General features: G+C 55.6%; 1 protein-coding gene and 1 long non-coding RNA gene across 2 annotated transcripts; both read right to left on the bottom strand.

The window, feature by feature from the left end:
- Positions 1-586: 586 nt before the first annotated feature.
- On the bottom strand, positions 587-15,504 carry LOC125639724 (uncharacterized). The gene is made up of 4 exons (XR_012669162.1): positions 15,382-15,504; positions 3,409-3,539; positions 895-1,029; positions 587-732 (listed from the first exon to the last, which is right to left on the bottom strand). It is a non-coding gene; the product is annotated as an uncharacterized LOC125639724 (long non-coding RNA).
- A 527-nt stretch (positions 15,505-16,031) lies between these two features.
- On the bottom strand, positions 16,032-19,595 carry NKX2-3 (NK2 homeobox 3). Its single transcript, XM_048857315.2, has 2 exons — positions 19,064-19,595; positions 16,032-17,231 (listed from the first exon to the last, which is right to left on the bottom strand). The coding sequence occupies exons 1-2, from the start codon at positions 19,404-19,406 to the stop codon at positions 16,603-16,605; spliced, it is 972 nt and encodes a 323-aa protein (XP_048713272.2). The 5' UTR covers positions 19,407-19,595; the 3' UTR covers positions 16,032-16,602.
- Positions 19,596-60,948: the final 41,353 nt, after the last annotated feature.

Raw genomic sequence — 60,948 nt, 5'->3', positions numbered from 1 at the left:
CTGTTGGTGAGGGAGACAAAGCTTTCGAGCTACATGGAGCTCTTCCTCAGGAAGCTTGTCTCTCTCACAACAGAAGTTGAGCCAATAACAAATATTCCCTCACACACCTTGTCTGTCTACAACAACTTGGGACATTCTTGATAGCCTTTGTGACGTTCCCCTGGGGTTATCCGGACCAGTGATCTGCTAGGTCGCTCCAACCCTCAACTCTGGGAGCCAGCCTTATCCTGCTCTGTAGTGAGAACCCTCACTCCTGAGCTGGTCACACACAGCCTCTGGCATGTCAGCTGCTCCTTGGATTGTGCAACCGAATGACACTAGCCAATATCTCTGGTCCCAGACACAACCCCAGGAACCTCCATCTTGCAGTGTCCAGTTATGTCCGCTGGATGCTGCAAGCTTATATGAGTTCGTCAATTTAACAAAGAAATTGGTATGTACCAGGCTTGTTATCCCAAGGGGAGTCTCTGACATGCTTCAAACCAAACACACTGCTTCAGATAGGATAAACAAACAGATTTATTAACTACAAAGATACATTTTAAGTGATTATAAGTCAAAGCACAACAAGTCAGATTTGGTCAAATGAAATAAAAGCAAAACGCATTCTAAGCTGATCTTAACACTTTCAATGCCCTTACAAACTTAGATGCTTCTCACCACAGGCTGGCTGGTTGCTCTTCAGCCAGGCTCTCCCCTTTGATCAGCGCTTTAGTCGCTTGGCGGTGGTGCCTGTAGATGTAGGTGGAAGAGAGAGGAAGAGCATGGCAAACATCTCTCCCTTTTATCATGTCCTTTCTTCCCTCCTGGCTTCCCCCCCACCCCGCCTTCAGAGTCAGGTGAGCATTACCTCATCGTAGTCCCCACCTGACCAAGGGAAGGGGGGTAACTCACTTGAGAGTCCAACAGATCCTTTGTTGCTGCCTAGGCCAGAGTCCTTTGTTCCTGTGAGGCTGGGCTGGGTTTGTCCCATACATGTCCTGACGAGGTGTGAACGGCCCCTCTGCTCCTGGAGAGTTTTGCCTGGGCCTGTTTTAAGCCATGAGGACACATTTTCAGCCTCATAACTATTATACATGAAATTACAACCTATAATATTACTATAACAACAATGCTCAGTGCATCATGAGCCTTCTGAAGACACACTACATGATAAACTTTGCATTGGACACCATGTAATTATAAGGATGAAGATGGGGGTGCAGGGTGTTCCCCCGAGGTACAGAGTGTCACAGCCTTATACATGTTCAATGCTTTTCTGAAACTTGCTAAATTCTTGGCCTCAGTGAGTTCCTGTGGCAGTGAGTTCCAGAGGTGACATACACTGCGTGAAAAAATCTGTTTAAAATGTGCCACCTTGTTAATGCAATTAAATGTCCCTTTGTTCTTGTGTTAGGAGACAGGGAGAACAGCAGCTCCTGATCTACTTCCTGTATCCCAGTCATTACTACAGTGGCACACCAGTAACGCGATAGTTAAGTTTGCATAAAGATGGCTGTTTATAGGTCAGTCTTTCTAAGTCCTCTAAAATCTATATGATTAGTCAGAGTTCTCCGAAATTTGGGGTGCCTCAGGTGGGTGCAGGGTAGGGTTTGTGCCCAGACTTGGAGTCATTGAGCTGGGATTCTGGAGATGTAAGCCCTGAAAAAGTTGCCATTTTGAAAAACGTCTTTAGGTGGGGGGGTATTTTGTACTGAGATAGAGCGCAGACTATTGGTGAGCGCTGGGTCAACACGGGGCTGTTGAGTTTTACCCACGGCAGTGCCTGGCGCTCACTAAGGCTTTGGGGGCCCCACACTGAGAACAATAAAAAATGTACATGTTGACGCTGCTGGATGCAGTGTTACTGTAGCCATATCGGGCTCAGGGTATTAGAGACAAAAGGGAGGGAGGGAATGTCTTTTATTGGACCAACTTCTGTTGGTGAGGGAGACAAACTTCAGAGGTCCACGGAGCTCTTCCTCGGGAAGCGCGCGTGTGTCTCTCACTAACAGAAGTTGGTCCATTAGAAGGTTTTCCCCACCCACCCCCGTCTCTCATTTTCACACTGCACACGCACCACCTCAGAAAAACGGCTGGAGGGGTTTCATTCCTGCCATTTTATATGCTTTAAAGCTTGACTCCTATAAGTGCTCTAATATCTGAATGATTAATCAGATTGCTTTGAAATTCGGTGGGCCTCATGCGGGTGAAGGGTAACCATGGTGATCCAAATTTGGGGTCACTTGACCAAGGGGTTTCTGAGCTATTTTCCCCCCAGAATGGTTTTCTTCTGCTGCCTTATACGGTTAAACTGAGAGGTACTGACTTTGAGTGGATGAATCACAGACCCTGTTAAGTTTAATGACTGTGAATTCACCCTTCAATTAACATAATTAAGGGTAAATTAATCACAAGCTCTCACCTGAAACAGAAGGAGTTGTGGACTAGTGACAGGAGGTGCTACGATTTGTGAATCCTGGGTGGCAATTTTATTTTGGGGAGAATGTAATCAAAGTATTTGGGGGGAAATGGTCATGTGAATACTTCTTGGAATGAGGGGGCATTACGGGGTGGAGGAGTGGGGGAACATGGAGAAGAGAGGTTGGGGCTGCAACAAGGGGAGGGGGTTATAGGAAGGGGTAAAAGGGGATGGATGGTAGGGGAGGCAAGAGAGGTTGGGGGCTCAGGTGTGGGGGGCATGGCAACCTTCCAGCTCTGCCAATGCACCCCAACTACCTGCAGTCCAACCCCCCTTCACCCCCAGCTCAGCCAGTGCACCCGCCTCCACCGTTCAGTACAGCTGCACCTGACACGGACGACATCCATTTTACCTGGAGTACATGCAGATAATAAATGCATAGGCTGCTCTCATACCCCTGCTTCTGCCAACTATCATAAAACCTCGCGCCCTCCTCATGTATAGGATAAACTCCTCGGCAATGAAATGATGCACAGTGGCTCCTCCAGACACACATGCAGCTCTTCACAGAGAGGGGACAAAGCGTATCATGTGACACACCTCAAAGGAATCCACGCATGTCCTCCGAGCGCAAACACACCTTTACCAAGCAGGGCCACCCACTGCCTCCACCGTTTACTGTCGGGCACCTCACACACTGATGGCACCGGGAGTGTATACACAGCAGTACCCGGGGCTCTTGCCAGCTCCAGGAAAAAAAGAGGATAAGTAGGGTGACCAGACAGCAAGTGGGAAAAATCAGGACAGAGAGTGAGGGGGTACTAGGGGCCTATGTAAGACTGAGGTGTCCAGGTGAATCGCTACCACCTGCTCCCGCGCGAGGGAGCCTTGCCTGTGCCCAGCAGGGGAGGTTCTCCCAAAAACACTGGCTGCAGGCACCAGAGGAGCTCTGCCCCAAGCTACCACAACATCTGCTCTGCCCCGCTCTGCGCGAGCAGCCAGCACACCTCGCCTGGTTGCTCTGGAACACCCAGCCCCGCAATGGGCACCGATCCGCTGCCTCCCCGGAAGCAGCGCTCCAGCTCACTCGCTTCACCTCCGCTCAGCGCTCTCCTTCGCACACAGCACTCGGACCTGTCTGGGGTAAAGCCAAAGGGAAGTTTAGTTACCAAAGCTTCAGTTAAAGAGTCAAATAAAAGCAAGTCAGGTAAGGAATGATATGAAAGGAAGCCTAGAGCCTGTATTTAGTAACAAGTGACTTTCCTGTTTAAAGCGGTATTGCTCACCAACGGTTAGTCCATACAGTGCTGTCCAGCTCAGTGTTCTGCGAGGGGACAACGTACCATCAGGCCACCTTAACTCTGCATTCATGTCATATTTTACCATTGCATTTTACATACATTTATCATGTCCTCGCTTAGCTGTCACCTTTGTAAAGTGACAAAAACCCGGCTCCTCAATCACTCTTCAGAGGAGGTTTTTCCAGGCCGTGAATCATTCTCGTCACCTTTTTGGCACTGCCTTTAATTTGGCCATCTCCTCTGTGCGGGGTGAGCCATGCTGCACGCAGGATCCAGATGCCGTGACAAGTAGGAAAGGGGCAGGTCAGCCTCTCACACAGGCAGTGCCGGCTGGGGTTGGTCCCTCCCTCAGTCTCCAGCTGCTGTTCTGTGTTTAAAGAGCATTTTTACCATGTTCCTGGGGACAGATGTAAGCCTGACTGGTCTGTCACACCTGGGTCCCAACTACAAGCTTTTTAGATATCAGTACAACATTTGCTACCCGTCGATACTCTGGTACAGTGGCTGCTTTTTATGAGCTTGCATGTTTTTGCTGGGAGCTCAGTCACTTACCCTGAGGCCGCTTCACAATCCTTGGTGCAACCTGATGGGCCTGGGGATTTATTGCTTCTGAAATTATCCATTTGCTCCAGGCCTGCTGCTTCTAACATGTCAGTCCCTGACAGTATCCCATTTCTCTAACCAGGAGAGACCAGGTCTGGGGTAGGTGTCTCCCCAGCACCCTCTAGGGTGAGCTTTAAAAAGCTTCCCCTGGTCAGAAGTCAACAATGCACCTCCTCAGCAATGCTGGTCACTGGGAGCCTGTCATTGGGCATTGCACTGGCTCTCCAATGGCTACGGGGTTCAGTTCATGGTAGCATTCCCCAGCTTTAGGGCCAGCCACGGAAATGGCCCAAACTACCTAAGGGAGCCCCTCTTTCCACAGTGCTGGGGGTGGGATGGACAGAGTGCCAGATCCTGAGGGTACACTGGGACAGGGGACAGAGTTTGCTTGGATCTGGCTAGAATGCAGGAGGTGAGAATGGATCCCAGTGCTTCCAGTGCAAAGGGGAGCCCTCCCTCTCCCCTTCAGCCTGGCTTCCTCTACAACAACAGCAAAGAAAAAGGTCAAAGACCTCGAGCTAGCCCACAGGCAGGAAGTGTGAGGGCATCATGGTGATCAGTGCGGGTCAGCCGCCACCCACTGACCTGGCCTGAAACGTGTCTGCCCTTGCTACGTCCTCACATCAGGCTCATTCACATGCTCTAACCCGGGGCCTTTTGCAGCGCAGGGCAGACAGGGCCACAGACAGACAGAAGGTTCAAACGGGAGGTTCTGCAGAAGCCCTGCGCTTTACTCCCCTTCTCCACTGGTACAGGGAGATCAGACTGGGGAGCCCTCCCCCCCCCCCGGCACACAGACACACACCTGTATGCAGAGGGAACACTCCCGCCCATGGACAGACGCCCACTCCCTAACTCTCCTGCTTGTAGGGCTGGAGGAAGAGGTGATGAGAGCTGACTTTGCACTAGGAAGTGCCCCCTCTCCCCCACACATGAAGCAGCTCTGGGATTTCTCAGGGCTCTGTCAGACCCCAATAAAGTTATACAAGTTCTCATGACCCCAGCAGTGTCTGCATCTGTGCTAAATGCTTGAGTTTGGAGCTCTCTGGACACAGAACAGACGTTTCCCTTTGCGGGGCTCAGAGAAGCCACTTTATTATTCCATGAGGCTGACAAGGTTCAGAAAGCCAAGTGATACAAAAGCTACTGGCTTTCTTGGTACCAGCCACTCTAGTTCCCCAGCGCTGTGTGCCTGTCACATGCCAGTCACGTCAAGAGAAGAGGAAGACCGTGAAACAGAGCTGCAGCACTGGAGAAGGAACCTGAAGCAGCTCAGAGAAATTAGCTTTATTTGTACTGCAGGAGCCCCCAGAGGCTGGGTACTGTTCTCATTGTATTTGAGTTTAGTTAGCCCCAGGTTAGAGTTCAGCTTCTTTTTTTCCAGCTGTTTTCATAGAATCATAGAAGATTAGGGTTGGAAGAGACCTCAGGAGGTCATCTGCTCCTATCCCCCGCTCAAAGCAGGACCAACCCCAACTAAATCATCCCAGCAAGGGCTTTGTCAAGCCAGACCTTAAAAACCTCTAAGGATGGAGATTTCACCACCTCCCTAGGCAATGAATTCCAGTGCTTCACCACACTCCTTGTGAAATTGTGTTTCCTAACATCCAACCTAGACTCCCCCACTGCAACTTGAGACCATTACTCCTCATTCTGTCATCTGCTACCACTGAGAACAGCCGAGCTCCATCCTCTTTGGAACCCCTCTTCAGGTAGTTGAAGTCTGCTATCAAATCCCCCCTCATTCTTCTCTTCTGCAGATTAAATAAGCCCAGTTCCCTCAGCCTCTCCTCATAAATCATGTGCCTCAATCCTCTGATCATTTTCGTTGCCCTCTGCTGGACTCTCTCCAATTTGAAGGAGTACTTGTGGCACCTTAGAGACTAACCAATTTATTTGAGCATGAGCTTTCGTGAGCTACAGCTCACTTCATCAGATGTTTACCGTGGAAACTGCAGCAGACTTTATATACACACAGAGAATATGAAACAATACCTCCTCCCACCCCACTGTCCTGCTGGTAATAGCTTATCTAAAGTGATCACCTGTTGATCACTTTAGATAAGCTATTACCAGCAGGACAGTGGGGTGGGAGGAGGTATTGTTTCATATTCTCTGTGTGTATATAAAGTCTGCTGCAGTTTCCACGGTAAACATCTGATGAAGTGAGCTGTAGCTCACGAAAGCTCATGCTCAAATAAATTGGTTAGTCTCTAAGGTGCCACAAGTACTCCTTTTCTTTTTGCGAATACAGACTAACACGGCTGTTCCTCTGAAATCTCTCCAATTTGTCCACATCCCTTCTGTAGTGGGGGGCCCAAAACTGGACGTAATACTCCAGATGTGGCCTCACCAGTGCTGAATGGAGGGGAATAATCACTTCCCTCGATCTGCTGGCAATGCTCCTACTAATGCAGCCCAATATGCCATAGCCTTCTTGGCAACAAGGGCACACTGCTGACTCATATCCAGCTTCTCATCCACTGTAATCCCCAGGCCCTTTTCTGCAGAACTGCTGCTTAGCCAGTCGGTCCCCAGCCTGTAGCAGGGCATGGGATTCTTCCGCCCTAAGTGCAGGACTCTGCACTTGTCCTTGTTGAACCTCATCAGATTTCTTTTGGCCCAATCCTCCAATTTGTCTAGGTCACTCTGGACCCTATCCCTACCTTCCAGTGTATCTACCTCTCCCCCCATCTTAGAGATATCCACGAACTTGCTGAGGGTGCAATCCATCCCATCATCCAGATCATTAGTGAAGATGCTGAACAAAACCAGCCCCAGGACTGACCCCTGGGGCAGTCCGCTTGATACTGGCTGCCAACTAGACATTGAGTCGTTGATCACTATCCATTGAGCCCGACAATCTAGCCAGCTTTCTATCCACCTTATAGTCCATTCATCCAATCCATACTTTCTTAACTTGTTGGCAAGAATACTGTGGGAGACCGTATCAAAAGGTTTGCTAAAGTCCAGATATATCACGTCCACCGCTTTCCCCATATCCACAGAGCCAGTTATCTCATCACAGAAAGCAATCAGGTTGGTCAGGCATGACTTGCCCTTGGTGAATCCATGTTGACTCTTCCTGATCACCTTCCTCTCCTCCAAGTGCTTCAAAATGGTTTCCTTGAGGGCCTGCTCCATGTTTTTTCCAGGGATGGAGGTGTGGCTGACCGGTCTGTAGTTTCCCGGGTTCTCCTTCTTTCCTTTTTTAAAGATGGGCACTATATTTGCCTTTTTCCAATTGTCTGGGACCTCCCTCGATCACCACAAGTTTTCAAAGATAATGGCCAATGGCTCTGCAATCACATCAGCCAATTCCCTCAGCACCCTCGGATGCATTAGATCTGGACCCATGGACTTGTCCAGCTTTTCTAAATAGTCCTGAACCTGTTCTTTCACCACGGAGGGCTGCTCACCTCCTCCCCATGCTGTGCTGCCCAGTGCAGCAGTCTGTGGCCTGCCCTTGTCTGTGAAGACCGAGGCAAAAAAAAGCATTGAGTACTTCAGCTTTTTCCACATCATCTGTCACTAGGTTGCCTCCCCCATTCAGTAAGAGGCCCACACTTTCCCTGACCACCTTCTTGATGCTAACATACCTGTAGAAACCCTTCTTGTTACCCTTCACATCCCTTGCCAGTTGCAACTCCAGTTGTGTTTTGGCCGTCCTGATTTCACCCCTGCATGCTCGAGCAATATTTTTATACTCCCCCCAGTCATCTGTCCAAGTTTCCACTTCTTGTAAGCTTCTTTCTGAATTTAAGCTCACCGAAGATTTCACTGTTAAGCCAAGCTGGTCGCCTGCCATATTTGCTATTCTTTCTGCACATTGGGATGGTTTGTTCCTGCTCCCTCAATAAGGCTTCTTTAAAATACAGCCAGCTTTCCTGGACTCCCTTCATTTAATATACAGTTGTGTGGAGAGCCCAGGACTGGAATAGCATGGGGGTGTTGCAGAATGGGACTAAGGGGCATCAGCAGAGCTGTGAGGGGAGCTCAGGGCTGGGCTGCAGGTCAGGACTCAGGAGCATCAGCAGAACTGGTGGGCCGGAGAGGCAGCCAGGACTGGCCTAAAGGCACAGGGGCTTGGGAGTTAGGAGCATTGATAAGTTGTCCCTGAATTTAACCACACGCTCAGTCTCTCTCTGTCGTGAGTGCTGAATGGAGCCATTTTAAAGGGGCCCTAGGAGCCAAGACGGATTTGTGTTTACCATGAAACTGAAGACCGGGTTGAGGCTGAGTCAGATTTTTGTTTTAAATGAGGCTGATCCATGGATTTTTCCTTGGCAGAGACCAAACCAGTGTCCCCCCTGGGCGAGTGCTGAAGCTGATTAGCTCAGCACAGCTGGTCTGTTCTGGTTCTGACGCCTCGCACATTGCCATGGGCTCCAGCTTTCACCCAGGGTGGGAGCCTGAAGAAATGCTGCAGTCAGCTCATCTAGGAGAACATGGCCCCAAAATGCTGATATGGGAGATGTTCTGCCCCCTAAGTACACCTGTCAGCTAGCATCATGGAAGGGTCCGTGTTGCTGAGAACTCAGGTGCTAGGAGGAAGCAAACTCCTGTTGTCCCTCGCCTGGTGCCCTTTGGAGTCATTGACACCTGTGTGAAGTCACTGGTCACCGGTCTGATTCGCTAGCTTTCGCATGCACTTTGCATGAGTGCAAATGGCCACATAAGGCCCCAGGTAGTGGAGAGTTGGGCCCACTGTCTTCGCCCATAATGAAACAGCTCCCCCTGGTGACAGTGGTGCAGTACTTAAGCAGGTGCTTGGTTTTGCAACCCAATTAACGCCCTGGGGCCACAGCCTAGCACTAATTATTGCACTGAGCGGAGGCTGCTAAGATCATAAGCACTTTGAGGCAGGCGCTGTCTGGGTTTGCGGATTGTTCAGGGCCGAGCATGTCCTCAGTACTGAGTGGTTAATAAAAGCATTATTCATCATGACACCCGACCATGTTTCCGCCCCAGAGCTGAGTAAGGGGCTTGTCACGTCAATTACAGAGGGTATTAAACAAAGCCTAGAGCCCAGCAAGGGAGCGGCGCTCAGGGTGAGAACAGAGAGGCAGGGTCAAGGGTGGGAACCATGAAGGTGCTTAGCCACCGGAACTCCAGACTTGGTGCTAAGTCTTGGGTTTAGACACCAAAGTGCCACTGAACTTGGATTTATTACTCACTTTCCTTCCCGCCCCTCTGTGGCGGGTTTCCTCACCATCCCGCCAGGAGCACTGGCTGCCTTTGAGAGTCTGGTCTGCGGAGGGACTAGGTCATCGCAATTACAAAAGGGACTTAAACTGACCTGCTCCGTTTGAAGGCAGCTGCAGGGGCCTCCTGCAGGGAGGGTACAGGGACTTTCCAAGGGGGTGCTTAGGGTTTGTCAAGAGGCAGCCCCAGTACAAGTCAGCCTCCCACAGTGACCTATGGCCCGAGGCTGCGAGGAAGGGGTACCGTTCCCAGCAAGCACTTCACTGTACAATGCCCTAGGGCTGGGGAGTGGGAGGTCTGTGCCCCATTAGGGGTCAGCCCCCTTCCTGCTTCTTGGTGTGTGTGCCCCATTCCGTGCTCCTCCCCCCATTGGCCAGCCTGAACCAACCTCTGGACCCTGGGCCCGGCTGGGGGGCTGCTGGCAGGAGCTCACTCCATTCCCCAGGGAGCAGCGCCTGGGCTCATGGAGGGCAAAGCAGGAGAGCCCCAGCCCTGATGCATCAGAACAGCCCGGCAGCTGGGCAGCATGGAGTGGCTCCTGGGTGGGGTCAGGAGCCCCTGCAATGTGTGCTGTTGGCACCAGGCGGTGCTGTGCGGGTCTCCCTGGCCGCCGGCTGGTGTCCCCAGCTCCCTGGGTGTGGCCAGACCGCTGCACTTGGTTTCAGTCTGACCTGGGTCCCTTCCAGCTCCGTCCCAAGCAGGCGCTGCCCGGCTTGCTCTGCCCAGTGGTTCCAGTGAGTCAGGGGCCAGGGCTTGGCTGTCCGGGGCGCAGTGGTGCAGACACTGTATAAGTAGGGGCACTGCCAGCAGATCGAGGGACGTGATCGTCCCCCTCTATTCGACATTGGTGAGGCCTCATCTGGAGTACTGTGCCCAGTTTTGGGCCCCACACTACAAGAAGGATGTGGAAAAATTGGAAAGTGTCCAGCGGAGGGCAACAAAAATAATTAGAAAAAAGAAAATGAGTACTTGTGGCACCTTCCTTTTCTTTTTGCAGACACAGACTAACACGGCTGCAACTCTGAAAAATGATTAGGGGCCTGGAACACATAACTTATCAGGAGAGGCTGAGGGAACTGGGATTGTTTAGTCTGCGGAAGAGAAGAATGAGGGGGGATTTGATAGCTGCTTTCAACTATCTGAAAGGGGGTTCCAAAGAGGATGGATCTAGACTGTTCTCAATGGTGGCAGATGACAGAATGAGGAGTCATGGTCTCAAGTTGCAGTGGGTGAGGTTTAGGTTGGATATTAGGAAAAACTTTTTCACTAGGAAGGTGGTGAAACACTGGAATGCGTTACCTAGGGAGGGGGTGGAATCTACTTCCTTTAAGGTTTTTAAGGTCTGGCTTGAGAAAGCCCTGGCTGGGATGATTCAGTTGGGGATTGGTCCTGCTTTGAGCAGGGGGCTGGACTAGATGACCTCCTGGGGTCCCTTCCAACCCTGATATTCTGTGATTCTATGACTTCACTGGAGAGGAGCAACCCCAGCCGGCATCAGGGCCCAGGGCAGCAGGAGTAGGGTGGGGGGAAGCTTTGCTTCGCACCAAGGGCACAAAGCAGGAGTGGAGCGCTCACCCCGCTATGGCAGCCCTTCCAGGACCAGGTCCAGCCATGTGCTGTATGACCCCAATGCTGCAGTGTGTCCCCGAGTCTGCAGACAGCCTGGAACAATGGCTCTGAAAGGACAGAACTCCCAGGGCCCTGTTGATCTTACTGGGTGCTCCTGCTCAAGGGCAAGGGGGATACCGGTTAGTATTAACTATTTCCCTGCTGGTAATTGTAGCAGACTGTGGGAATTGCCACGGGAAGGAAGGAGGGGAGGTGCAGCAGCAAGGAAGGAGAGGAAGAGAGGAAGAAGGATGGGGAAGAAAAGCAAACCAGGGCAGAATTAGCAGTGGCCCAAGACAGCAGACTGCCCCTCTGGGTGATGCTGAAGGTGACAATAAGGCCCTGGGGGACAAAACAGCTAAGGGCTGGATTCTCCTCTTGGGTTTTGTGTAAACTCCTGTTGGCACTGCTGGGAGCTCTGCTGTGGATGGAGGAAAGTCCTGAGCCACAGTCTGTTCCCTGGTCTGTAGGCCATCATTAAACATGGAATTGTCTCAGGACACAGCCCGAATTTGAGCCCCTGCCCCAGGCCTGGCGTCTCCTCTCCCTCTTGTTTGCTTCAGGTCATTGTATTGTTTTTAGACCAGTGTGTTTAAGTTTAAGCCCTGTCCAAAATCCGTCAGCACCTTCCCTTTCTGGCTCCCAAATTAGAGCCTGTGGCTCTTTCAGGAACAAACAGAAATCATGACCTTTGCCCTTCAAGTCCCTCTTTCTGCACCCCCCTCCCCCGCCTCTTCAGTCTAATCCCTTTCTGGGCTATCCTGAATTATAGGTCTCGCTGGGATCATGCAGCGCCACAAATTAATTACATGTTGACTTTTAAAAGTGTTGTCTTGTGTAGAACTGTAATAACGTGCTGCCTTTCCGAAGTGCCCCCATGATTGAGGGGCAAGGTGAGTAGGAGACGGGCTGGTTTTCTCTTCTTTAGGCCATGCATTCATTTCCTTTGGCCATGGCTCTTCTCCCCAGATAGCAAGTCCTCCCCTCAATCTGCACATGGCCTTTCTCCATCTCTAGCTGCTACTGTTGGTTCCTCCTCTAGATTTTTTTCCTTTCTGAGCTGAGGTCACCAGCTGAGGACTAATATCATAAGAGCGGCCAGACTGGGTCAGACCCATGGTCCTTCCAGCCCAGTGTCCTGTCTCTGACAGTGGCCAGGGCCAGGTGCCCAGAGGGAATGAACAGAACAAGGCAATGTCATGTGATCCATCCCCTGTACCAGTCCCAGCTCCTGGCAGTCAGAGGTTTAGGGCACCGAGAGCATCTGTGTGTGCAGGAGCACAGCAGCGATTTCCACATTATTTTCTGTCCCCTTGTCAGCCCAGTCTGCACCTAAGCATTCTGACCACTGCTATGCATTGAGCAGTCACCTTCATACACCCACTCCTGACCACACGTAGCCCATTCTCTGTGCGGGTTACCGCTCATTCTGAACCCATCAGTGCAACATGGGAGTTTAACCAGTCCCAACAGGCCTTGCCTGGCACTTGTTTTCCGTGAATTTAATCTGTCCAGGTACCTAATTTGGGGCTAGAGTCGGCCCTCACGCTGCCCACTCCCCCAGACCCTAGTGGGCCTGCACAGGTGTGCACGAGGTTGGAGTTTGCCACCTGGCTGAATCTCTCCAAATCTCACAATCCTCCCTGGTCTTCATTAACAAAGTGTGCCTCCTCTCTATAGACCTGCCTTGCCAGGTGACCAGGGACTATGGTGAGCACCCCCGGGGTTAGGGGTGGTAATGGGAGATGCTGTCTCCCAGGGGATGGTGCATGGGACTGGGCATCTGGAGCTATTCCCAGCTCTGCTACTGAGCTGCCGTGTGACGACTGGCAAGTCACTTCCCCTCTCTGGGCCTGTTTTCCCTCCTACTCTTGGTCTGTTTAAACTGAAAGCTCTTTAGGGCAGATCCTGTCACTTCCTATGTGGCACCAGGGCCCCCAGTCTTGGCTGACACCTCTGGTGCTACTGGGGAGAGTAATGATTGATTTCTCTCCACACACCTGGAGGCTCGGGGATAGTGCACTGAGCTGGGTGCCAGAAGACCGTGAATGTACCCCTCACCACTACCATCTGCTGTGTCTAGTACTGTGCAGCAAATCCTGGTAGTTGGCTGGCCGGTCTGTAACCCATCTCTGCTCTAACCCCTACATGACTAGTCACAGAAGCCCGACTATGTTCTAAACCCCAGGAACAGAATCCAGGGTTTCTCTTCTCCAATAGTTTTCTGCTGTCTGGCAAATAGTTGTGTAACTCAGTAGCCGGGTGTGTGTTACCACCCCTGTAACCAGCCCAATTAAAAGAAAAATTACTTCTTTAGATCAAGTGGTCCAGAGTAGGAGCTGTGGATCTAAGGGTTCAGGGTTCAAATCTAGATACAGGATGGACTCTGTTACTGGTTTTCTTTAAAAACAAAAACCAAATCAAACCTGATTTAATTCACACAGGGAGCAAAAGTGCCTTCAAATGGGTTTATAGCTAAAATCGGCAGGTGTCAGTTAGGTATGGCACACAGCCAAATCCAGGCAGTCCCCATTTGAGTCACTTGTCAAAGGGTTTGATGTCTTGTTCCATAGCACCCAAGGCTTTAGTTACCATCGGCTCATGCCTCTGACCAGCACCAGGGGAACGGGAATCTCACCCAGGAGTTCCTGTCTGGACTCGTTATGGGCTCCGCGGGGCCAGGGGAGCTGGCATCACCCAGGCTCAAGTGAACCTGTTAGCAGAAGCTGGAGCAGGAAGGAGGGACCGACCCCACAGGCAGGGCTGAACTGTACCCCGCCTGTTGCTGAGGCTGCAATACCACGGTGAGGGGCACGTTACAGACCCGTGCTCTCCGTCCCCCCCGCTGGCTCTGGCCTGACCCGGAGCTGGATTCTGACTGCGAGCCATGCCTGCACCAGTGCAGGCATCCTCCGCCTCTGGGGCCCGGGACCCCTTCTCCTGCCCCCCAGCGCCAGATGGGCGGTGGTGGGAGCCGGGAGGAGGCCCCAGGTGTCCTGGCCCCAGCACCTTTGCCCTCAACTGGCCTCGGGATGGGGGGGGGGGCAACAGTTCCATCGAGACGGGCCCTTCCCAGAGCTGCCGGTCCCCCCCCCGCCTTCTCAGTGGGTGGCCCCTGGCCGGGGTTGCTTCCAGCCAGCGGCTGCTCCCGGCCCGGCCGGAGCCCGCGAGGACGCCCCAGGCCGGTACCCCTGGCCCGGGCCCAGCCTGCGCTCCGACAGCCGCAGGAAGCCGCGGGGACCCTCCAGCTCGGGCTCCGCCTCAGAGGGCGTGCAACTAGAAATCCACCTGAACCCCTTATGATCTGCGGTGACCCTCCCCCCGCCCAGTCCCACCCCCCTGTCCGCCAGCGCCCCGACCCTCTACCCCTGCCCCGACCCTCTACCTCACATGGACCCATCCCCCAACGCCACCCTCAGACCCACCGCACCCCATGCCCCATAGCCCCCCGACACCACATTCCCCCACAGCCAGCCCCCCACACCATCCCCCGCTCCCCCGACATTCAGCCCCCCGCTCCTACCCACCCTGCCGACCCCCCCAACCTCCTCCGCCAGCCCATTTCCGCAGCCCGCCCAGTCCCGACCACCTGCCCCCACCCCAGACACTTTCTCCGCTGCTCACTCTCATTCTCACACCCCGGCCCAGCGAGCGCCCCGGACTCAGAGCCTGGGTATTGCGCCCAGGTCCGCGGGACGCTCCGACGGTGCCTTTGTGGGGCAGGTCCAAGCCCCCGGGCCCCCAGTGACTCCTAGCGGAGCAGGACGGGTCCCTGCCCCCCCTCCGGGGTCGCTCTCTGGGGCTGGGTTCCGGGCTGGTCCCTGCCCCTCTCCCCGACCCAGGTTTCAGACTTTTACATTCAGGAAGCGGCTCAAACGCCTCGGAACCGACCCGGAGCTGGGGCAGCTTCTCCCCTTTCCCCCCAGTCCCATCCCCCTCTCAGCCCGGTCCCCTGCGCCCGTGCTCCCGGTCCCCACAGCCCGCCGCGGGCAGGCCCTGGTGCCCCTCCCCCGCTGCACCAGCGAAATTGCTAAACTTGTAGCAATAATGACCCGGCATTGAGGCTGCCCGGCCGGGCCGCCCCTAATCAGCGCGCCCCGCGGACCCCCCTCCTCTCCCCCTGCGCTCACAGAAAGGGGAACAAAACCCAGCACGTTTCTCATCCTGCGCGCATAAAGCGCAGGGCCCGGGCCCCAGCGGGGGGCCGAGCGGCCCGTCAATCTCGGCGCCTGGGCCCCTTTGTCCCTCGCCTCCCTGCCACACCTTTTGTTCCCGAATCCAATAAGCGCCTATTCTCGCCACCTTCCCCGGCGGCTCCTTTCAGCGCCGGCCCGGCGGCCACAATGGCCCGGCTCTGCGCCGCGGCTCCCCATTCAGCGCCTTGGCACGCTCACAATCCGCCGAGCGGGCCAGGCTGCCCGGCCCCTGCGGGACAAGGGGATTACAGCGCCGCCCCCGAGCCCAGGGTCTCCCCGGCCCCGCGTCCCCCTGCATCAGCCCGGGGATCGGCTTCCCACAACTGGCCGCCCCCAGGGCGACTGCCCCGAGCAGCCCAGCCGCTGGCTCCGGGGCTGGGCGGGGCGGTAGCCGGTTTTGTACAAGGGACTCGCCTCTCCGCACCCGCGGTGAAGCCGCCGGCACAAAGCAGGGCTCGGCGCTCCCCTGCTCGTCCAGTGCTCAGCCGAGTCCTGGGCGCGGGGCAGCGGAGCACAGGGACCCGGCAGCGCCGAGCCAGGGAGACCCCCATGGGGGGCTGGCTGGGAACAAGGGCAAATCTCCCATTGACTCCAACGGGGCAGGGGCTTCACCCCTAACGTACAACATCCCCTGGGCTGCGGCGAACGGAAATCCCCCGCTCCGGTCCCTGCCCGAGGCCACGGGCTCCCGGGCCGCTAGCAATGAGGCACGGGGGCTATTGCACCTGGTTTATTAAGTCCCTCGCTCCTGCGCGGGCTGGCACTTACAGCGGATACAGAGTAGATACAGGGGCCCGGCTCTCCGCGCGGCTGCCTCCCCCAGACCCCGACACTTTGGCTTTTTACAAGCGAAGCTGCTTGGACGGTGCGGGGATTCCAGCTCCATGCCCAGCCCGGCAGCCGAGCCACCCAGAGCCGGGGGACGCGTTCCCATCCCCAGCCGCCGTGGGGGATCGGACAGGCTTTGGGCCGAGCCCCCTTCTGCCCTGCGGCCCCAACAGCTGCTGCGCCGGTCCCCCGCCCCCGCCAGGGGCACGGAGGGGCCGGGACTGGGGCTCCGCGGAGCGCAGCGGCCCTCAGTTGCCCCACCTGGGAGGAGGCTGGGCCATCGCGCTGGCCGGCGTTTGCAGCTCCCGCCCTGAGCGAAGCGGCGCGGAGAGCTGCGCTGGGCTCCAGTCTGCCTCTAGCGTGCAGCCTGCGGGCACCAGCCGGGGGCGGCGCGGGTCCCTGTCCTTCCCCGGGGCCACCAGGCTCCCTCCTGGCCCAGAGTGTCCGCCGCCCCGCGCGGCTACCAGGCCCGGATCCCCTGCAGAGCGCCCTGGCTGCAGGAGGGCCCCGCGGGCCCCTGGTGCAGGGGCTGGGCCGCGCCGCCGAAGGCGCCCAGGTTGCCCACGTTCACGAAGGGCCCCGCGCCCGCGCCGGGGCTGCAGCCGGGCTGCCCGCCCGCGCCGCCCGCGGGGTAGCTGCAGCCGTAGCCGGCGTTGCAGGCGGCCGCGTTGCCGTAGCCGTAGGCCGGGAAGCCGCTGTAGGAGTAGGGCGCGTTGTAGGGCGAGCCGTAGCCCGGCGAGCCCCCGAGGCACGGCTTGCCGTCCCGCACCAGCACCGGTACGGCCACCCGGCGCGGCGGCGGCGGCGCGGGGCCCAGCTCCAGCGACTTGTCCTGCCGCTGCCGCTTGCACTTGTAGCGCCGGTTCTGGAACCAGATCTTCACCTGCGTGGAGGTGAGCTTGAGGCTGCTGGCCAGGTGCTCGCGCTCCGGCGCCGACAGGTACCGCTGCTGCTTGAAGCGCCGCTCCAGCTCGAAGACCTGCGCCTGCGAGAAGAGAACGCGGGGCTTCCTGCGGCTCCGCGGCTTCGGCCTCTCCGCCTCCTCCGGCTTGGCCGCGGCGCCCGCCGGCGGCTTCGGGGCGCAGCGCTCTGCTCGGGGGAGAGGCAGGGTTAGGGCCGGGGCCAGGGGAGCGGGCCTCGCCCGCGGGGCCGCCCCGGGCAGACTTCGCGCCGCGAGCCTGGGGCGCGCCGCTGGGCACATGGCCTGAGAACAGCCCCGGAGGCGCCCGGGGCCCGGGCCGCGGCCCGGCGAGGGCTGGACTGTGGCCTGCCGGGGCCAGGGGAGCCCTGTGTGTGTTTGTGCGGGATGCCCTGGGGGGTGTGATGGTCTGGTGAGTGCTTACACGGGAGCGCAGTGCTGTGTATTTCAGTGCCTGCCTGCGTGATCGCGGTGTTGCGGTAGGCCCTGTGTAGCTGTGTGTGTGTGATCGCGGTGTTGCTGTATGCACAGGGTGGTTGTGTGTGTGATCGCGGTGTTGCTGTAGGCCCTGGGTGGCTGTGAGATCATGGTGTTGCTGTAGGTACTGGGTGGCTGTGTGGGGGGGTGATTGACCCCCCAGCTCTGTGTGTGTGGCCAGGGCTGTGCAGTATTTCAGGGCGCTGAGCTGGGTGTGCACTCCCTGGGCTGCGTCACATTTCATGCCTCTGCAGAATCCCAGCTGGTGTGTGTGAGCAGGGGCCTAGAGCAGTGTGTACAGGGGGGGCTGAGAACCATTGACCCATACTGTAAACCCTGTATATGGTGGAAACCACTCCAAGCCATGGGGTCTGACAGCCCTCCCCCGCCCCGAGTTCCAGCCCCGGTGTGAGTGCAGAGAACAGGGGGGTTACAGGGCCCGGCTCTGCTCAGGGGTTCTGGCCCCTCACTGCTGGCCGGGAAAGCAGGTCCCTGGCGGGTCCGAGCCCCCTCGGGCAGCGGGGCAGTTTGTGGGAGTCTCTGCGCTCCAGGCTAAGCGCCGGCCTCCCCGGACGCATCCCCCGCATGCCGGACTCAGGCCGGAAGGCAAAGAGCAAGACACACCCGCGCTAGGCTGACATCCCCGCACGCCGTATGGGGACAAGGCGGGGTGCGGCCTCTGTTCTTTCCCGGCACCCGCCCGCTTCCCCTCACGCACCCCGGAGCAGCGGGAGCCGCCAGATCCATTCGACTGTCTCCTTCCCCTTCCTCGCCCGAGGCCTGGGCCCACCGCGGGGCCGGGACCCTCCCGCGTCTCTGCCGGGCCCGGTTCTGCCCCTCCGAGCAGCCTCCCGGAGCAGGAGCGGGCCCGCTCTGCGCCCAGCGACCCCGTTCCCCCACCCTGCCTGGGGTGGGCGAGTTCCCGGCTCCCGAGAACGGGGCGGGGGTCGGATTCGGGCGCCACTTCGGTGAGTGACAGTCCCGGGGCCGCCTCTGCTCGCGGGGGGCTGCCGGGGCCGGGGCTCGCCCCGCGGGTTATTGTTCCTGTCACAGCGCGGTGCGGCGCCAGGGTCAATCGGAACAGAGCCTGCCCGCCCCGCTGCCCTCCCGTCAGCACCCGGGCACCGCGGTGACCCCCAGCCCACGGACCTGCCTTCTGCGGGCAGGGGAGAGAAACTCGGGAGAAGACCCACGCGGGGCGGACTCCGACTTCACTCCTGCTGGGGGCGGCAGCGGTGGAGGAGCGCTATGGGGCGGGTGGGGACAGCGGTGGAGGAGCGCTATGGGGCGGATAGGGACGGGAGCTGCCCTGGTGGAGCGCTATGGGGCGGATGGGGGCAGCGGTGGAGGAGCGCTATGGGGCGGATGGGGACAGCGGGTGCTGCGGATGACCCAAAGTCCCGAGCCCTGCTGTGGGGTGATGATGGGTGGGGGGAAGTTGCAGGGGTCCGCTGCCCCTGCCCCGCGCCGGGTTAGTACCGCATTGTGAACAGCGCGGCCGCGGGGTCGCGGCCCCCATACTCACTGGGGTCCCGATCCCCGGCGCGCTCCAGCTCTTCTCCCGGGCCATTGGGCTCACAGGAGCCCCGCAGCACCGCGTGCACGTAGTTTTCCGGGGAGAGCCCCACGTCCCCTTGGCTCTCCGCCGCGGCCATGGAGCTCAGATAGGACAGCTTCTCCTCCTCCTCCTCTTCCTCCCCGTCGGAGAAGCGGGAGCCGTCGCCGGCCGCCAGCAGGCAGGTTGCCGAGTGGAACTGCTGCTCCAGGTGCTGGGGCAGCGGGACTCCATAGTGCGGCTCCGGCTGCTCCAGGTTGAGGATGTCTTTGACAGAGAAGGGGGTGGAGGTGACGGGGCTCGGTAACATCATCGGGGCAGCGCGAACAGCCAATAGACCCTGGGGGCGGTGCAGCGCCCTGCGCAGGGCCCGGCGGCGCTCCGGGGTGCTGGGGGGGCGCAGCGCCCTGGGCGGGGGAGCAGGCAGCGCCGCGCGCTGATAAACGAGGGGCCGCGCCTGCTCCTGGCTAAGTTGCCTCCATTAGCCCGGCGCTGGGGGTCTGCGTTTTGTTACAGCCTCTGCGGGGACCAGCCAAGGGCTCGCGAGCCTCCTCTGCCCGGGGCCAGCACGTCACGGCGAGGAGGGGCCGGGGCCCTGTGGGCAGCCTCCCCATTGGAGGGTGGGGGTGGCTGAGCCGGCCCCTCGAGCCCCGGCCCGAGATCCGGCTGCCCTACCAGAAATAGCAATGTCTTAAAGGGAGGCTGGGGGAGGCTGCTCCCAGGAGCGCGCCAGACCGGGCCTGGCACCCACCTGGCTGGGCAGAGGCTGCGGGACGGTGTGTGGGGGTCTGGGAGCCCCAGCTGTGCGGATCCCAGGGGTGCCCTGGACAAAGCCGGTGCTCATGTCAATGCTAAGTACATGTAGGTAGGTAGGCACATCACACAGCTTGCGCCGGGCCCGGGGAGCGCTCAGAGGCCCGGGGAGTGCGGGATGGTGCGCGGGGGTCTCCGGACAGGTCTACCCAAGGGAATCGCTGTGAGAGAACAAACCCCTGCCCTCTCCCGGCCTAGGCTCCCGCTGGAAAGTAGCCAGAAGTCTCACTGAGCAGCACCTACGGGCGGCGGGGGGTGCTGCCCGGGCCTGTGCCGATTTCTGTCCTGCCCCGCACCCCTTCTCCCCGCCCGAGGGGTTCTCTCCTGGGCCTGCCTCCGGAGAAGGGGGCCACCATGCCCCCTGCCTGGTGAACGCGCCCGGCGCTGCTCTCAGGAGCAGGACCCCTGAGGCCGCAGTGGGTTCCCAGGCAGACGAGGGCCTGCAGGAGCTGGGGGATCCCCGACGAGATTCCCACCTGGGAACCCCCTCTTGCCTCCAGGAGACTGAAGCTGCGAAACGGACAGAGGAGAGTTTTTTGAAAATAAAGGGTAAACTCTGGGCTCCACTGAAGTTAGCGGCAAACTCCCCAGGCGCCCCTGGGCCTGCGCCCTCAGCTGCTGTGAATTGGCCGGGCTCCATTGTTTTTCATGGAGCTCTGCTGGTTTACATCAGCGGAGGATCTGGCCGAACTCCGCCGTCTGCGCTGCCGTGAGATCAGGATCGGCCCAGAGAGTCCATACGACGGTGGACGCCGCAATTCAAAGCAGGGCAGGAGACCCAGACCCAGCACCGATCTCTGCTGCCGGCGCGGGCCGGCCTCTGTCTGGGAAGTCAGATCCAGAGCTGCAAAGGAAAACCCCAAACGAGCCGAACTCTGTAGGGAAAGCCCGGGACGGCCCAAGACAGAGCAGTGTCCTTCGTTTTCCTTCTACACAAGCCCGGGGAAGCGAGAGCCTGTCGCGGCGTCGAGGGGAGATCGAGGCAAAGGGGGGACAGCCCGGCAGGGAGGCTGCCTGCAAAGGGGGGTGCTGAAAATAATTATCTCTCCGCAGCGAACGCTCCTGTGAATTATCGCGGCGAGTGGCCGATAACCCGCGCTCCGCGGCCCAGGCCACGGGTCCGATCCTGGCGCCCTTTGGAGGCAGTCGGGGAAGAAAGGCCCGAAAACGGGGAACGAGGAACCCAGCTGTCCAGTCAATCCACCGATGTCTACAGATTTTTAGGAAGAAAACAGTCTCTTCCTGGCGGCCCGACTGGGAGGCGGCGGGCCCGGGACCCTGTCGCTGGGAGGTTTCGGTATATGCGGGGAAGAGCAGCCGCTTCCAGGGAAACAAAAGGGAAAAGCGAAGGGGGGACAGTGACAGCGGGGATATTTCGTTTTAACGAACAATTGTGTTGCTCCGCAGGCCCGTGAGAATCGAAACGGGGACGCCGAAAGCGGATCCCGTGGCGCCGGCGGACCGGAGCACGGACCGCAGGTCGCGTGAGTACCCGGCGCACTCGGGGGCTGCTCTGGGGGCTTCCCGGCCCCCCGGCGCTCTGGCTTCCGCGCTTCACCCCAGGCACTCGGGGAGGCGAATCGCGCCAGCCCGACCCGGCGGCGGGTTCCGCAGGGTTCGGGTCCAGTTTTCTTTCTCCACCGGGTGTTTGGTTATTTCCCGATTCTTCCCCGTGGTTCCCGCGCCCCAGCCTCAGGCCCCGCTCGGTGTTTGTGGGCAAAGAAACTCGCCGCAGCCGGAGCAGTTCTGCGGTTTATTTACGTGTAAAAGTTAAACCGAATTTAATTCCTGCGGCGCCGCCGCCCTGGCCCGTGCGATTCGGACCCGGGGATTATCGCTAATAATTATCACTAATCTAGATCTAAAAGATTTCGATACAATAACTGACTATAATTTATAATTTCCGCCGAAAACATTTGGGTGCAAGAACCGATCGATAACAATTTCCGCGAGAGACATTTCGCTGCGGTGGCGGGCGGAGAGGGGCTGATCGTTATTACACACCGCCCGGCTGGCAGATGATCATTATCAATCGCACATTTCAAATGAATTCGATACTTGCCGGGCGGCTGCCGCCAGCTCCCCTGCACCGCGCCGCCGGAGAGCAGCGACTGCTCCCGGCTCCGCGGGAGAGAGCCGGGCGTTCACAGCGTCGTTCCATGGGGTTCCCTGCCGCGGCGAGCTCACCCACCCCGCCGCCCCGGGGCAGTGGCAGGGCCTACCTGGGGGCCCAATGTCGGCCTGGGAGCCGCTCCCTCTGCCTTGGCCGCCTCCACCCGGATCGGGCCCCGCTGGCTGTTAACATCGGCGCGGGGCTGGCTGCTGAGGGCCGCACAGCTTTGGAGGTTGCGGCTCCTAGGGGTGAAATCCCGGCCCCGCTGCCCCCCAGTGACTTCTGTGGGGCCAGGGTTTCGCGGGGAATCCGGCAAGGGCCGGTGAGGCTCCGGGTGTTCCCGCAGGGCCGTGCTGATCTGAGCAGGCCCGAGGGAAAGGCAGCCGCCCGGCGCTCCGCAGTTAGGCGGCCTGGAAAGGCCCGAGCGCCCCGAGCCGCCTCCCCTAGCCTTGCGGGGTCCCGGGGCTGCGAGGCAAGGGGGGAGGTTCGGTTGCGATTGCGGCTGGCGCAGAGGCCCCGGCCTGGGTAAGCGCAGGAGCCGCAAGCAGGGTGGAGCGGGCGCCGGTGTCAAGCTGTCTCGGTGTGAAGGATGCGCAGGAGCCCCCCCACCCCGTGGCCTCCCAAGTGCCCTGGCCCCCAGGGCTCCCGCGCGTGTTCTCCCGAAGCTTCCGGACTTCCCCGGCGGGATCACGGCGCTGCGGGGTCCGGGAGTCTTTCACCGCAGCGACCCCCGGCCGGTTTGTCCTCGGGGGCGGCTCATTCCCCCAACACTCGGCGTGGGGAGGAATCTCCACAGGCCTTGGCAAGGGGAGCCTGGCAAAGGCGGGGGGCGCGTTCCTTCCCCGTGGCTGCGCTGCAGGCTGGGACTCTGCCTTTGGGGGTCGATAGCCCCTGCACGGGGCGAGCCCTTCCCGCGGCCCATCGCCCACACCTCCCGTCTCCCCTGTAGCCTCGATCAATGGCACCATAGCCAGGCTTGGGCCCGCGCCGGGCCGTTCCTGGCCTGGAACCCAGAAGGTTGTTCGGCCTCTTGGGCCCTCAGCTCCCCCGCACCCCCTAGAGCCTGGTCCGGGGAGGCTGGGGCCTACTCCCCGAACAAGGCCTGCATCCCTGAGCCTGGCTCTGGGCCCAGCCGGGACTGCCTAGGAGTCCCACGGAGGCCCAGCTCCCTGTCCCCAAGCCCGGCGCATCCAGGAGGGGTTGACCGCGGGACGCATCCAGCCCAGAACGCTGTTTTGGTGCAAAGGCAGAAATCTGGCGGCTCTGCCGGCGCTCGGTTCCGCCAGGAAGCAGCGGCGCGGGGAGAACAGGGGGGTTAAAATCACCCTCCTCCGCACCAGGCCTGTTCGCAGGCCCCGCGGATCTCACCGCTTGCGGGCTTCTGCGCTGACCGGCCCGCACCCTGTTCTGGGCATGGGGCTGTCCGGGCCAGGCCCGGCTTGGCCCAGCAGCCCAGTGACTCTCTCACGTCCCCCAGCCGCTGCTCACTTTAACCTTCCTGGTTTTTATCAGGGTTTAGCTTAAATCCGCCTCCCGCTACCCGTCGTGGCTGGGCAGCGGAGCGCTGCTCTGCCCGGGCCAGGCGGCTCCAGGTGGGCAGACGCTGCAGTCGGTTAGTGTCGATATTAACACTGTTACAATCCGCCCGGCTGCCCAGCCTGGGGCAGGCTTCGCACCCCCTGGACACCGCTCGGGAGGCCCTGGACGGGGGCTCCTCTCCCGGCGTTTCACCGGCCTCCTCCTGGCAGCGCCCTGGCCCCCTTCGCTCCCCTCTGGCATCCACCCCACACCCAGGCACAGCGGGCTCCGCTGCAGCCGCGTGGAGCAGGACCCAGGCCCTGCTAGGGCGGGCGGCGCAGGCGGCTCAGGGTTAATGGAGTTTCCCTCTGGGCCCTGACGGGTCTGTGGGTCTAGCCCGCGGGCTGTTTCCCCAGCAGGGACCCACTTCCCCTAGCGCCGGGGCAGTCTGATTCGGCTGGGTGAAGAGCGAGTGGAGGGACTGGATGGATCCGCTCCGAGCTGGTTCAGCAGGTGCGGGCCCGGCTGGATGGATCCCTGCGACCTGGCTGTTGAGGGCCGCTATTCTTAGCTGGCTGCGGGGCCCGGGCCGGCCCGGTAGCTCGCTGGCAGGGAGGGACTGACCCGGCGAGGGAGGGACTCCTCTGTCCAAGGCCCGAGACTGCAGCAATGGGGCGAGCTGCATAGAGGCACGGGGGGTGGTGGGGAACAGACGGATCTGCTGGAGGGTCCGCGTGTGCTGAAAGATCGAGGGCGGACTGTAGGGATCCACTGGGATGGGCTGTGCACGGGGTTGGGCAGATCCATGGGGGCACGGATCCGAGCAAACGACCCTCCCGCGGTCGCGGAACCGTCCTGCCCCGATCTCCCGGAGAGCCGGTTCATTCAGCTCGATCCAGCAGAAGCCGCTGCTCCCCGGGCCCGATTGCTCCCGCCGTGGGGTCATCGCAGGGGGCTCCACCAAGGCCGGGTCCTACCCGCCTCTCTTGGAGCTTGTGCCCGGCCGCGGCTGGCGACGCAGAGGCGGCTGAGCCCGGGGTGGTGATTTTAGTTCCTTCCACCCGGGAGCCGTCCCCCCGGAGCGGCGGCGCTGGCGGGTCGGGCCGGCCGGGACAGGAGTTTGCTCCACCGGCTAGGGGTGTCTTTTTTCCCCCGGCAGTGAAAAGTGGGATAAAAAACTGCGATTTACTCGGGCCCGAGCGCGGCGGCGGGAAGGCCAGGCCGGCCTAGAGCCGGGGTCTTCCCTTTCTGCCCAACGTGCCTAGGGACCTGGCCCCCGGGGAAAGGGGCTGGGACGCCGCAGGCACCCCAGCCCCGAGGGCTGCGGGCAGCCCCCGCACACAGGGGCCCAGGGAAAATACCCGCCGCGGCTGCTCTTCCTTTCCCAAGAGTTGTTGGCCTTATTGGAAATCCCGCCCGGCCCGATTCCCCAAAACGCCCAAATAAGGGAAAGGGAGCGCGGCACTGGGGGGGGGGGGGAGGAAACAGCCCGGGGGAGTCACATGAGCCCGGGCCCGGGCCCCGAATCCCCTGCTGCCGCCCCGAATCCCAGGCAGGGGCCGGATCCTGCACACGCTCCCTTAGGCTGCTAGCGGGCCTGGCCCGAAAGGGGTGTGAGCGCAGGGGGCAGCCCCCAGGTGGGCAGTGCCGCCGTGGGCGAGCCGCGGCTGCGGGGAGCCGCAGGGTAACGTGCTGCAGGGAAAGACCGGAGGCCGAGCCGGGGTGCAGCAGACGCCGGCCTGACCACGCCTCACGGCTTTGGGCTGGGCCGGAGCACAGCGCCGGTGTTAGGGTCCTTGGAGCGCGCACAGGCCCGCGTGGGGAGGGACAAGGGCTGGGAACGGGGCTGCGCCAGCGCTCGGGAACCGAAGGAAGCTCCGCGGGGCCTGCTGGGGTGGACCCATGGCACGAACCCTCCCGGAGGCAGCCGGGACCGGCGGGGCGCAGGCGTGGCGGAGTCTGTTCCGGGCTCTGCCACTCACCTGGGGCCCCCCACCCCCGCGTGTGTTTCCTCTCCAGCCCCTGCCTCGCCTCGGTGGGGCAGGGGCAGTGGGCCTGCGTGTGAGCGCAGCGCCCCCCAGGCTGGGCTCCGCTTCCCGGGCCGCTACTGGTCCCTGCACAATTAATTGATAACCCCCCAGGGCGCTGCGTGCCCCTGCGCTGCGCTTGGGAGCAATGGAGAGTCCCAGTGAAGCCTTGCTCGAGGCCCGTTGGCGGGGGCGCAGGCTGAAGGAATATAGGGAGCTCTGTGGAACTAGTGGGGAGGGAGAGCTCAGTGGTTTGAGCGTTGGCCTGCAAAAGGCAGGGTTGTGAGTTCAATCCTTGAGGGGCCCATTCAGGGATCTGGGGCAAAAATTGGGGATGGGTTCTGCTTTGAGCAGGGGGTTGGACTACATGACCTCCTGAGGTCCCTTCCAATTCTATGAGGGTGTGAGGGAGGGCGGCCTCCTGGCCAATAAAGGAAGTTGGGGGTCCCAGTGTTGGGCGTGTCCCTGGCGGTGGGGACCAGCAGGTGGGTTTCTTACGCTCCCTGCAGTTTGGCCCCCGGGCTTTCCCCGCCTGCTGGGCCAGGGGCGTAGGGATGACTGCGCTATTAATGGTTATTTTATTTATATCATTAGCGGCGCCCGCTGCGCTCTGTTTACAGCGCGGCCTTGTTGTCCCAGCCGCTTCTCCGCTCTGTTTAGACAGGGGATTATTGTAATGGATGGCCCTCGCTCTGCGGATGCTGCGCCCGGAGCCAAGACCTAGCAAACAGCCGGGGGGCCGCCCAGCAGCGGAGGCGCTGGAGACCCCGGGGGAGGCGCTGGCGCCGAGAGGAAAACGTTTCCCTTCCTGCAGGAGCCCCGGGCTCAGGGTGCCGGGTTCGCAGGCCGGCGCCCCTGCGGCACGGCCCGGCTACAGGGCCCGCTGGCCGGGAGATGGGCGCTCCCAGGCTGGGTTGCTAATTGCTCCATTAGTGCCTGGGGGCTGAGTGCTGCTGGGAGGCCCCGCGCTAATGGCTGTAAACAAACAAACATTAATCCCGGGCTGTCTCCACCTCCGGCCCGGGGCCTTTGATCTTCGCCTGTCCCGGCCGGCGGGACACAGCAGAGCCGCCTCATTGTCCCGTAATCCCGACCGCCGCCCTCGGCTACGGGGACCCGGGCGGCAGGAGGAAATCCAGAGGGGGCTCTAGCCGGAGCAACACCGGGCTGAGGGCCAGGGCCTTGTCTCCCTTCACGCGCGGCTAATCTGCCTCCAGTCCTGTCCTGGCTGGGCTCCCGCATAAGAGGCCGGCGGCCCATGTGCGAGTGACACCCAGGGGCGGCGCCTGCCAGGCAGGGTGAGCCCAGCGGCCAAACCGGGGTGTGCGCGCCACGGAGCCGCCGCTGGGCGCTGACAGCGGCTCCCGGAGCGCCGCGGGCTAGCACGGAGCCTCAGGGCCGGGAGCAGAAACCCGCAGCTGAGACTAACGTGTGGGATGGAGGAAAAGGGGGCGCCTGGTGTGACGGCCGGGAGAGCTGCGGGGGAGCCCCGCCTTTGCGCCCCGGCCTGACCCTAGCGCTCCCCTCGTGTTCGTTACACCCCAGGGCGGAGACGTGCCTGCGATGGACCCACCTGACCCCTCGGGGCGCAGACCGCGGCAAGGGGCGCCCGGGACCCAGGCGTCGGACAGCAGCTCTCCTGCCTTCTGCGCCCATCCCGGGGCGTGTGTCGCACGGCGCCGACCGGGACCCACAGGGCCCCTGCAGGGTAACGCCCGGCAGGGCGCTGCTGCGGGTACCCGGCCAGGCCCGTTTTCCCCGGCTCTGCCCGTCGCTGCCCCCGCGCCAGCTCTATTTACACAGAGCCTGCCCTTGTGTAAACGCTCCCGCTCCAGCGTTTATCTCAGGGCCCGTCTGTTTCTCGTTCTCTGTCAGCCGCGGCCCGATGACAAATGGGCCCTTCCCACGGGCTCTGGCCAGCTGATTTATGTGGGAACCGCAGGGACCGGGGTCCCCGGGACGCCCCCAAACGGCGCTTCCCCTTCTCCGGCGAGCTCCGGGACCCCAGCGCGCAGCTGCCTCCATGGGTGAGAAAGGGGTGGCTACAGCCGGGACCTTGACACCCCACCCCGATGGGGGGCCCTGTCTCTCCCCAGCAGGGGAAACCTAGCTCCCGCTGTGCCCCTTCGCCAAGTGCCCCGAAGCCTCCCAGGGGTCGGTCCCGCTCCCTGCCCCCTGCTCTGACCCGGGCAGCGAGGGGCTCCAGCCCCTCCGCCCCATTCCTGCGCGCCGACTCCCTCCTTCCCTTCCCCACAGCGCTCGGCGCCGCCCGGAGGCGCCGGGCGCAGGACTCCGAGTTCCGGGCATCCCGCCGCCGGCGCTTCACCGGCACCTGCCCCAGCCCGCTACAGACCTAACAGCCAGAGGGTTGGTGCGCGACGGCTCCGCCAATCGGCCAGCGGTACTGCCAGTTCGAGCTCATCTGCATATTTAATTGGCTGCGGCGCGAAGCCGCGGGGTTTGTGCCTCACTCGCGCTCGGCCCCCACGATCTCTAGGGCTGGGCCCGGGCCCAGCCGGGCGCTCCCTGGGAGCGGAACCAGCCCCGGCTGCGGCGGGACCGGCTCCTTGCTCCACACCCACAGGCTCAGCGCCCCTAACGGTCTTTGCCGGCCCCAGCGGAAGCAGCTCCCATGATTTCCAGCTGCGTCTTGGTCGCCTGGAAGTGTCCCGAGCGAACCCAGCGCCGGGCCCAGTTCCCCGGCCCGGTTCGCGGCGGGCTCAGCCCCCGAGTGCTGTGCTCCGCCCGCAGCGCAGTGCCGCCAGCGCCGTGTGGGGCGCCCCAGCCCCAGGAGAGTCCGGGTGTGGGGCACTGTCTGGAGGCCGCCCCGCCCGGCTGCTGGAGAGCGCTCAGCACTGGGGCGCCCCACATGCGCTCCCCGGGAGCGGTTGGCTGGCCACAGCCCGCATGTGCCGCCCACCGGAGCAGGCGATCGTCTCCAAGGGCCTGTCCGAGGTGGGGGTGTGGAGCCGCCGCGGCCGCGGCTCCGGTCGATGTTCGCCCTCCCTGGTTTGTGAATGATTCTCCCCCGGGCCCTTTCGTGCCCCCCGCCCTTGGCCGCAGGGGCCAGGCTGAGGTTTCGGGCCAAGGGCGGGAGCCGGAGAGAGGTGCCAGCCGGCACCCTCCATCCCTAGAGCAGTCACTACGTGGGCCCCTGCAGAGTGGGTCCCCGGCCTTGCCCAGGCGCGTCTCCAGGGCCGAGGGAAGTTCTGGGCTTCTCGGGGGGAGCGGGCAGGGCCGGGGTGCCTTTGGGCTGAAAATGACCTGACAATGAGCTGACAATGACCAGCAGCCAGGTGCACAGCAGAGACTGGAGCAGGGTGTGTGTGGGGGGGAGGCTGAGAGCCATTGAACCAGACTGTAGCCCCTGGGTATGATGGAAACCGCTCCAAGCCAGGGGGTGCAGCAGCATCCCCAGTTCCAGCAGCTCTGGCAGGAGCTGACACTAACCTCCCGGGCACCAAGGCTTCTCTGGCCATGTCAGGCTGTCACCCAACACTCAGTCTTTGCCCGCCAATTGGCAGGAGAAAGGCTTTGGTAAGGGCCCAGCCTTTAAGGGCATTAGGATGGGCTGTCACCGCGGGCGAGCCTGACAGGCCTGGGCAACGACCCGTCTTCAATTCTGACAGCTGGAGTGCCACGGAGTTGCAGTCCTTAAAGCCACCGCGCCTCGGTGCATCGGTGCAAAGCCCACGCCCAGAGCCAGAGAATGGCTCCTTCTCTGTGCCTTGGTTTGTTGGCGCCAGGGATGGGCGGAAGAGGGCACAGGAGACGCTGCAATGAGAACGACAATAGCCCACCCTTGGAGCAGCCTGACAGTATTTCTAGAAGGAGGGCTTGGGGAAGGGGACACCGAAGCAAAGCTTACAGGGGCTGTGGAAATTAAAGTTCTGCAGACACGGGGTTGTGTAGAAAGAGGTGAGATCATCACACTACAGGGCATTAGGTGAGAAATGCCAGACCCCATCCACAGCACCCATCCGGGCTAGGGGAAGTCCAGAGACGGAACCTGAGGTCTGGGGAGGTCTGAACGCTGCCCGCGAAGACCCAGTATCCAACTGGGAAATTTGTAACAGGCACAGAGCGCAAAGGAGCCATTGACACCATGGGATATTCCTGCTCGCCCTTGGTCCAAGGCTGTCACGGGGCTTGTTGAATTAACCAGGAGAGATTCCCTCTTGGTGGTGGATCAGTTCAGCTTTGTGTTTTGAACGGCGCACTTGCCCAGCACGTCGAGTAGCAGTCGAATAACACATCGCAAATCGCGCTTTCTCACCGAGGCATTCCAGTTGACTTACTCCCCAGCAGGTCATAGCCCACCACTCCTCAGTGGCTGAGTGCAGAAATCCTCTTCCATGTGCTTGCCATGGAGGCAAATGGACGAGCAGAACAGCCCGTATAAACAGCGAAGACCTGGGGTTTAGAAACCATTTTGAACTCAAGCCGTAGATATTCAACCTTGTTAGACACTCTCACTGCACAACACGTAGGGCTCCAGGGACAACCGGCTGCACCCTTGTCCTCCGCCAGTGACAAACCTTTCTGTCGCAGACCCTGGGAGGGAGCGTTGGGGGTTGGGGCAGAGCGTATCTGGGTTTCATTTGAAATGGTTCACTCCTGCCTGTCCCATTTTCCCATGAAACAAATGGAAATTAAATATTTTGAAATAAACAATTTTTTTTAAAATTTTCAGGAATGATTTTTCCCTTTCCCACTCTTTGTAGAATCCCCTCCCACCCCTTTTTACCCCAAGGAGGAAAAAACACACAAGTGGGACAATTAAAAAACAACTTTTCTTCACACTTTTCCAGTGGGGAAAAAGGTGGAAGGGGAGGGAGAGGGAAGCAAGGGAAAAAATTTTTACTTTTATTTTGACATTTCTCCCTTTTTTTCCACGGCTAAAGTGTGTGTGTGTGTGTGTGTGTGTGTGTGTGTGTGTGTGTGTGTGTTTGGGAGGGCAACATGTGAGACAACTCACATTTTATTTTTTTCACACTTTTCCAATAAGAAGTAAAAAGAGGAGAAAAGTGGGTTTTTTTCCGCTGTAATATTTTGATCCTTCCCCTTTCTGAGATGGGATGTGGGGAGCAGGGGGAGGCTGAAAAACTGAAAGAAAGTTGGGATTCTTCCACTGTTTTGGAACAACAAATTTCAAACACTTTAAAAAAACCTGGATTTTCTTTCAGGAAATTTTAATTTCAATTTTTTTCTGATTTTTTTGTTCACAAAAAATGGTTTTAAATGGAACTGTACTGTTTGAGAACAAAACTGCATCTAAAAAGTCGATGATCCCCACTAGCCATTCAGGGGCAAATCCTCTGCCCCCGCACCTGGTCCCAGCAGCCTGGTGGGATCGAGGGAGGGGAGACAAGGAGTCCTTGCCCAGGTCACAGACTGGTTGTGGAGCTGCTCCGTGGAGGCTGCTGTAGCCTGAAGGAGGCCCCTGGGTGGAGGGAAAGATGGGAAGATTGGCCAAGTAATAGATGTCCTGGCTCCACTCTCCCCTGCCTTCCCCTGACTCTGATGCCTTGCTCCCAGCTATCCCCTGGGCTGAGCAGGGAGCTTGTATTTAGCGAGGCTCTGCACCAGGCAGGAGTAGTTACTCTGAGTGATCCCTGCCTCTAGCCGCCCCATATGTGCCAAGTAACCCCACTGGTTCTACTGCCATGGGAACCACTCAGGCGGGGAGGAGGGGCCTGGATTTGCCCCAAGGGATCACATTTTTGTATTTCCTGGGAAAACTTACTATTAATGTTTTCTTTTCTATTTAATTGAGCATGAATACCAGGAAAACATTCCCATTTGTCTCTGGAGCGAATTTTCCTCCCTTCTCAGATTGGCTAATTTATTTTTTGTTTGGAGACATTTGCAGTGACTAATGGTTTGAGAATACACCCCAAAATGAACTATTAGCCAGAAAAAATATTTTGTTGAGGGTGAGATCTCTGGATCTGATCTGAAGGGGCACTGGTCACCTGTGAGCCTCCACTGAAGGGAACACTCAGCATTTCACAGAGCAAGAGCAGTTCATGCCAGAACCATGGGGTGATGGATCATTTATAGTCAGGGACGTTTGGTAGATCTAAACTTCAAAGGCAAAAGTACATACAAGATAAACTACAACTGTATTCCAGTGCAATCTGGGACCTCTGAAATTCAGGCAGACCTGACACATCAAGTTGAATTGGGAGCCAAATCACAGGAGTGGGCAAAGGTCACACTGTGTCTGAGCCAATGCCGGATAGGAAGTGCCTGGGCCAAGGACTGATGCTGCTGTTTCTATAGGGCATCTTTCATGCACGACGTCCATCCAGGCCTCCCAGAGTCCCCCCACTGCCCAATACAGCCCTGGAATTATGAACTATTAAAGGAGAGTAAAACTATTCCTCCTCTGAAGGAAAATCTCCAATCAATCACATTTTACTGCTTGTTAGATGGGAGCGCTGCAGCTGGGCCCCTGCTGGCAGACACCGCCAGATACAAACACACATGGAGGGTGAAAACCTGCAGCCATTCACTTAAATCCTTTGTTCATGTTTGAAAGGCCACTGCTGCACAAGGGTGTCTGTTCAGAGGTTAAGAACTATGGCTGCAATTCGTCCCTGAGCAGCATGAGGCCTGTGCACCATCTAAACTCATAGGCCTATGTCTCACTCACATCCCACTTAATCCCATAGGGACTGCTCATGTGAGAGTGGCAGGATCGGGCCCTGCATTTGTATCTCTTGTAAAGAACAGACCAATTAAAATTAAGCCAATTAAATTTTAACAGGTCTGGTGAGCCTTTTATTGCTTAATAAACACTGAGGTTTAACTCTGTCAGAGTTTGCTGTGTGTATACATCACTGAAGGAATTCTTGCTGTCCATGTGGCTTAGTGCTTCCTTTCCCAAGACCTCCCCGTCTGGTCATTTGGGTTCATCTTTCTGATGAGTCTATGGTGCTGGAAGAGCAACTGCGATTAGGCTTTCTGTCTAGTTCAAGGCCTGTTGCTCTCTGTGTCTTTCTGTGTCTTGGAGGTGGATTAATCTGAGCAAGGTTTGTCCCAGGGAGAGTCCCCTTGAGTTGTTTGGTCACTGTTCGCATCCTTATTCTCTTGAGATGGTTGAGTCTTAGAAATGCTCCCCAGGTTACCTGCTCTCACACATGCATGGGTGTGATGTGACAACAGCTGTGCTGAGCATATATATGCTGGGTGGTGGCCCAGGCCCCATCTTGGAAACCATGCAGATAAGCTCCATTTGCTTAGGGGAGCTGCTTGGCAATTCAGTGTCATCACTTCTTCTATTGCTTAATCCAGATCCTGCTGACTGCCAAGTTCATTTGTTGCCATGTGGGTGAGGTTACACTTTGCATTGCTTAATCTGGTGTGGCAAAATGGCAATTTTCTGTGATATTTTTATGAATCCTATGTGTGCCTCAGTTTCCCTCTGTACTTTGCATTGCTACCCAGTGGTTGCAGAAGGGTTAAACTTGCTTGGGCAGAGCAGGAGATGAGGTGTTGGGTCACCTAACTGTGTGGGGTGGAATGACTGAATTGTTAAAGGACTGACTGAGAAAACAATGGGAAACTCAGGCATGTGGTGCATATGAGCTCAGCAAGGCTCAGTGGGAAAACAAGGAAGCTAGAGGTTACAGAAGAGGGATAACAGCTGGCTTTGGGAAAGACTAAGCAGCTCTCACCTGGGCTTGACAAAGAGGGTGAGAACCAAACATAGATTCAATAGCAGCTTGGCAATTGGAGCCCTGGCTTGGCCAGGATGGGTAATGTCTTAGCATTCGCTGTTCTGCGCTAACCTAAGGACTTCCTGGTGCTGTGTTCCAGTTGACTAATAATTCCTGCTCTGTTTCGAAAGGACTGCCTGGTGTCACTGCAGCTACTTGCTGAGGTGCATTGCTCCCTAAAGGGTGTAAAAGTCCCTAAGCAAGAGTCTCTCTCTGTTGGACGGGCTGGGCAGAGCTCATCAGGTGAAGCAGGAGTGCTGGAGCCCACCCTGAAGGACTAGGGGGACACTCTGGGGGTCAGGCTCACTGAAAAGGTTCCCCCAAGGGGACAGGTTAAAAGCTGGGGCATCGCACAGGTTCGGGGGCTCCGTGACACTTGGGATTTGATACATTTACACCCAACCTCTACCCCAGGCTCCCGAACAACCACACCAGTTTTCAAGCCAATTTAATTGTGGGGGTGGGTTTTAAAGCTAATGCAGAATTCAGCTTGAAGGAGAAACCATGTTGCAGCCTTAACCATGATGCAGCTATAGGTGCCCCATAACATGGCCCAGACGGGGTTTAGGCTTTTAATCTCTGCCACACGCGGGTGTGGCCTGCACTGCAAAGTTTTGTTGACAGAAATTGCTTTTTATTGCCACAGGTTTGGATTGGACCCAAGCAAAATTGATGCAAACAGGCAAAACCCAGCCTTTCGCACCCACACTGACATACTTCTGCCAGCACAATGCCAGGGTAGGAGCTGCATTATCTGTGCTGGCTAAAACAGTCTTTCAGCGACAATCTCACAATGTCTCTGTCCCCACGCCAGTTACAGTTTTGACCTCCACTGCTCAGAGATCCCAGAGCCTGGATGTCCTCCAGTGCCCTCTTTGAAATCCCCAGTTTGTTTTGGAAATGCCTCTTTTCTTTTTCCCTTGTTTATCCCACCTTTGAGAGCAGACAGGCATTGCTCAGCACAAAGCTACAGCTAAACTTCAGGTACCTGCCTGCACCAGGAAAGAGAGCACGGCTTTCCTATCCAGGAATTTGATGCTGAAATCCTTTTAAAGCCCCATATCTGCCTCAACCTGCTGAGGGTCCCTTCCTGGTGTTTGGTCTCATTGACTCTAGGTGGCATTTGCAGTGGGAGATTGATGTGTGCAGTATCTCCATATTCTGCTACAGTGACATGCTTCCAGTGTTTTCACAGGGAACTCCCACAACATATATCCCCAGCCTGGCACAAAGCCTATGTGTCAGAAACCATATGTGGTTCTGAGGTGCAGGTTGAGGGACTGGGGAATCTAGACCTTTCTGTTTGTCTGCTTAGATGCAAAGGTTTACGAGGAAGGAGGTGGCACTGCAGGCAAACAGACACATCTGAAGGGCATTTTGCTGGAAGTGTGTATACTTGTTTCCCAAACATCACTGAGAGTGCAGTGCTTTGACACTCCAGCACTCTGTTGAGCTCGTGTGATTTGAAATGGGTTGGTAGGTGAGTGGGTGGGGATTGAGACATGTTTATGGGAATGTCGGGTAAACCTGGTCCTATGGTCAGCTCATGCAGCTGGTGAGCTTGGCCCATGGCTATTAAATGTGGGCTTTGCTGGTGCATTTTTAATAAAAAACCTTGTGGCTTTCATTTTCCCTGTTGTGTTTTGCTGCTTTTTCTCTCCTCATCTCACACCTCCCAGGCTGGTGACTGAAATGAAAATATCTAGATTAGATTCTGAGTCACTTACACAGCCGGGTGGTGGGAAATCTGAAAACTTCTGTAAAGATTTACCCTGAAAGTTCTTCTGGCAAACTCCTGTTGTGATTTCCAGGCAGCAATTGTTAACATGTCAAGGGCATAGACAACTTTTATTTTTTATTTTTGGGAGGAAGGTGTCTAGAGTTACATAATAATTAAACACTAGTTATTGAATATTGCTGCAGTGAGCAGTTTTGTAGCATAACCAAATGTATCCACTTTTAATAAAGTGAGTTAAATGAGCTTCTGTTCTAAACCTAGCGTTTCCTTTGTTTAGTAATGCACCCCCAACATTGGGGGAGGAGGGGAGAGTTAAGCCTTCTCCCGTTGTCTAGGCCCAAGTATATATGGTGAATCAGAACCTTTTAACAACAGTTTGTAGTAAAATTATGATCCAGTTTGTTATTAACAGATTCAGAGAAGCTTGAAATGAGCCCTCTTAGTTCTTCTAGTCCATTGCCCAGGGTCAGTGCAGAACGATCCCTGACACGGTCCCGTCCAGCCTGGTTTTAAATGTGTCAGAAGTTGGGGCTCCCTCACTTGAGAGTCTTCCAAGGGCTGGAGACCTCATTTTGCTAAATTTCAAATGGCTCCACCAAATTCAGCCTGAGATTCACTCCACCCCTAGCCCCAGGGAAATTTCTAGATTAGTAGCAGAACATGCATTTGTGAGGGTTTGGCTCTGTTTTGCTAAGGGAAGACTCTGCTGTTTTTTTACTCCCAACTTTATCCGAGGAACAGGTAAAGGATGAATTATGAGCAAGTAGCTGTATTGTTTGCATAGCACAGGCTTCCCATTGGTTAGGCAGACATGCTTTTAAATTACCTCGCCCTTGAAAAGCCATGGTTAACTTAAAGGAAGAGATATCAGGTATTGAGGACGGCTTGGAACACGCAGCGGTTAGTGGCTCCAATGGAAGGAAAGGGTTGGAGTGACGGAACAGAGCTCACGGCAGGGGACTGAATGGCACGGCATGGCATAGACCTCGGGTTGGTTGCGGCGCAGCTGGGCTCCCTCTATTGTCCTGCCAATGTGCCTCCCTTGGGTCTGGAGGAGCCTATTCTAGAGGCTGTTCTGGGTGTGGCCATTCTGCTGAGGCTGCCGCCAAAGCCGCAGTTGTAGAGGGAGGTTGCGTGGTGCGGACACTTGTGGAACAGGGACTGAACTGGGGCCCAGGACTCATGTCCCATGGGCCCCTGAACAGCCAGAATGAAACAGGAGAATCTGTCCCACCCGTTGTTACTGCATAATCTCTGGTTACTCATGTGAGGGCTCCAGTGTGTCTGAGGGCTGGTTAGTAGCTGCTACTTGCCTGCCTACGCATAGGAAGCTCTGTGTGAGCAGTTACGAAGGAGAGCAGGGGTCCGGGTCCTGGTCCTGGTCTGTGACTAGGGCGGTAATGCAGATAACAACTAATCCCCCTCCAGCTGAGCAGCTCAGGAGACAGACATATAGTCATGCTGTTGTGAAAACGCTGGGAGGGACATATGCATGTAATTCACCAACAAGACTAAAAAAACCAATTGGGCCAAAGGCAAAGCTCCCCCTCCTAAACCCGCTAACATGGGCTGCTCACCGCACCGACCCAGCCCTGCGTGTGTGGGTCAGCGGCGCCAAGGCATGGTTTTGACACAGGAGAAGGGGTCCTATATTTACAGACCTCTCTCCTGCTAGGGCCTTATCTGCTCCCCGACATGTCCAGAACCAGGCAAAGGCCGCGGCTGTGTCCTCATAGCCCTCCCCCTTTTACTTGGCAAAAGGGCCCAGACTGCTTACCTGGCTGGCCCCATCCCACTGAGGTTGCTGACACCTGCCCTGGCTGCCTGGGAGACACTGAAGGTCCCTGAGTGACCAGGCTCTGCACCTACAAAAATCAGAGCAGGGAGACCTAGGAGCAGTGTCCTCAGGCAGGTTGGGCCCAGACACACTTCTCTAAACCTCCCTCCCTGCTTGCCCCCCGTGCACACGCGGCACCTCTGTGTACAGCCAAACCACTATAGCTTGCACACGTACGCACATTGCACACGCCCTGCTGACAGGCTGGAAAGTACAAGCCATGTCCTTGCGCTGACCTTTGGGTGCCCTTCGCGAAGCCATCGGAAAGGATTTCTCATTGTGCAGGCTCAGGGCTTCCAGGGAATTACTCAGCAAGCTGGAATTGTGCACTGTGTATGTGACCCCCCTGTTCCCCCCACCCTCCTCTCCCAGCTCTGGAGCCGGACCGGTCCAAGAGATATGTTGCCAGGGTGACAGCGAGGTGTGATGGATGGACAGAGAGTGGCTGCGGAGTGGCAGGGCCGCTGGTCAGTAACCCAGGGCTATGTTTATAAGAAGGAAGAGGCTGTTTCCTGGAGCTAACATAATGCAGCTCTAAAAAAGGCAGGGGAAATACATCATGCAAGGAGAGCGCAGCCATGGGAGGGGAGGGCTGCTGGGGAGCCCAGCACCAGAGAGAGCCTCCAGGTCAAGGTGCCTTTGACAGGGCCTTTTTTATAGGCCATTTGCGTGAGAGTTTGCTGCTGTTTCTCTGTAGCCCTGACAGCAGCTCAAGGCCCAGCCGAGGTTTAGGGAAGGTCTAATCTAAACCGCCACTTTCCAGCCCTTCAGCACAAGACCCGCTGATTTATTTAGAAAATAAATAACAAATGCTGACTATTGTTTAACTGCTGTAAAGTGACAGTCCCCCATTAGGAGCCGGCCCCGCGCCCTGTCCCACTGCACACACAGCTTGGTTCTCAGAGGTGTTGGTGTCCAAGACAAAGGAGTTCAGCTGCCACGGAAACAAGAAGATGAATTTATTGGGAAGGGAAAGTCTCCTTCTCATCCTCTTCTACCTTCTGCCTGGTGCAAGGGAGACCCCGCTCTACACTACAATGGTTCCAGATGCGAGGGGGGAGAAACCAAGCCCAGCTCAAAGACATAAGTGTCAAGAAGTTCCCCAGTCCTTCTTTCTCCATGTGGCTCTCATGGATTAACACAGTGCTAACCTCGTTCCCACAACCCCCCAGTGCCAAGGGGCCATTCACATACACAAACACCCATGCTTCTTCCGAGGCGAATAGCCGTAAAACTGGTTCCCCATTTCACCCCCAATCCAGACTGGCTCTTCCCACCTCTGAACAGGAGGGGATTTCAATATCATGCCCATTGGGATAGTAGCTGGCGTGAATCCAGGGCTCACACTCAGGAATTCACACAGGAAATCAGAGATGAAGAAGACCTATGAGATCACCCACTCCATCTGCCAGGAGCCAGGGCTGTGTATTTCCCAGTCTAGTTTTAAATGTCTCAAGGAACAGGGTTCCCCCTCTTCACTTGAGATGAAGCCCGGTACATCCTGCCGTGGGGAAAGTTTTCCTCACGCTCAGACTAATTTTCCCTTTATAATTTTATCCCATTTAGCTCCTAGTTAACCCTCCTGGACCCATCCCAAAGAACTGCTCTCCCTCCTGGGTGGTGAAGCCCTTCAGCTATTTGCAGACTGTTACCATGTCCCACCACAAGTGCTACTTAGCCAGACTAGACAGATTTTGCTCTTTCTATAACTTGGATCTTCCAGGCTCTTCTTGGCACTCCCACTAATTTGTCAGCATCCCAGGGGTGGCCCTGTGCCTGGGCCCACTGAAGCTGGTATCAAAACCCCCACTGAAAGGATTTGGCCAACGGAGTGACTATGACCTGCCTGCTCCATGTCTCTGTCTTTATCTTTATCTTGTCTAATCTTTTCATACTGTGCACCTCACCATGGTGTCTGAACATCTCATGGTATGTACAGCTCCTACTGGCAGTGGCCTTTCTTTGCAGGTATGTCCCATTGCTAACTCACATCTAGTCTGCTCTCCCCTGGGTCTTGTTCATCCTTAATAAGCTGAGCTGCTCAATGTTTCCACCACAAAATATTTGAAAATTTAATTTGAAAATTTTTCTTTACATTTTTTCAATTTTCTATGGGGAAATTTTCCAATTAAATCTTATATTTCATTTTGTTTCAGTTCCCAAAAATGTTATTTCAATTTTAATTTCAAATTTTGTTTCATTTTGATTACATGTTTTAAAACTAAAAAATGAGTGACATTTGATATTCAGAATTTTTGTTTTTTTTCCATTTGTGCCTCCTTTTTTCTCCCTTTCTCCTTTTTTGTACTGAACACAGCAGCAGGAATGATGTCTGAGGTTTGGATTTTTTTTCATTTTTCTTTTGCTGCTTCATAACTTTCCAAAAGTTGGAGAAGTTTAGAAAAGTGACAGTGAATAAAATGAAAAAAAAAAAGAAAAGAAAAAGAAAAAGAAAAACCAACCCAAACTAAACCATGGAGATCATTCACTCTGTTGCAATATAGGACAGAAAGGGGAAAAATAAAAAACACCAACATTTTTAAATTTTGAAAAGCTTTTTGGTTTTGAAACTGAAACAAAACAAATATTTTGATTTGAAATGAATTGAAAACTTTTCTTTCAAAATTTTGTGTTGAAAATTTAAACATGTAATTGAAAATTATATTTTTATTTTGAATTTTTTCAGTGAACTCTCATTTTGGGAAGAAAATGTTTTAGTCAGTAAATTCTGACCAGTGTTGTTAATATTAATGCTCTGGGGCCCAGAATTCTCCCTCCCAGCGAGTATCTGGGTTTGGATTATTTTCTCTCAGGTGCATTAGCTGCATGTTCCCCAAGCTGATTCTGATTTGTGCCCGTGTTTTTAATCTCTGTCGCTCTGTTTGGATGAGTCCTTTGTCCTCAGTGTTATTCACAACGCCATTTTCCTAGCTTATGGATGGAGATTGTACTTAACACTGATCCCTGAACAAGCTGAATATTATTCAGTGATTTTTTTCTCCGCATGAGCCCAGCTTGATAGCTGGCTGAATACTAGTTACTGACTAGTTTTTATGTCTGGTATTTGGCCATCTCTAAATGACATGTACCATTGGTCTCAGGTTAGGGTCTTTTACCCAGGTTTCAGTCCACATCGCTGCGTTCTTTAGCAAGTTGGGCAGAATTAACTTTTCAGCTCAGGTTTTCAGGAGACAGCAATGAATGATTTTCTAAAATCCACATTTTAAAAAGTTTGCCCGGTCGGACATATTCCTTACAGCCGCCAGGGCTGCCTATTGCTCATGGCTGGTATTAATTTATATTCTGGTGGCACAAAGAGGATTCAGTCAGGTGTCAACAACCCTTTATGCTAGGTGTTGTGCAGACGTATAAAAAAAGACACAATCTCTGGCCCTGAAGAGTTTAAGACAAGATCCCACAACTGAATGTAACCAACAGGAAGAGATCAAGGGAAGGAGGGGGAAGAGGGCACTGCTGAGATCATACACTAACATAGTCTAGCGATGATCCAAACTATTATTTTAAAAACCACTGCTTATTACAACTTTTTCAACTACGTAGATTTGTCATCCCCCCCCGAATATTTGCTCCATTGTCTTACTAGGGACAGGAGTTAGCTCCGCTGGACAGCGATAGCTTTTCTGTCAGGTTCTCAAAAAGAAAAGGAGAACTTGTGGCACCTTAGAGACTAACCAATTTATTTGAGCATAAGCTTTCGTGAGCTACAGTGAGCTCCAATAAATTGGTTAGTCTCTAAGGTGCCACAAGTACTCCTTTTCTTTTTGCGAATACAGACTAACACGGCTGTTACTCTGAAACCTGTCAGGTTCTGAAGTTCAGTGTTATATTTGCTCCTCTCCGGTCTGTCAGTGCCTCCCAAGTTGGTGAAGCTATTTCTAAATGAACCGTCAGTGTGGTGCAGCTAATTCCCTTATTACGCAGTGCTGGCTGGTGCGCATGTGGTTAGATTTCCTACGTGTTCCCTTACCTGCCTTCGACACAGGGTTATTTTACAGGGCTTGCTTCTTTTCCTCATTGTTCAATGTTCTTCTCTTTGTTTTGTCTAGTGGCAGGCAGATTTTTAAAACTGCAGTATCTGGGGCCGTTTTTGAGTTCTTATTCGCTTCACCCCCACTCCTCATTCATTAGTGTGTAAGGGGCTGTTCCTTTGACACACTGCTGCAGCCTGTGAGAGGAGCGGCTCGCACCCCATGCTAGGAGTTGGACATGACTTCACTTGTCTGTGATTATAGCTCTGGGAGTTCTCTCCTTTGGCTGAGTGACATTTCGGGACCATTTGCATTTTCGTGTCAATCTCTGCGAATTGTTGGGCATCTTTTCTGATCAGACAAAGGGAAAAACTGGGTGTTTCCCCAGCAGGAGGCCACGGTGTGATGAGTGAAACAGCAGGAATGAGACAGGTTTCAGAGTAGCAGCCGTGTTAGTTTGTGTCCGCAAAAAGAACAGGAGGACTTGTGGCACCTTAGAGACTAACCAATTTATTTGAGCATAAGCTTTCGTGTGCTACAGCTCACTTAGAATCATAGAATCATAGAATCATAGAATATCAGGGTTGGAAGGGACCCCAGAAGGTCATCTAGTCCAACCCCCTGCTCGAAGCAGGACCAATTCCCAGTTAAATCATCCCAGCCAGGGCTTTGTCAAGCCTGACCTTAAAAACCTCTAAGGAAGGAGATTCTACCACCTCCCTAGGTAACGCATTCCAGTGTTTCACCACCCTCTTAGTGAAAAAGTTTTTCCTAATATCCAATCTAAACCTCCCCCACTGCAACTTGAGACCATTACTCCTCGTTCTGTCATCTGCTACCATTGAGAACAGTCTAGAGCCATCCTCTTTGGAACCCCCTTTTAGGTAGTTGAAAGCAGCTATCAAATCCCCCCTCATTCTTCTCTTCTGCAGGCTAAACAATCCCAGCTCCCTCAGCCTCTCCTCATAACTCATGTGTTCCAGTCCCCTAATCATTTTTGTTGCCCTTCGCTGGACTCTCTCCAATTTATCCACATCCTTCTTGTAGTGTGGGGCCCAAAACTGGACACAGTACTCCAGATGAGGCCTCACCAATGTCGAATAGAGGGGAACGATCACGTCCCTCGATCTGCTCGCTATGCCCCTACTTATACATCCCAAAATGCCATTGGCCTTCTTGGCAACAAGGGCACACTGCTGACTCATATCCAGCTTCTCTTCCACTGTCACCCCTAGGTCCTTTTCCGCAGAACTGCTGCCTAGCCATTCGGTCCCTAGTCTGTAGCTGTGCATTGGGTTCTTCCGTCCTAAGTGCAGGACCCTGCACTTATCCTTACTGAACCTCATCAGATTTCTTTTGGCCCAATCCTCCAATTTGTCTAGGTCCTTCTGTATCCTATCCCTCCCCTCCAGCGTATCTACCACTCCTCCCAGTTTAGTATCATCCGCAAATTTGCTGAGAGTGCAATCCACACCATCCTCCAGATCATTTATGAAGATATTGAACAAAACCGGCCCCAGGACCGACCCTTGGGGCACTCCACTTGATACCGGCTGCCAACTAGACATGGAGCCATTGATCACTACCCATTGAGCCCGACAATCTAGCCAGCTTTCTACCCACCTTATAGTGCATTCATCCAGCCCATACTTACTTAACTTGCTGACAAGAATACTGTGGGAGACCGTGTCAAAAGCTTTGCTAAAGTCAAGAAACAATACATCCACTGCTTTCCCTTCATCCACAGAACCAGTAATCTCATCATAAAAGGCGATTAGATGAGTCAGGCATGACCTTCCCTTGGTGAATCCATGCTGGCTGTTCCTGATCACTTTCCTCTCATGCAAGTGCTTCAGGATTGATTCTTTGAGGACCTGCTCCATGATTTTTCCAGGGACTGAGGTGAGGCTGACTGGCCTGTAGTTCCCAGGATCCTCCTTCTTCCCTTTTTTAAAGATTGGCACTACATTAGCCTTTTTCCAGTCATCCGGGACTTCCCCGGTTCGCCACGAGTTTTCAAAGATAATGGCCAATGGCTCTGCAATCACAGCCGCCAATTCCTTCAGCCCTCTCGGATGCAACTCGTCCGGCCCCATGGACTTGTGCACGTCCAGCTTTTCTAAATAGTCCCTAACCACCTCTATCTCCACAGAGGGCTGGCCATCTCTTCCCCATTTTGTGATGCCCAGCGCAGCAGTCTGGGAGCTGACCTTGTTAGTGAAAACAGAGGCAAAAAAAGCATTGAGTACATTAGCTTTTTCCACATCCTCTGTCACTAGGTTGCCTCCCTCATTCAGTAAGGGGCCCACACTTTCCTTGGCTTTCTTCTTGTTGCCAACATACCTGAAGAAACCCTTCTTGTTACTCTTGACATCTCTTGCTAGCTGCAGCTCCAGGTGCGATTTGGCCCTCCTGATATCATTCCTACATGCCCGAGCAATATTTTTATACTCTTCCCTGGTCATATGTCCAACCTTCCACTTCATCGGATGCATTCAGTGAAAGCTTATGCTCAAATAAATTGGTTAGTCTCTAAGGTGCCACACATACTCCTTTTCTTTTTGCGGACACAGACTAACACGGCTGCTACTCTGAAACCTGGTGAAAGGGAGTTCCCAGACTGCATTAGGAGCAAGGCTCCCCCACCAAAAGTTGAAATCACTGAGAACGGAAATCACTGGAAGCTGTGGGACCTCAGGACATTCCAGAACTTGAAGTGGGCTGAGCGGAGCAGCAGCAGGAGGGTGGGAGGTGAACTCATGTGAATGCACCTCTGAACTCTGAGTTTTCACTGACCAAAGCCAACAGGTGTTAGTGAGGGGAGAGACCGGGGGGGGGCACGTTACAGTGACTTGTGGTTGTTGGACTGAAGACCCTGAGGTAAAGGACTCTGCCCAATGTACTCTGGGGCGGGTGTTTCGCTCATGGCCCTTATGCTTCTGCATCCTGCTTGTGGCATTTTTCCAAGTTAATGCTGGGCTCCTTTCCCCCTTTTTATTAAAAGTTTCTTTTCTACACACAGATTCCGTGTTTGCGAGAGGGGAACTATTGCCTCTGAGAAGCACTCAGGTGTGTAATTTCCCCAGGTTACTGGGTGGGGCTCAAGCCGGTTCTTGTGGTATTATTAAAAAGGAACCCCTTGATACTGAACCCGGCCCTTGTCCCTGCTGACTCCACCTGGAAGAAGGGTTACATCAACATGAACCTTAGAATATTTTCAAGTCCCCCTGTGTGAGGAAGTGGGACTGTTCTTAATGTTTCCTCTGAATACTGTAGGGGTGCCTCAGTTTCCCCTAGGCATTTCTCAAGTCTCTAGGGGGTGGGATAAGGAGGTGTAATTGTTGCAGAGCAAAGGGCCAGTGTAATAAATGGCCGACACTCTGTCTCCTGGCAACTGATGGCCTGGCCCTTCCCCCCTGCAAGGTGAGAGCTAAAGGGTTGGAGAACAAAGGAATCAGGTGACCTCCTGGCCCAGGAAAGGGACAAAGCCCAGGGGAGGAGGGGCTGGAGGGTGAGTCAGTTGGGGCTGGCTGGGGATGTGGAGCGAAGTGCAGACGTGGTTGTCTGGCTCACTGCCTCCCAAAATGGACCCGGCTGAGGGGTCCTGTTCTCTACCTACAAGCTCTGTTTTAGACCGTGTTCCTGTCGTCTAATAAACCTCTGTTTTACTGGCTGGTTAAGAGTCACGTCTGACTGCGCAGTTGGGGGGCAGGACCCTCTGGCTTCCCCAGACCCCGCCTGGCCGGACTCGCTGTGGGAAGCACACGGAGGGGCAGAGGATGCTGAATGCTCCGAGGTCAGACCCAGGAAGGTGGAAGCTGTGTGAGCTTCTTGCCCTGCAGACAGGCTACTCCCAGAGAGGGGACTTCACCAGAGTCCTGCCTGGCTTCGTAGGGAGCAGTTCCAGAGCATCGCCCGGGGACTCCGTGACACCCTGTCCTCTGGCAAGGACCTGGAGTACAGAGTAGAAAGGGGAGAATAGAACATAGAATTTCATAGACTCCATGATAATGTATGAATGAATCACAGAAATTAGAGAAGGAGAAGATCACTTTGGCTGTGTTCAAGTCCATGCCTCCGGCCAATGCAGAGTTGTTCCCTATAGGATATTTGGTGTCCTGTCCAGTTGTAACTCTCTCCAAGGATGGGTTTCCTCCACTTCTCTTGGGAGACTGTTTTACAGTCAGAAATCTCTCTATTAGGAAGTTTTTCTATTATTCAGCCTAAATATCCCTGGTCTTCTGATGTCCCTTCCATTTCTCTACACCTGTATGGTATTACAGTGCTCGGAATGGTACGTACTTCATGAGCAGCCTCCTAAATGTCTCAGAGCAAGGCTCTCACCCCACTGCTCCACGCCTGTCTATTTATATCGTGCCCAAAACTGGGATTTGAGGTGAAGCCCACAAGTAAATACGCTTTTTGTTGGTGGGTTTGTTTTGCTGCATCGCTGTGGTGTTGCCAGCTTGTGCTTAGTTTGTGTTTCACTGTCTCCCCCAAGTCTTGTGTTCACTGTGGTTTATTTTTTTGATTTGCAAAATGGTGATAAGAGCTGTCTGCCACCTGCTGGGTGTGTAAAGATCAATGTTCTAACGTTTGCACAGGGTTGTGAAAATGAGAAGTGCTGTATGAATTCTTGTATTCTGATTAATAACACAATGTGTTCTCGTTTCATCACCACATCGTTTCAGAGAGTTTAAGGTCAGAAGTTCTCATTTACTGTACAGTGTTAGTTTTTTAACCAGAATGTCGTGCGGTACCAAGTCAGCCGTCTCACAAAAATGTAAGGATATTACATCTACCAGTTACCTTTACCACTAGCTTCTTATAACTCCCTGTTTATGATCCTTCAGGCAGTTTCCAGTCCATATGGATGTCTCATATCCAAACCCGTTTGAATTAAATTTTCAAGTAAGATTTCATGGGGCACTATTATAAGATAGAGATGGAATAACAATAATTTGCCCTTATATGGTGCAATTGACCCCAAAGTGCTTTGTAACTATAACCATACTGCACCACTGAAATGCAGCCTCCTCTGGGGCATAGTATAGCAACAACTATCTGGTGCACGGCTGCAAACTCTACAGTGTGCTAAAGACAGGAGGGCCAGGCCCCATGCTGGTTAACAGGTAACCTTTCAGCTAGGACTCTACCTGTCTTCTGTATATACACATGCAAGATCACATCTATTTGAGCTTTGGAGGTGCTGATGCCAGTTAAAGATCCTCACATCTTCATGTGCCCTTAATAGAATCCAGCATCTCTGCATTTGCCAGTAATTGAATGTGCACCCCCATGGATTTTGTGGGTACAGATTGTAGCCCTGGTATGTGCTGGAGTGTCAGACTGGTGAGTGTGTAACTGCTAGAATCTTGGCTGGCACATGTAGATGGAGAACAGGTGGGGCAGGGTGTTCTGGGGGCCCCGAGGATGCAGGTGTTAGACTGAACACACAGGTGTTTGTCCTTACCAAGCATGGGTGTCAGTGCTGGGGGAAGACAATTTTGCGTGTGCACAAGCAGATGCTGTCCATTGCAACTTACCTGAGAATGGGCCCCAGCAGACTCTAATGTCCACACAGAGCAGGCAGGGCCTGGGGTTTGAAGGTCTCCTCTCATGACATCCTGCTGAGTCCCCTTCCCTCACTAATCTTGTCATTCTATTCAAAACAGTCCTCGAGGGGTTGTTTTGTTTGGCGAGGCCTGTTATTTACAAACCCCATCCTGCTTATAGCTCATGGTTTCATTATCCTCTAGATGTTTACAGAGATCCTTTGCTATTATTTTCCCGGGGACCCCAGTGAGTCTCTCCAGACAGTCATTGTCTGGCTCCTCCTCTCCCACCCCCACATCCTTTTTACAGATCGGTACATTTCCCCCTCAGCCCACTGCTATCCCCTGCTTCTCCGAGGTCATTGTCAGTGTCCTGCTGACTTGGTTAGCTAACGTCAGCAACACCCGAAGGTGCATCTCACCTGGAACTGTGGAGTGTGTACGTTCTGCTTTCCTACCCTGCTTTCTATTAAGAGCTGGTTTTACAAGGTTGGACTCAAGTCCTGATGGTCTTTTCTTCTTGTCCTTGTTTTCTTGCTAAAGGCAGATTTTTTAAAAGTGATTCAGAAGTCTCTCCGCTATCCCCTTCCCTGATCTATTTGTGGAACCCTTTCTTACCCCCCTCACTCCATTTGGTACATGTTCACTGCCCTTGTCTTGTCCCGGCAACTGTCACTGGCCCTATGCGCTTGTGTGTGCCGGGTTCCTTCTTACTCTTAGGTTCTTGATCACTTGTGAAGCCGTATGGGCCAGTCCTTAATCCCCACATTCAGCTTTGTCAAAGCACTTCCGGTTTACTGCACCTTAATTAGAGTGTCCCTTAGGCTTCTCCAGCCGGCTTGCATACTCATGAGCCAAATCCTGAGTGCGTTGCCCCACTTTTACTCAATCTTTACTGAGACAAACTCCCACTGACTGGGTGAAAAGTGAATAACGGGCTCAGGTCAGGTCTGGGCCCAGAGGCTCTAAGCCTCAGGTCTGGGGCAGAGGGTTGGGGTGCAGGACGGGGTGCAGGTTGACAACCCTCCAGGTTTCACCAGGACTCTCCTGGAATCAGGCTTTATCTCCCAGAGGCTACTGAACCCAAACTGGGAGATTTTAGGCTGCTAAAAGTCTGGTGGCACAGCAGGGCTAAGGCAGGCTCCCTGCTTGCTTTGGCCCCATACAGCTTCCAGAAGCGGCCAGCACGTCCTTGCAGCCCCTGGGGAGGGAGGCCAGGGGGTCTCTGTGCGCTGCCCCCGCCCCAAGCGCTGACTCCGCAGCTCCCATTGGCTGGGAACTGTGGCCAAAGGGAGCTGTGGGGGCGGTGCCTTCAGGCAGCAGCAGCACAAGGAGCTCCCTGGTCCCTGCACGGATGTGCCAGCTACTTCCAGGAGTGGCGCGGAGCCAGTGTAGGCAGGGAACCTGCCTTAGCCCCACTGCGCTGCTGACCAAGAGCTGCCCGAGGTAAGTACTACCCGGCTGGAGCCCACATTCCAACCCCCTACCCCAGCCCTGAGCCCCCTCCAGCACCCAAACTCCCTCCCAGAGCCTGCACCCCACACACCGTCCTGCACCCCAAGCCCCTGCCCCAGTCCGATTAAAGTGAATGAGGGTGGGGGAGAGCGAGCAACTGAGAGAGGGGGGATGGCATGAACGGGGAGGGCCCTCAGAGAAGGGGCGGAGCAGAGGGTGGGGCAAGGGTGTTTGGGTTTGTGTGATTAGACAGTGGGCAATCCTAGGTCTAGGCTTCCATGCCTTCTGAACTGTTACCTTCTGCGAATGCCCATCACTTATGTTGAACTCAATCAGTGTGCAGACAGTGTTGCCAACTTCTCTGGGATGTTTGTACTCCCAGTGGGTCCCTCTCTCTCGGGAAGAAGCCAATGCAGGGAGGATTTCGCTGCGATCGGACCTGCTTGCTTCATGGACTCAGACTAGAAGCTGAGTCAGGCAGAACCCAAGTTTGGCCTTTTAATTTTATTCTCCATCTGCTGCCTCTCTTTGTCTGGTGGAAGCACTTGCCGATGAAGCTCCTTCCTCTCCACCTTCTCTCTCTAGCTTGGATCCAACCTACTTTCCTCACTCCACTTGGGACTGCAGGGATCTTGGAGCAGGTCCATCCCCATTGCCCCACCTGCAGTTCTCTTCCTCGGTCTCTGCAGCCTCACCTCCCTTGACTCCTGTCACAGGACCTGTGAATGGGGATTCCCAGGGGATTCCTCACCCATCCCATCACAACCCTAGCACCAAGAAGGCAGTGCAGTACCTTGTATCCCTGTTCTTTCTCTCTCTCTCAGATCTCCAAGGCCACACTCCTCGCTCCTCAGTCACCAGGCAGGACCGTGTGCCTCCTCTTTCTCACCCCATTAGCTGGGGAGGGGTTACTGTCTGCTCTCAGCCTCTTCTTAGACTAAGATTCAGAGAGAATGTGGAATGAGAGGAAACTCAATAAATGAAGAGTCCTGTGCTGATGGAGAAGGGAGGGAGTTAGGGTAAGTCCCAGTGGAGGGACAGCTACTCAGAGAAGACCCAGTCAGAGAGGGATATTGGCAAGAGTCACTATTACGCCTGCGTCCCAAGAAAACAATTATCAGAATCCCTGCCCAGCACAGCAGTGAACGAACGTCTGTCTCTGCTCTCCACTGACGTGAGCACCATTGACTGTGAGGTCAGACTCTGCTACTTTTACTCCTGTGGAGTAGTGCCTTACTTGGGTCCTGATCCAGAGCTCAGCAAAGTCGGTGGAAAGATGCTGTGACAGGGTCGGGCCGGATGCCTACAGGAGAGTAATAGAAGGCATATATATTAGCCCCAGGTTAAGTAGGTCCCTTTTCCATGGGTAAGGTAACAGGGAAGGTTCCAGAACATTGAGGAACCTTCTGGAGATAATTAAGACAGACAGGCTGATTAGAACACCTGCAGCCAATCAAGAAGCTGCTAAAATCAATTAAGGCAGGCTGATCAGGGCACCTGGGTTTAAAAAGGAGCTCACTTCAATTTGTGGTGTGCGTGTGAGGAGCTGGGAGCAAGAGGCGCTAGGAGCTGAGAGTGAGAACGTGGACTGTTGGAGGACTGAGGTGTACAAGCATTATCAGACACCAGGAGGAAGGTCCTGTGGTGAAGATAAAGAAGGGGTTGGGAGGAGGCCATGGGGAAGTAGCCCAGGGAGTTGTAGCTGTCCCCCAGCTGTTCCAGGAGGCACTCTAGACAGCTGCATTCCACAGGGCCCTGGGCTGGAACCTGGAGTAGAGGGCAGGCCCGGGTTCCCCCCAAACCTCCCAACTCCTGGTCAGACACAGGAGGAGTTGACATGGACTGTGGGTTCACGAAAACATCCAAACTGAGGGCTGCCGTGAAGCTCCAAGGCGAGCAAATCTGCCAATAAGCACAAGACCCACCAAGGTAGAGGAAGAACTTTGTCACAATGCCTAATGGGCTTCGGACCAGAACTCCCTGGGTGGGACTGCTTGCAGGGCAAAGTCCATGTAATTGAGTAAGGGTGGCTAAATCTGGCCCATAGTAAGTATAGAAAATGTGCCATTAGATTGATGGTGTTGTTTGTATGGCCCAGTAAGTGTAAAGCACAGACTCTGGTTACTCTCTTGTCCTCTTCATCGCTTGTCAGCTCTGTATAGCCACGCTGCCGGGAGCTGGCCTGGCCTGTAGCACAAGGCCACAGACAGTGTTGGAGGCTGTTGTGTACCTAGGAATGTAGGAATTGCCAGACTGGCCCAGTCACAAGGTCCATCCAGTCCAGAATCCTGCCTCTGATGCTGCAGGGGAAATTGTAGGAATTTGGAGTGTGGGATAACCTGCCTCCGCACAGATCTCGTCCCGCTCTCTGATAGCACCCTGAATTTAACCTGATCAGTACTGGAAGCAAATTTCTAGCCTGGAGTTCCAGCTTTGCTCCCTGTGACGAAGTGGGACTGTTCTTAATGGTTCCTCTGAATAGTGTGGGGGTGCCTCAGTTTCCCCTAGGCAGTTCTTAAGTATCTAGGTGGTGGGGTAAGGGTGTATGATCATTGCAGAGCCCTAGAGGGCAGGTGTGTGCAGGGGTCTGGACACAGAGAATGGTTGACACCCTGTTTCCTGGCAACTGATGGCCTGGCCCTTCCCCCCTGCAAGGTGAGAGCTAAAGGGCTGGAGAGCAAAGGAATCAGGTGACCTCCTGGCCCGGGAAAGGGACAAAGCCCAGAGGAGCCGGGGCTGGAGGAAGTTTCAGTTTTGGGGCTGGCTGGGACATGGAGTGAAGTGCAGTCGTGGTTGTCTGGCTCACTGCCCCCCAGAATGGACCCAGCTGAGGGGTCCTGTTCTCTGCACCTGCAAACTCTGTTTTAGACCATGTTCCTGTCATCTAATAAACCTCTGTTTTACTGGCTGGCTGAGAGTCACGTCTGACTGTGGAGTTGGGGTGCAGGACCCTCTGGCTTTCCCAGGACCCCACCTGGGCGGACTCGCTGTGGGAAGCGCATGGAGGGGCAGAGGATGCTGAATGCTCCGAGATCAGACCCAGAAAGGTGGAAGTTGGGTGACCTGTGTGTCCTGCAGACAGTCTGCTCACAGAAAGGAGACTTCCCCAGAGTCCTGACTGGCTTCATGGGGAGCAGTTCCAGAGCATTGCCTGGGGAATCCGTGACATTTGGTGGCAGCGGTGGGATGTACTGCACCCCGTGGATGGCGCTTCCTGCAGTAAGTGACTGGGGAGCAGTAAAACGAAGGGGGATTGACGGGGACCAGGCGTGCTGAAGATTCAGAGAGAGACGGTTCAGGGGGCGGTTAACCCCTGGGAGTGTGTGACCAGAGAGAAGGACTTTTGCAGTAACAGGGTCCCCCGGGGATTGCAGCGAGCGGTCCCGGGGCGGAGGATTTGTGCAGCTGGAGGAAGATGACTGCTCTAAGGAACAGATTCCTGACCCCAAATGGGGCTATAGCAGGATCTGGGAGCAGCTGGAGTGCGAGCCAGGCATCGCCAAGACTCCTGTCCCCGACCAGACGAGGGTCTTCACGATTGGGTTCCCCATCGGGGAATCAGAGACGGACGGGATTGGAGCTGAGTCCGAGAGAGCAAGAGGACTGTGAGAGACAGCGAGAGCCCGAGAAAGAGCTGCAGAAGCAGCAGCAGCATGAACTGGCGGTGGTGGGGCGGAGAGGCCTAGGGGACCTCCCCGGGGTGAGTGGGGATAGACCCCCGGGGGGGGGGGCCAGTTCCGCAGGGAACCTCGAGACTAAATTGCTGCCCCTGGTTAAGGAGGGGGGGATGTGGATGCCACCTCACTGCCTTTGAGCATGCTGGAGATTTGAACCAGGGGGACCCTGCGGAAAACCCCGGTGTCTAGCTCCCTTGCTGGGTCCCAAGGCCACAGACTCCATCAGCCAGATGGGTGGGGAGATGGACAGGCTCCCACTCCTGGTCCCAACCTATATGTCTGTGTGGAGTTTCCTGGGGTCAGGCCCCTCGGACCCCCAGTGGGAGCGGAAGGTGATGGTCAATGGGGAGACATTCCTGGGGTGGCGAGATCCTGGGACAGAGAGAACTGTTGTCAGGCCCTGGGTGGTGCAGCCTCAGAGGCTGAGGGCCTGTGTGAGCTGGGTGAGGGTCCCCGGGACGAAGCCCCTCGCCCTGCTTATGGCCCAGATTCCTGTGCAGACACAGGACGGGTGGGGCTGCCTGGCCGTTGGGGTTCTCCAGGATACCAGCTGTGAGACCCTGTTGTGGGGTGACTGTGACCCTTTGGGACAGGATCCAGGCCCTGCTCCGGTAACTGCCGAGGGTTTGAATTTGAATCCAGGGAACTAATCGGTGGAGAGGGAAATGGTCAGTGAAAATGCAGATGACCTGGCTGGCAGGGGGGAGGAGCGGCTAGGCTCAGGCTACCTGCCTGTCCGTAACCAGACCCCTGGGGCTGGGTGGGACAGAGAGATGCTCCCCGCCCCCCTGCACACCGGAGAGGGGGGCTTAGGCGGCTCAGGCTGGCTCTGATGCAGTGAGGAAAGCAGCGAGCTCGCTGCCTACCCCTACTGGGACAGCAAGGGCAGCGCTGAGCACAGTGGGAGCTGAGACCCCAGCTGAGTGGGGGGAGACACAGGCAGGGCAGGGGATCTGTTGGGAGTGGCAAGGTGCTTGGTAAGGGAAGTCTGGATGAGCCTAGGCAGCCTTGTGATCTGATGGCTGTGTCTAGTCAGCAGTGTGGGAAGGCGAGGAGAGTGGAAGATGAGTGTCCCTGGACCTTACCTATTACCTGGGTGGAGAACTGTGACAGTGAAGGAAATGTGTCTGTGTCTGTCAGGGGTATTGACTTGCCTATGGAGGGAGCTACCCTGATCGCCAAGCAGTTGTCTGTGACCAGCCTTGTGTGCTGGGACAAGGGGAATGAGATCCCAAGCTGTGTGTCTGGGAAAGGAGAAAGTGTGTCCGGCTCTTCTTTGTCTGTGGAGCAGACAGAAGGGGCCTTTCAGCCTGTGATGGTTGAGGGTAGTGTAGTTTTCTCAGAGTTTGTTCTGGATTCAGCTAAAGCCCAGGAAGGGAAGGGTCCTAAGTTTGGGTCTGCTGGGAAGAATGGCCCTGTAACTAGGTCGCATCCAGTTAGTGTCTATGTAAAATCCCAGAGCCCAGACAATTCTGGTGCTTGTATTTTGCCTGTTGCTAGTGTGTTGTTGGGAAAGGGTGTAGCAACTCTGTCTAATCAGGGTGAGATCCTAGCCAGGGCACAAAGAGAGCATGAAGGTGATTTGATTGTGTTACCTACTGGGGGTGTGGAAACCTGTAGCAAGAAAGTGTATATAAAGTCTGCTGCAGTTTCCACGGTAAACATCTGATGAAGTGAGCTGTAGCTCACGAAAGCTCATGCTCAAATAAATTGGTTAGTCTCTAAGGTGCCACAAGTACTCCTTTTCTTATTCCTGAACTTGTGTGTGGCAAAGGGAAGGAGAAGGCTTCCGACCTTTTATCTAGGAAGTCTGTCAGTTTGCCTGAAAGGGGGATTGTGTAGGAATTCACCGGATGGGCCAGAGATAATTCTGGATGTAAGTGAGACCCAGAAAGAGTCTGTTGTTGCTCAGGAAAGTGTTACTCCTAAACCTGTCGTTATGCAAGGCACTGCATTTAGCCGTATAGAGTGGAAATCTATCAACTGCATGCGAATACAGACTAACACGGCTGTTACTCTGAAACCTGTTCCTCTAGAGCAAGCCCTAGGGAAAGAGGGTAAGAGCAGTATTTCTGTAAGGGGTGAATTGTTGCATAGAAAAGCCCCTCAGGAAAGGAATCCTCATGGAGTCTTTGCAAGCAGTTTACTGCAACTGAAGGGTGTGAAAGTGATTTAATCAAGAAAGTTTCAAGGGCCAGAAATTTTCTGTTGTGAATGGATCTACTGACTTTTCTGTTGAAAGACCCAGTGTGGATAGCTTTGAGAAGGTCTCAGATGGAGCGAAAGCTGTTAAGAAAGTTAAACAGTCCTATAACCAAGTGGCTGTGTTTGGCCAGCTTGTTGGGGAGAAGACCCAATCCCAGTTTGACCTCCTGGGGTTTTGGGGTGGCCAAAGGGCACGGGCCGCATAAACCTTCCCACATGCAGCCTGCAAGTGCTGTCGACCACCTCCGACCTAAGGGAGGACGTGAAACTGGAAGGCCCTGGTGTAACTCCTACCAAGGAATGGGAGTGATGCTGGGGCATCCATGGCAACGTTGGTGGCTTCGAACTTCCCCAGGTCACCGGCTAAAGTGACCCCGCTCAGTTCGATCTCGAAGGGGGGAGAGATGTGACGAAGGGGGGCTGTTCTTAATGGTTCCTCTGAATAGTGTGGGGGTGCCTCAGTTTCCCCCATGCAGTTCTTAAGTATCTAGGGGGTGGGATAAGGGTGTATGATCGTTGCAGAGCCCTAGAGGGCAGGTGTGTGCAGGGGTCTGGACACAGAGAATGGCTGACACCCTGTTTCCTGGCCACTGATGGCCTGGGCCTTCCCCCTGCAAGGTGAGAGCTAAAGGGTAGGAGAACAAAGGAATCAGGTGACCTCCTGACCTGGGAAAGGGACAAAGCCCAGAGGAGGAGGGGCTGGAGAGAGTTTCAGTTTGGGGCTGGCTGGGACATGGAGTGAAGGGCAGACGTGGTTGTCTGGCTCACTGCCCCCCAAAATGGACCCGGCTGAGGGGTCCTGTTCTCTGCACCTATAAGCTCTGTGTTAGACCATGTTCCTGTCGTTTAATAAACCTTCTGTTTTACTGGCTGGCTGAGAGTCACGTCTGACTGTGGAGTTCGGGGGCAGGACCCTCTGGCTTCCCCAGGACCCTGCCTGGGCGGACTCACTGTGGGAAGCGCACAGAGGGGCAGAGGAGGCTGAATGCTCCGAGGTCAGACGCAGGAAGGTGGAAGCTGGGTGAGCTGTGTGTCCTGCAGACAGGCTGCTCACAGAAAGGAAACTTCCCCAGAGTCCTGCCTGGCTTCATGGGGAGCAGTTCCAGAGCATCGCCCGGGGACTCCGTGACACTCCCCACATTCCCCTGCCTTTAGCAGGTCCCATGTGTGTAGGTTGCATGTCTGTGTGCCAGTTGGTAGGCGCCTGGCATAGGATGTGGCATACCTGCTTTCCCCATTGAAACCTGTGCACTGCAGCAGACATGCCTCCTCCCCCCGCCCCCATGCTTATTCTGGTAGGAGAAGGGGGGTCTGGGAAGAGTTTTGAACCCTCATGTTCTGCATCCAATGTGGAGGTTTCAAAATGTTGTACCACGGCTGCTTGGAGACTGTAGCCGACGCAGGTGAAATTCGAGCCCATGGCAAGGGCCAGGACAGGACCATGGGCTGCTCCCACTTAAACCCTCAGGCCTATGTTCCATTCCTGTCCCTATTCAGCACACAGGCCTCGTGCTGGCTCTTTGCCCAGGACTGAATTCCCTCTTTCTGAGCGGTGCAGCCCATGTGCCTTAAAGACAGTTGCTTTGTCTTGGAATTCTGCATGGACCGGCCATTTTAAGAGTCTGCCTTTCAAAAAACTTATGGAAGGGGAGCAGCCATCTTGACTTTCTTGTCTCTGTAGAGAGACAATACTTAGCAGGGGGTGTACCACCGGGTTGTGCAGTTCCCATGCTCCTGTGGGAGCCTATGTAAATTCCAAACAACCCCCAAACTGTTCAGACCTGGGTGCCTGAAGTGAGGCTCCGAAGCGGAAGTGGGCTGGCTACCTGAGGTACTCACAGCGCTCCCATCGGGTCTCACCAGCTGCAGTGTGTTTAGCTGCATGCACTCCTGCGAGGTAGGGCTGTGTTGTGTGCCCATTGCCCAGGTGGGAACTGAGGCCCACAGGGCCAGCTTTTCCAGGGTATTTAGGCCCCTAAAATGCAGACAGGTGCCTCGTGGGTTTTTCAGGAGCAGCTGAGCTGCCTAGAATCAATGGGAGGCAAGGCCTTAACCTGCCTAAGTGCTTCTGAGCGTCCCATGAGGCTCCCATGTGCATCTTTAGGCACCTAAGTTCCTTTGTAAATCTGGCCGGGAGAGGCTAAGTGACTTGCCCAAGATCAGCTGGGAAGCAGCAGGGTGTAGAGCCTGGTCTCCTGCACCCTCTCCTGGTTTGATTTCACAACAGTGCAGAGCCCCTGCCGGTCCCATGGGCTGCACTGGGGTTCGAGGCCGTTCAGCACTTCTGTAAACTAAGCCACTTTTATTTCGGAGTTTATCATTAGGCACCTGGGTTTGAGCATTTTTGGCCAAACTCTTGTTGTGGGGGAGGGATCGACTGGATGAGTCGTGGGCTGTTTTGTTTTTCTGAACATGGTTTCCTGTGAATGGTGCAGCCGCCATGTCATTTCCAGGGCTCCATTCAGAGTGGGCTGGGACGCAGGGTGTGAGCGAGAGATTACAGAGCCCAGCCTGACGCTGTTCTTTGCGAGGTCCAGCTTTCCGAGCCCTGCCAGGGACATGCTGGCCTCCACTGGGCATGATCGAGTGACCCGGGAATTACAGAATGGCGAAATGGGGGACATATTTTTTAAACAAACCACGTTTGTGCCAAGATCTTTTGAATGAAAAATTCCAAGTAAAGGACACGAGTGACCATTTGCTTCCTGCGAGCTGCTGGCTGCATGTACGCGGGGTTAGGTGGTGCTTTGGCCTGGGGTGCACTCCATGCAGAGGGGAACGCCACGTATACTGTAAGCATTTAAGTGCACAGACTGCCTCCATCTTTGCCTTTTGCCCAGCACCAAGCGCACTCGCAGCGTTAAATAAATAATCACAACGGGTTAGATCATTTCATCAGTATTTAGGCAAAAATCTACCCCCACCTTAATTTCAATGGGGGCGTTCTGGTTAAAACCCAGCTGATAGTTTCTGCACAATTATTCTGGTCAGTTGGGATCATTTATTATATTGTGGCTTCCTGGCATGGGCCCTGTGGATACTCACCCTAGGAGGGCTCCAGCACCCGGCTCGCTGGGCTATTGTGCTGTGGATAGTTGCTGTGCTTGTGGGAATGCAGTGGCTTGGGCTGCAGAAAGGTCAGTGCCTTTGTCTTGTTGCAGGGAGTTTATCTCTGGGGATCTTGTCTGGTTTCCTGGGTCAAGCTTCACCCCCTCTCTTATCAGCAAACACAGGAACAGCCCACTCCAGAGCCAAACTGCACCAGCACCTCTCGACCCCCCTCCAACGGGAGGTACGGCGGCATGTCCCTCCCACGCTAATGAGCACAACTGGGCCTGTCCTGCAGGGCTAGAGTGGAACGCATGCAGGCCTGCTCCCCCCCACACACCTGAACTCCCGTCACACATCGCTCTCCCCCCGCTCCCTGCCGTGCTCAGCTGCCCTCAGCACTCTACGCCAGTGGTTGGAGTCAGCGGGTTGCCTCAGGGGTGCATTGGGTGCACCTCGCTCTCACACCGTGTTCCGGTGGTGACAGGCACTGGGATGGGAACTCAGTGGGGCCATGCCGCCAGCAGGACCCCCCCAGCCCCTCTCACTGCCTGCTGGGGACCCCTGGCCCAAGGCTACAGGGGGACTGGCGCTCCATGTTGAATAGTGAGCTGAACCAGAGGGCCCCGCCCCCCACCCCTTCCCAGAAGCTCCTGCCGGACCCCTCCAGCTGTCTCCGCAAACCCAAACCATTAGCATTTCCTGTTCAAACATTGCCAATAAATAAATTGAGACATCATGTCACAAACCCGCGAGTGACCCAGAGGCGGGTCTGCGGCCTGGATGGACACGACCACCCAGCACCCGACCCCCTGGCTGGGAGCCAGGCCTGCCTTTGTTTGAATTCCCGGGTGAGTAAGTGCTCGGGCTGACGCCAGCCAAACAGTGAAAAATTATTTTTAATATTAAATAAATCATTTTCAGTAAATCTGCCTCATACCAGCATCCAGAAACCCCCATCATCAGTCCATATTCCCTCGCGGTTCAGGGGCAGCTGGAGGCCTCTTTCCCAATCCTCGTCGGCACGACTCTGTAGCCCCAGCTGGCACTGACTGGACACTGCTGTACAGCGAACGCCCTGAGGCTGTCCTGAGTAGTGCTCTCTGACTGTCTGCAGGGAGGAGGGCAGGGCAGGACACTGCTGGGAGAAAGCTCCCGCCCAGCTGGCCTCAGGGGAGCCCTGCCGGAGTTCTGGTGGCAGGATGCTCAGAGCTGCTGGCCCTGCTGGCATAAGGGGCTCACGCTGAGTCTGAGCTTGCACTGGCCAGCCTCCGAAGTGTGGATGGGCAGAGACTTGGGCAGAGCGCGATTTGCAGAGAAGCTGGGAGCTCTGAACTCTGGGTACCTGCCTGCCTAGCGTCATGGGCATGACCAGGGCACAAGGAGTTTCTACCAGTTCCTGGGGAAGCATTTAGGGCCATTTTCTGGCCCCGGTGAGGGATGAAGGAGCTCAGGAGGGGATGGCCCATTACCAGCTGTGAAACGGGCAGTGTCATGGATTGGCATCCGGACACAGCATCACTCCATCTCACGGGCCAGGCGACACCCCTTGGGGCAGGAAGTGCAATATGAGATGATGCAGCTTTATCTGGTGGGATGGCATCTTTCCAACAGATCCCAAAGCACAAGCAGAATGAAATGGTACCAGGCAAGGGGCAGCCTGTGGCATAAAACCACAATACACAGGGAATACATTCACCCATCCAGACAACAGAGAGGGCAAGAGATGCTCCGGGGCATGAGAAGGAGGCTGAGGAGAGGAGTGTGCATGTGAACCTGTAGGGCACTGGCCAATCCCCCTGTGCTTATCCCCTTTGGGCTGACCAGGTATTATTTTATGGAGACCACAAGTGTGCTGGGCACCTCACAAAAAACGCACAGAAGCTGGGCCCTGCCCTGACGTGAGCACAAGTGAGGTCCCAGCAGACACCAGGAGCGAGGGGTGGAAAGATGCCGCACACAGGACTCGGGGAGGCAGTGATGTAGTCCAGGTGTCTGTTGGGATGCATGCTGGGGTTTGCTCTGTGTGTGTGGTGGCGTGTAGGGGTTACGGGGGGCCTAGGAGGGCTGAAATGGGATGAGGGAGAGGCTTGGAGCTTCCAGATTGCAGCTGGGGAGGGGGAGGGATTCTGGTGCAGGAAGGTGAGGCTGGAGTCTTGCACAAGCTGTCCAGATGCAACCTGCTAACACCTGGGAACCCTGGCTCCCCCCTCCTCTAGCCCTGCTCTCCAACACAACCAGTGTGCCCTGTAGCTGGTGCCAGGCCCTCCCCCCCGGGGAGCCAGCGGGGCTGTTGGGGGGCGGGAGAGGGGAGCGGAGCCTGCACAGAGCTGGCAACAGCTCCGAGCAGTGACACCTGTGGGGGGGCAGGCTGCCTAGCTGTAATTCCCTGCCCTCCCTCCCCCCTGCCAGTCTCCTCGCCCACCCCCCACCTCCTCCCAGTCTCCTGTGATGTGGGTGCTAGAGCTCCCCCTGCTGGTGGCAATGATACTTTCCTTGTTGGTGACAGGTTTCAGAGGGGGAGCCGTGTTAGTCTGGATGAGTAAAAACACGGAGGAGCCCTTGTGGCACCTTAGAGACTAACATATCTACTTGGGCATAAGCTTTTGTGGGCTAAAACCCACTTCATCTGATGCATGGAGTGAAAAATACAGTGAGCAGGTATAAATATACAGCACATGAAAAGATGGGAGTTGCCTTACTGAGTGGGGGGTCAGTGCCAATGAGGCCAATTCAATCATTGTAGATGTGGCCCATTCCCAGCAGTTGACAAGAAGGTGTGAGTATCAACAGAGGGAAAATTATTTTTTGTAGCCACTCCCAGTCTTTATTCAGGCCTAATTTGATGGTGTCAAGTTTGCAAATTAATTCCAGTTCTGCTGGGGCCCTGGGTTCTGTGGTCTGTGCAGCGCCTCGCATACTGGGGCCCTGAGTTCAGCCGAGAATGCTGCAGTTTGGCTACACGGCAGCTGGGAGCGATCCTACCGGACCAGGTGGCCAGACTTGCTCTAGCAGGGTTCCGGTTAACGTGCTGATAGTAGCCGTGTGGGCATTGTGGCTCAGGGTCTCAGGCCTTGGCCAGGTGGGCTTGGGAGCCCTAATGGCACCTTGAGCTGCAATGTGCATAGGGCTGTTTTTGCACGCTCAGCTGAGCTTCACTAGTGTTGGTCTGACTGGCCAGGCTGGGAGGCACACTCCTGCCGTGGTGCAGGCATTCCCTGAGATGGGCCCGTCATATCAATAACAACATTCAGAAATAAAAACCCAGTGAGCCAAGCAGAAAACAAAGCAACAGCTGCATTAGGAAGGGCAGGGAGGATGGTCCAGTGGTCAGGGCTCCAGCCTAGGACTGGGGAGACCAGGCCTCAGCTCCCTTCTCTACCACAGACTCCCGATGAGATGTTGAGCAAATCACTTAGCCTCCTTGTGCCTTGATTCCCCAGCTCCTTAATGTTGCTGGGAGCCCTGTTCTGCCTCACAGGGTATTGGTGGGCTAGGCACAGCATGTGGTGTTAAACACCTGTACCAGGAAGGCACGAGGTCAGTGAAACAGCAGGACCCCCAGGCAGTAAACTGCGCTTGGGTGACACAGAACTGGCTTCCCACCTGCCTGCCCTGGAGCACCCAGCGCTTTCACAGTTATGCATTACAGCAACGTGCTTCTAGTTTATTGTGTGTATCCACACAGACCTGACGTGGGCATTGCAGCTGCCGTCCAGTCACAGCCGCCTGTGTGAATGGCGGCACCTGCCCATAGCCCAGCACCACTCCTAGGAGCCGCTGTATCAAAGGAACCCGAATTGTTGGTGTTCTGCTGTATTGGGTGCCCACAGTGGTCCTGGCCATGGGTCTGCCTGTGGGTGGTGGGCTCGGGAGCTGCATTGTCACACAGATAACATGCATGTAGACGCCATGGCAGAAGGGTGCCTGGCCCTGGTGCAGCGCTCATTCAGACAAACCCCACCTCCCCTGGATGTGGGGCTCCAAGGGAAGAAGTCCTATTCCCTTCCTTCTATAATTTGTTGTTGAGCTTACAGCTTCCTTTTTGCTTGTATGTCCCCCCACCCCCCAGGATCCAGATGGGAGCATGCAGGGTCTGGAGCTCCAGTGTGAGCACCCCCATCCTGGCTGACCCCATGTGGTCCAGCCAGTTCCC

The sequence above is a fragment of the Caretta caretta genome, chromosome 7, assembly GCF_965140235.1.
Source record: "Caretta caretta isolate rCarCar2 chromosome 7, rCarCar1.hap1, whole genome shotgun sequence".
In the NCBI taxonomy this organism is placed as follows: Eukaryota; Metazoa; Chordata; order Testudines; family Cheloniidae; genus Caretta; species Caretta caretta.
The sequence above is the reverse complement of the archived record's forward strand: the minus strand, read 5'-3'. Positions and strand labels throughout refer to the sequence as shown.

Bases quoted from the DNA above. Each gene is read 5' to 3' on its own strand.
- NKX2-3 (XM_048857315.2), bottom strand. From the start codon at position 19,406: ATGATGTTACCGAGCCCCGTCACCTCCACCCCCTTCTCTGTCAAAGAC. The intron at 17,232-19,063 runs GTGAGTATGGGG...TCCCCCGAGCAG, and splicing joins CGCCGGGGATCGGGACCCCA to AGCGCTGCGCCCCGAAGCCG.